This window comes from Equus asinus, chromosome 20 (genome assembly GCF_041296235.1).
Source record: "Equus asinus isolate D_3611 breed Donkey chromosome 20, EquAss-T2T_v2, whole genome shotgun sequence".
Taxonomy (NCBI): domain Eukaryota; kingdom Metazoa; phylum Chordata; class Mammalia; order Perissodactyla; family Equidae; genus Equus; species Equus asinus.
Window position 1 is genome coordinate 91819838 of NC_091809.1, and position 60948 is coordinate 91880785.

Below are 60948 nucleotides of genomic sequence, written 5' to 3' on the forward strand. Positions count from 1 at the left end.
TGCAGCAGATGTAAAAATGCCATAACGGTCTAATTTTTTAGTGACTACTGTATTCTTACCAATAATGCACCCAGGTCTGAGGTGCTGCTCTCACCTATTGCTGGAGATACCCAATTGTGAAACTGGCATCATCTCATGACAGTGTTCAATCCTGGTTTACTAATCTCTCCTAATCTCACCTCAGAAACAGAAACCAGCCCAGAACTGATCCCTGCATCCCCTAGCCCCTCCTCAGAATCCTTGGATAAGAATACAAAGCTTTCAGAAGGCATGTGCTTCTCTCCATGGTTGAGAGGCATGTGATGGTCCTTTGGAGAGCCCTCCCTCAATGCATTGAGCCAATAAACTTGATTTTGTTGGATTATATGCTTGTTTTTGTTGGCCTTTCACTGATAAGGCTTTAACATCATATTTTTATTTTTATATATTTATACTTAAATGGTGGAACAGAACTGAAAATTATTGAGATTTAGGGTATGAATATGATAGAGGGTTTCCTAACTAGACTGTGGATGAATGAAACTTATTGGAGTCAAGAAAGTAGAGGAAATTTGAGGTTAGTTTATCAGCTGAGATACTCAAGTGGTGAGAAGTTGAACTTGCTGATGACAAAGACAGAGATGGAGAAGAAAACTGTGATACAGGTGGTAAAGTTCTCAGGGAATGAGGAGAGGGAGGGAGATCAATGAGGCAGACAGGAGGTGCCATCGTTGGAATGTCATAAATCTCAAAGGAGGAAATGTTTGGGACTAAGGATGAAATAGAATAATTTTTAAAAGGTAATAGAACTCCTCTCAACTCGATGAATGTGACCTACCAGAGTCAACAAACTGAGGCAGTTGGCTCCATTTGTCACATGTTTGAGACACATCAATAACTTTAACTTTTCCACATAACTATATGTGATCTCATTTAAATCTTATGACCAGCATATGAGATAGGAATTATTAACCCCGTTTTACAGATCATGAAATTGAGTCTCAAGAAGTTAAACAATTTTCCATACACCTCAAGCTGAATCCAATTCTTTTGTTTACAAGGGCCACATCTGTTTTACAAATTATTTAAATAAAGCACCATTTCTTCCAAGCCTCCATGGATCGATAATTTTTAGAAAGATAATAAAACTAGGATTACCTAAAATATTAAACAAGAGAAACTAATATAGAAAAATACAAACTCGGGCTGGCCCCATGGCCGAGTGATTAAGTTTGCACGCTCTGCTTTGGCAGCCCAGGGTTTCACTGGTTTGGATCCCTGGCGCGGACATGGCATCGCTTATCAGGCCATGCTGAGGTGGCATCCCACATAGCACAACCAGAGGCACTCACGACTAGACTACACAACTATGTACTGGGGCTTTGGGGAGAAGAAGAAGAAGAAGAAGAAGAAGAAGAAGAAAAAGGGATTGGCAACAGATGTTAGCTCAGGTGCCAATCTTTAAAAAAAAATTAAAAAATATATATATATAAAATCACTTTTTTATTGTTAGATTCAATGAACTTAAATTGCTTTTTTCAAATTAGTTTGAAAGTGTGTAAATGGTTACTGTCAACTTCTATCCTTATTGCATCATGGACTGATAATTGTTTGCCAACTAGCACCAGTCCATGGACTACATTTTGAGTAACAGTGGACTGTGATTTGTTTCTGCTTACTTACATTACTCCATGGCTTTCTCCTCACTACCTGATGTCCTCAGTTGAAGGGTCTGTTTTGTCTACAGAGATGGAATTAGAGCCCTACTGACATTGATTTTGGTCCTCCTCTCCAGCCGACGTTCTATTCCCATAGATCTTTGTCCAAGTCTCTGGACAAAGCTTCCAACAGGATCCTTGGAAATATACCTCTACACCGTTTGTTAGCACATGAAGCTTCTCTTTATGCCTCCTTCCCTATCTTACCCCGTAGATGCAAAGTTAGTCATTCTTTCTCCTATTTCTGAAGCAGCTTCTACATGCTTTCACTGTACTACTGATGATACTGGGTGATAAATTCCATCTGGGTTGGAGTTTGTTCTGTTTAGTTTTGTGCTTTGGTGAGCATAGACTCAGTTTAGTTTGGTTGATGGGCTGAATAAATCAACAATTAAGTGAATGATGGATGTACTCTTAACTTCTTGGTGCTTATGAAGCGCTGGACACTCCCCCTTCCAAAAAGACTAATAATTCAATTTAATGTTGATGAAGAATTGAGCAGGATGTAAATTTACTGACATACATAATTCTGCAGATTTGGAACCTGCTTCTTCTTCTTCTTCTTTTTTTTGGGGGGGGGGAAGATTAGCACTGAGCTAACTACTGCCAATCCTCCTCTTTTTGCCGAGGAAGACTGGCCCTGAGCTAACATCCATGCCCATCTTCCTCTACTTTATATGTGGGATGCCTGCCACAGCATGGCTTGCCAAGTGGTGCCATGCCCACACCCGGGATCTGAACCGGTGAACCCTGGGCCGCCAAGAAGTGGAATGTGAGAACTTAACCACTGTGCCATTGGGTCAGCCCCTGGAACCTAGTTCTTATTCTGGTTTTCAATCTACTCTGCTTCTTGATAACAATTTAAGTACTTTTGAATAGGACTGATGAAGTGAGGAAGTTTATATATTGCAAAAAAAATTTTGATGGTTAGCCTGAAGGACATATTCCCGTGTAGGGCCAGATAATCCTAGAATGGGTATGGGACAAATGAATGGTGCAAGATGTAAAGGAATTCAGCCCTGAGCAGAACTTGAGAGTGGAAGACGACAGTTGGGAATAGGAAAATAAATCACTTTGAGATGCCTTTACTCACCAGAACTTGTTAAAAGAACTGTAGGAATTATGGATCCTAATGGTAACCTGCTGCCTCAATGGGATGTGGGTGCTTAGATGCCTCAGGAAAGACTCTTGAATTTTTCTGTTGAGAGGTGGGAAGAAAAGAATTTCAAGACACATAAACAGGGGAAAATCCTGTGTATACTGAATTCCAGGATTAATCATTTTAATATTTTTCTGCAGCTAACTAGTCCCTAAGTCAAAGTAATAATTTATTTCCTTACCATTCCCTTCTTCAACTCTAGTGCTTCTTTTCAATTTGACTCAAAGGTTATTTTAATCGACCCTGATATCATCATATTGACACCAATCAAGCAGATAGGCTAATTGTTCCAAAAGCTAGACATGCTTCTAGAAAATCAAGAACTCTCTCACTTTCATTAAACAAGGGAGAAGGAATGCCAAAGGACACCATAATATATAGATGTCCCTTTGGGAAGAGTAACCTGGCCTTAATGAATCACCTGGCTCCATAAGTCATTTCTGTACAAGAAACTAAGAACTTTTTTCTCAAAGGGGCAAGCAAAAACAGCCCTAGGGGGTTTGGCATGTTCTATTAGAGCCTTCCTTTGCCTCCCACCACACACACAAAGACACTCACCCTCATTCTCACAGCATATATGTAGCTACGTTCTTTGACCCAGGTTTCAATGGTTTACATTGTGGAGTATTCAGTCCACGACTACTTAATAAAACTCAGTGGAAAATATCTACTTTATAAAGTTCTCTTTGGAATTCAAAATCAATAAGTCTGATTCTGAAAGGTGAGTGCAATATTCATGGATTTTGTTCAAATAATTTAAAATTGTATTTGTTCAATAAGAAATTAAAAGTAAAGGAAACTCTCTCACCAACCTTAGCTCTTGACCCCTGTGGAAACTGTGGTCTCAGGGAGAGATGCAATGCAGAATGGTCATTATGGGCACCCAAACCAGGCTGCCCAGTAGCCCGCCGAGCAGTGTGGATGGTCTGCAGCAGCCAAAGCCACTGCTAAGTTTGTGTAACTGGAAGTCTGAAAAGGAAATCAGGAAGAAACCACCTGATATTCAGGTTGAATGAGGCTCATCTATGCTCCCTATTCATCATCAAAAGTGACCCATGCACTGAGGGAAAGAATAGGTGAGAATCAGAGTCCCTGACTCAGGTGGACAATCACGAATTGAATGTCAAAAGGAAGAGCTCTAGAGAGAACTCTAGGTGGCAGTGGAGAGGAAGAGGAGGGCGAAAATCAGCTGTCGTATTATGCATCTGAATGGCATGGTTCAGAGCTAAGAAAGTATCAGCTACTATACTTCCTGACTTTTTGAATTTGTGGTGAAAATCTCCTGACATGTGTTGAAAGAAAAATTATATTATACGTCTCATCAAAAATTAAATAATTGAAAATCTATCAACACTTCATTTTTACTTTATGAAAAATAGTTGCTTAGCACTTACATATGACCAAACACCTTTGAGTACTTTATAGATATAATTTCTTTTCATCTCACTACAAAGCTACACTGTAGGGACAATTATTCCCATTTTATGAATGAAAAAGCTGAGAGTCAGAGAGATAAGTGCATTGTGCAAGTTAAAACAGCTGTCTGGTGGTGGCCCAGGATCTGAGTTTTCTGTCCCCAGTCTCCATGACTCTGCTGTCAGCACAGATTGAAGTTCACACAACGTGCACAATGAAAACAGGGTTGACCCCACTGAACTCTGCTTGAGTAAGAAGGCAAACAGTACAAATGCTGCTCGGTGCCTGGCCCCATTCCTCAGACCAGAGTATGTTCAGAGGCTTTGAAGAAGAATTGTGAGGGATCCGAAAAGCATACCACAGGTGAAATGGCCAAAAGAACTATGGATACTTAATTTTAGAATAGGGAAGGCAGTGGAAACATGCTAGCTATATTCAAATATTTCAAAGTTTTTATATAGAAAGGAGATGCATTTGTACCATTATACTCATGGGGGATCAATTGATAAGATTAAAAACAGATTTTCAATGATAGAGCTAACACCAATAGCAGTAAGATGTCTGTCATTAGAGTACTTTAAGTGCACTCATGAAGATCAAAAAAGAGATAGATTACTTTCTTTAACGATCTGTATATTTTCAATTATTGCTTCATTATACTCACAATTCAGTCAAAGAACTAAGTCCCACCATTAGAAATATTAAATGCTTTCTTATTGTAAAGTGAGAAATTTTTAAATTTTCAAGAAATAAGACATTTTGAACACATTTGGTACTGATATTTATCATTTATGGTAAATGTTTAAAACCTTAAGACTGAAATAATAGTATCAGCATAAAATTGTCTTTCTATGAAAATTAAAATAAATAACACTGAGGAGAAAATTTCAGTGTCGTGTTAACATAATTCTTAAAAGCACAAATGTTGCAAGGAAGCATAGATAGGGAGATACGCTTAGAAAAGTAATCAGGGATAGATTAGGAAACCCTATGAATGCCATACTAAGAGTTCGATATACATTCCATCCAGCATTTCAGTTATGAGGATTACTCAGGAGATTGGGAAATAGTCTGCTGATGACATTAATTGAAATCAGAAATTACAAAATGATGTACAATATGATTACAAATATGTAAATACTACTTATGTATGCGCCCAAATTAAAAGAAATCAAAATAGATTGTGAAGCATTGTTAAAGTTAAAGATCTTTAGGTGAGTTTTTCCTTAGTTGTTAATTATATGTACAAAATTAAAAGAAAATGCATGCACAAAGGATTTGTAAATCTGTAGAACTTGCCTGTAGAGATTATTTAGTGGAAGTAAATGGAAAGAAAAGATGTGCATGACTGAAATTTTCAAATCACTAAAATAAATCCAAATTTAGGAACTTTTATGCTTTTTATACTTCTATTTTCTCATTCTGATAAACATAACTTTCTTTTTCTAGTTTTAACTGGATCTTTAGTAAGCCCTGAAATTTTTGCTTTGGACTGCGGTGATTTCTCTGGGTCCTCCCTTATTATTTATCATTAATTCCGCTTTTTCAGGACTCCCTCAAAACACAGGGACTTTGCCTTTGTCACAATACAATGGCAAAACGTGGAGCAGATACTACACGCTTAATGAAAATGCAGCCAAGACTCAACAAAACATTGACCATCAAGCACTTTGGTTTAGTATTTTCATCATTGCAAGTCATGGAGACACACTTTCCTTACAGCATAGGACATACTTCTTTTGAGTTATGCCTTAAGAAAAATACCTAGGAATGGGATTACTTCTTTAATCCTATTTTGTTATGTTGTCATCTTGACACTTTATCCTGATTTGTGGGATTACTAGTTCTGAGAGTAAAAAGTTGCGAACAGTTAAATGCACAAAATTCATGGATGATTATTTAATTAAGGTCTAGTTACTCAATGCATTATCAAGCAGATCTCAAAAATTATGTTTGTGAGAAATTACAATGTGACACAATTCTTATACTGAAAGATAAAGTAAAAATAGCAGTACTAAAAATTTATTGACAACAAAAAATTCCTGGAAAGAAATTACCTAATTTATAATAATTGACTTGTGTGATAGTAGTCAGATTTGAGTGGAATTTTCAAATTTTCAGGTTTTTCATCAACATGGTTATATAATTTTTATTTAGAAACAAAATAAGCTATTTCTTTGCTTATACTATTGCTACAGATTTCCTGTGCACTAATAGTATCTTCACTGTCTTTCTTCTGTTCAAGACTTGGTTTCTCTGGACAGGGAACTGAAATTATATCCACTTCTGGTTCCCTATAGCCTATTCAATAGAATAATCGTGCATTCATTCATTTAAAAAGTTTTTATTCAGCACATTTAATTCCCAAGCACTAGCTATTTGTGATACAAGGTTAAAACACACAGTTACTGAGGGGAATATGTAATTAATAATTGGGGACACTGAAATGTAAATAAGCAAACAACAACAAAAACCATAACCTAGAATATACAATGGCAATCTAGACATTTTCAAAGCATGATGTGAACAGAAAGGAAAATTTTCTTCTAATTCTTAGAAGTTAGAGTAGGCTTTGGAAAGAAATGAATCTTGGTGGATAAGTAGAAATCACTCAGGATAACGAGCAAAGAAGCAAATGTTAAAGAGAGCATAGCATCTTGAGGGACTCTAAGTGGTTCAGGAAGTTTGGATGAGTGCAAGAGTTGGATAGAAATATCCCGAGAGACAAGCTCAGAGATGTATGCAGGGTATCTATCAGGAAGTATGCACTGTGTTGTGCTAAAGAGGTTGGGTTTCATCTTGAAGGCTTGAGAATGCACTGAAAGACTTAAAAGAATCTCTTTGGCATCACCTACTTTTTACTTTGGCAAGAAATCACTTTGTCAGATATACTGCGAATAACAAGGGGATAAGAATGAATGCCGGAAGGTAACAGATAAATAAAGAGGAAAATGACCAGGGTCTTAACTAAAGTAAGGATGCTAGGAATGGAAGTGAGGAGATAAAGAAATAAAATTGGGAGCTAAATGTAGATAGAATGAATAGGATTTTATTAGATGTGGTACAATGAGAGGAAGAAGGCTAGGATGACTCCCATGTTTCAGACATGAGAGTTTGGGTGGCTGGTGCTGTCATTTCACAGCTGTAGAAGTCAGGAAGTGTGGTCCAAGAAAAGGATGAATTTAGTACAGAGGAAGCTTGGTTTGAGGTTTCTGTTGGAAATCCAACTGGAGACTTCCAATAGATAACTGAAACTATAGATCTGGACCTTTGGAGAGAGATCTGTCTAGAGGTCAAGGTTGGGGAGTTGTTTTGAAATGAATACTAGGTAAATAAAAGAATATAACTGAGATAGAGAGTGAGGTTGAATCATTCTCCTTTTGTGCAAGGAGGAAAGAGACCAAAAAAAATTTCTGTAGAGCACCATATTTACAGACTGGGCAGAGGAATGTATCACTGTGAATTAATGTGAGGAATAACCACAAAAAACTGGGAATGTGTGCAATAAAAGCACAAAACAAATGAATTTTCCCATTTTCCTCAACAGGAACAAATCACAAAGGAGATGTTTGGAAACCACACCAGCATGACAGAGTTCATCATTTTGGGGTTAACAAAGGACCCTATACTTTGTGTTATTTTCTTTGTGATGTTTCTAGGAATCTATGTTGTCACCTTAGTAGGCAATATAAGCATAATCTCTTTAATAAAAAGCTCTTCCCAGCTTCACACTCCCATGTACCTCTTCCTCAGCCATTTGGCTTTTGTGGACATCGGGTGTTCCACATCGGTCACACCTCTTATGCTTATAGAATTCCTTGGACATGAAATCACCATCCCTCTTGCTGGCTGTGAAGCTCAGCTCTGTTTTGTGGTCACATGTGGGACAGCCGAGTGCTTCCTGCTGGCTGCCATGGCCTATGATCGTTATGTGGCAATCTGCTCTCCCCTGCTCTACTCCACCTATATGTCGCCGAGAATCTGCATCCTCTTAGTGGGGGCTTCCTATCTAGGTGGGAGTGTGAATGGTTGGACATTTACTAGTTGTTTATTGAGTCTGTCTTTCTGTGAACAAAATCAAATAGATCACTTTTTCTGTGATTTCTCCCCTGTATTGAAACTTTCCTGCTCAGATATCTCCATTATTCAAATTATCCCTTCCGTTTCTTCTGGCTCCATCCTCGTGGTTACAGTGTTTGTCATAGGTCTCACTTACATCTTCATCCTCATCGCCATCCTGAAGATGCGCTCTGCTGAAGGACGACACAAGGCCTTCTCCACCTGCACATCCCACCTCACTGCAGTTACTCTCTATTATGGAACTCTAACCTTCATTTATGTCATGCCCAAGTCCAGCTACTCAACTGACCAGAACAAGGTGGTGTCTCTGTTCTACACAGTGGTGATCCCCATGTTGAACCCCCTCATCTACAGTCTGAGGAACAGAGACGTAAAGGAGGCTCTGAGAAAGGCAACTGTCAGAATATATTCTCAGGATCCGTTCTTAGCATTTCAGGTGACCTATAAAGGCTTTGTTTACCAATGTCACACTTAGGACCTATCAAGTGCTGCTGATTGTTTAAATTAATATCACATTTCTTTTAACTCTCACTTTTATACACTTGTAAACTAATTTGGAGTGACCTTGTAATCAGTAATAATGATAGTAATAATTATCACTATTTTAGATCACTGGTAGGTGCCAAGCACTTTTGAAAATTTAATTTATTGAACCAACAGTAATTTGCCTTTATGATGTGCCAAGACCTATTCTAAGTGTGTTACATGTATTAACTGGTTTATTCCTCACAAAAACCCTATGAGGTAATCCTGTTATTTATTTGTTACAAATAAATCATCTGGGGCACAGAGACATTAAGTAGATTCCTCAAAATCATGCAGCTAGAATGTTGTGCAGTCAGTGTTTGAATCCAGAAAGTCTGGGTCCAAAACCAGTACGCTTCTCCATTTAGTTATCACAGCAATTTCATGATGATATTTTAGTTTACCTCAATTTACAGATGAGAATACTAAGTCTTAGGGAGATCCAATAGTTTCCCCAGAGAGGTGTGTACTCAAGTCCTCTGATTCTAGAGGAAGTAAGTCTTCTGATTCCATGCACTTAATCTATAGAAGTAATAATGCAATTGGTCTCATGACTTTAGCACTGTTACTGTTCTAGAGGACTTGAGCACAGTAATCAAGCCTAAGCTACTACTGTGTATCATTCTTTTGAACAAACTCTACCCCAAAGAATGTCTACGTTGTGAAGACTCCAACAAAAGAATGATGATGGGAAAACTGCACTGATTCCTACCTTTTAGGAAATCAGGGCTGGGTACCACAATCACATAATTTGACTGGAAGTCTATCTGTAATTAAACACATGTTAACAACATGTTGTTAGCATGTTAAAAACAGTCCCATTTGACATAATGTAGTCTTCTTTATTTGTAGGAATTAAAAAGGGTATGTTGTAATTCTAAACATTGCAATTATTGTAACAGCAATCATAGTTCCAAAGTCTAGATATGTAAAGAAATTAGAACCCATAAAAAAAAACCTAGAAATGCTGTCACAGATTATACTAAATGTATTTAATGGGTAATGATCTTTCCTCACTTACATCATCACCATGAGACTGGAAACAGTGAGGAAAGATTTTTTGGAGTACAAGAACTCCTGACTCTCAGAAAATACTGAGACAACTGTTAAGAGCTTTGGAAAGCAAGACTTAGATCATAAAGTCAGCATAATGGGGTGAGACATGTGAGGATTAGTAGATATAAAAAAATAATCTAATGAAATGGAAAATGTTTATAATATAGTGGTAAGTAAAAATGTAGAGTATCTAAAATATTGCAAATTTTAAGTGGAAAATGCAAAGTCTAAAGAGATTAAAAGATAACATGGATAAATTAAAACACATGAATTGATTAAATAATGGGTAAAGGAAAACTGTTTCTCTACTTACAACACTTCTGACATTAAATGTGTGGTGATTTTCCCTCATACCAACCAATTGGAAAGCCAATATTTTCTAAATATCCAAACTTTGATTTCATGCCCTTCTTTTAATTGATTTGTGACACTAACCTGGAGGTAGAGTCAGACATCACAGGTTTAAGGACTCAGTCCCACAAGTCTTCTCTCACTTCAGACAACGATTACAAGTAGTGAGTCCCCAGGATACCCACATTCCTGTCTAACTTGGCCCGCAACACTCTCCCAGGTTTGGTAGTCTGCTGGAATCACTCACAAAAACTCATGGAAACATTTACTTACATTACCAGTTTATTATAAAAGATATAAAGAATACAAATAACTGGCCAGATGTAGAGATGCATAACAGGAGGTCTGGAAGGGTCCCCGGGACAGGGGCTTCTATCACCATAAAGTTGGAGTGCAGTACCCTCCTTGCATATGGATGTGTTCACCAACCTGGAGGCTCTCTATCCCATAGTGTCAGAATTTTATGGAGGCTACATGATTGATGTCAGCCCTAGTGGTGTAGTGGTTAAGATTTGGTACTCTCACCACAGCGGTGCAGGTTTGTTTCCTGTCAGGGAACCAACCACCTGTCTGCCCGTTGTCATACTGTTGCAGCTGTGTGTTGCTGAAAGTTAGGCCACCAATATTTCAAATACCAACAGGGTCACCCATAGTGGATAGCTCTCAGATTTAGACAGACTAGGAAGAAGGACCTAGCCACCCACATCCCTCAAAAAAATTGGTGATGAAACCCCTATGAATAGCAGTGAAGCATTGTCTATATAGCACTAGAGGGTGAGAGGATGCTGCAAAAACACCGGGCAGGGTTCTGCTCTGCTATAGACAGGGTTGCTAGGAGTGGGAATTGGCTCGAGGGCACTAACAACAACATGATTGATATTAACTCAAACTCCAGGCCCTCTCTCCTTCTTGTAGATTAGGAGGTGAGGTAGAAAATTCCAAGCTTCTAATCATGGATTCGTCTTTCCAATCACCAGCCCCCATCCTGAAGCCATCCAGGAACCCACCAAGAATCCCCTTCTTAGAACAAAAGACAGTCCTATCACCCAAGAAATTCCAAGGGATTTGGGAGCTCTGTGTCAGGAACCAGGGTCAAAGATGAAATATTAGAGCAAAAGATTCTCCTTGCACCCCTAACACTCAGAAAATTACAGGAGTTTTAGAAGCTTTGTGTCAGAAATTGGGGGCAGAGACCAGATATATATTTCTACTATGTCACAGTTTACCTCCTGATGTGTGGCTACAGACCCCTCATAGCAAAATGATTGTAAGAGTCTAAAGATACTGGCACATTACTAGAATCCCATTGAGTCATTAATGATTACTCAGCCTATCATCATATCATAGGAAAATGTCTCCCAGGGCGACATTATTTAGGTACGTAGGCTTCCATTTGCTCTTGTTAACTTTTAAAAACAGGAATGGTCTCAGTAATATATGCCTTAGCTCTTTCAGCCATCTGGTATAATTGAGCTAAGATAATATCATCTCTTGCTCTGAGCCTCTTTTGAGGCATTAATGTCATGTTGAATTTTTAATAAACAATACTTCCAATTGTTCTGTAACAATTTGAGGTGCACTCTGAGTCCCATGACATCTCAGACCTTCAGTTATATGAACTCTAAAGTCCTGAATGTAAAGACTTTCTTCCTTTGGACACTGTGGACCCATATCTCAGATGTCAGAGTGTTCATAGGTCTTCTGTTTTACCTCAGGTATCATTTGAGCTTTGCTAATTGGGAATTAATTTCAGTCAAGAGCCAGTGACAAACATTAATTTCCAGATCTATTCAGATTTATATATACTTTGCATGTTTTGAATAATTCAGGAAGAAGATGGAGAAGGAGGCCTCAAACATTGACAATTTCCTGACATTGTCATCTCAAAGTCTGAGGAATATTTGATCAGGGCTTTGAAGTCATTTTACAGGTAGATATGGAATTGTCATTCATCCATTCATTTCAAAAATATTTGTTGAGCTTTTATCATATTCTGGGAATTGAGTAAATGCTGAAGATATGTTGATGGATAGAACAGAGTTCCCATGCAGTTTGGATCTTGGTGGGGAGACACTCGTGAATAAACAAACATTACAAATACAGAATGTGACAAGTGGTGTGGAAGAGATAAGTAAATTAGGTTGATATGATGTATCATATCTATGTATCATATACATATCTGTATCATATCATGTATAATATCATAGCTATGGTGGTGTGGGTGGTGTTATCTAGAGAAAGTGACAAGGAAGGCCACTGGGGGAGGTGACAGGTGAGTGGAAAGTTGAGGAAGACCTATTGACATGGAGAGTGGGGGAAAGCTGCCTGACAGAAGACAAGAATTGCAAAGATCCTGATAATCTCAAGAAATAAAGAGGCCATAGTAAACCAGGGGGAGAGAGGTACTCAAAAAGGATAAGATTATGGGGAACTTCATAGGCCATGGAAAAGTGTTTGGATTTTACTCTAAAAGGAATGGGAAGTCATTAAATGACTTAAAAAAAATAGTTATAATCTAAGGTTTTGTATGTTTTTAAACATCGCTTTTTGTTGTATACAAAATTGACTATAAAAGGGAAAAGTGGGAGCAGAGGACCAGTGAGATTAATAGTCAAGATCTGAGATGATGATGCATTGGGCTAGGGTGACTGCAGTGTGGTTAGAGAGAAATCAACATATTCAAGATATAGCTTAATTAAAGAACCAGACAGGACTTGCTGATGGATTAGTGTGGGAGGTTAAAAATTAAGAAAATGAGTTGAGGGAACCTCAGAAATTTTTGGCTTAGATTACTCAGTAAATGTGAATGGAATGTCATTTATGGGTTGAGGAAAGATGATGTTCAGGTTATCTATTGCTCTGTAACAAATCACTCAAAACTTATTGGCTTAAAACAAAACCATTTTATTATATTACATTATTTTGTGAGTCAGGAATTCAGATAGGGTTTGCCTCACATGACATTGGTTCTTCTGCTCCACATGACATTAACATGAGTCACTTAGTGCTTTTCAGATGGCATCTGAAGAAAGTCCAAGGTGGCTCCACTTGGATACCAGCAGCTTTGCAGGGATGGCTTGAAGGCCGGTCCTTCTCCATGTAGTCTGTCTCTCCCTATGGTCTCACCAAAAGATCATTTGAATTTCTCACATGGTGGCTCAGGACTCCAACAGCAATAGTCGCAAGAAACTAAAAAGGAAGCTGCAGTGCTTCCTACAACCAGCCTCAAGAGACCCAGAACATAATTTCCACTGTCTCCTGTTGGTAAAACAAATCACTAAAGCCAGATGATATTCTAGGGGAGGGAAATTAGACTGCACCTTTCAAAGAGATGTAGAAAGACTTTGCAAGCATCTCCAGTCTACCACAATCCTTCTGACCACAATTATTTATATGTTTACCACATGTCAAAATACATTCATATCCTCTCACATTTCCCACAGATAACTCACTGTATTTTGATTAGCATTTCCCTAATAAGTAGTAATGTTGACATCTTTTCATATGCCTGTGGACCATCTGTATATCTACTTTGGGGAGATGTCTGTTCAGATAATTTGCCCATTTTTTTCAACTGATCAATTTTTTCAATTTTCAATTGAGTTGTTTGTTTTTGTTATTGAGATATATGATCAGTTCTTTATATATTTTCAATATTGACTGCTTATCAAATATATGGTTTGCAAATATCTTCTCTAAATTATTAGGCTGTCTTTTCACTTTGTTGATGGTTTTCTTTGCTGTGCAGAAGCTTTTAGTTTGACATAGTCCCATTTGTTTATTTTTTCTTTTGTATCCCTTTCCTGGTGAGAGGTGGTATTCAAAAATATGCTGCTAAGACTGATGTCAAAGAGCATATTGCCTATATTTTCTTCTAGCAGTTTTATGGTGTCAGGTCTTACATTCAAGCCTTTAATCCATTTTGAGTTAATTTTTGTGTATGGTGTAAGATAATGGTCTACATTCATTCTTTTACATGTGGGTGTCCAGTTTCCCCAACACTAATCATTGAAGAGACTCTCCTTTCTGCATTGTATGTTCTTGGCTTCCTTGTCGAAAATTAGCTGTCCATAGTTGAGTGGGTTTATTTCTGGACTCTCAATTCTGTTCCATTGATCTGTCTGTATGTTTTTGTGCCAGTATCATGCTGTTTTGGTTACTATAGCTTTGTAGTATATTTTGAAATACAGCTTTGTTCTTTTTCTCAGGATTCCTCTGGATATTTGGGGTCTTTTGTTGTTCCACATACATTTTAGGATTCTTTGTTCTGTTTCTGCGAAAAATGTCATTGGGACTTTGACGAGGATTGCATTGAATCTGTAGATTGCTTTAGGAAGCATGCACATTTTAAGTATTTTAAGTCTTCCAATCCAACAGCACAGAATATCTTTCCATTTCTTTATGTCTTCTTCAATTTCTCTCAACAGTGTTCTATAGTTTTCAGTATATAGGCTTTTCACCTCTTTGGTTAAGTTTATTCCTAGATATCTTATTCTTTTTGTTGCAATTGTAAATGGGATTGTATTCTTAATTTCTCTTTCTGCTATTTTGTTGTTAATGTATAGAAATGCAACTGATTTCCGTACATTGTTTTTGTATCCTGTAACATTACTGCATTCATTTATTATTTCTAAAAGTTTTTTTGGTGGATTCTTTAGGGTTTTTTGTATATAAAATCATGTCATCTGCAAATATTTACAGTTTCACTTCTTCCTTTCCAATTTGGATCTCTTCTATTTTTTTTTCTTGCCTGATTGCTCTGGGTAGGACTTCCAAGACTATGTTAAATAAAATGGTGAAAGTGGGCAGTCTTGCCTGTTTCCTGTTCTTAAAGGGATAGCTTTCAGTTTTTCACTGTTGAGTTTGATATTAGTGGTGGGTTCGCCGTATATGTAGACATGGCACCACTTGGCAAGCCATGCTGTGGTAGGCATCCCACATATAAAGTAGAGGAAGATGGGCACAGATGTTAGCTCAGGGCCAATCCTCCTCAGCAAAAACAAGAGGAGGATTGGCAGCAGATGTTAGCTCAGGGCTAATCTTCCCCCCCAAAAAAAACCCCAGAAACCTGAGAGTAATTTGTTTCCCCCCTCCACACACCTACATTGAATTACAAAGTTTTACACGTTACATTTCCAGTATTTGTCTCCTACCTCTCTTCATTTTTGTTGTCAGTATTCCTATTTTAAGCTATCATCTCATACATTTGTTTTACAATAGTACTCCCGTAATGGCATATTTTATGTGTTAATTTGGTTAGGGTATGGTGACCCATTGTTTGGCCAAACATCAGTCTAGATGCTGCTGTGAAGGCATTTGTTAGATGTGATTAACATTTAAATCAGTAGACTTTGAGTAAAGCTTATTACCCTCCATAATGTGTGTGACCCTTGTTCTGTCGGTTGAAAGCCTTAAGAGAAAAAACTGAGACCCTATAAAAAGAGAGATTCTGTCGACAGGCTTCCTTTGGATGTAATACTGTTAGATAAACTCTTGCTGGCATTTCCAGTCCCTTGGACAGCTCAGTGGATTTTTGAATTGAAAGCTCCCACAATTGTGTGAGCCAATTCATTAAAATCTCTCCCTCCCTCTCTCTCTCTCTCTCTCTCTCTCTCTCTCTATATATATATATATATATAAACCCTAACGATTTTCCTCCTTCCTCTCTTCCAATTCATTCTCCATACACCAAGCATTGCCATAAATATAAACAGATTACTTTCTTCTAATATGCCCCAAAGATCTTAGAATAAAGCCAACAATTCTTAACATGGCTTACAAAGCACTGAATATGATCCCTGTTTTATTTTTGTCTCTTATCACTTGTCTCGTGGTCCTCAAACACCCAATAACTGAGAATCAATCATTGATCTTCTTTTAAATCCTTAAACACGTCCATCTTCTTTGCCACCTCAGGACCCTCTCACATGCAGTACCTCTACCTGGATGTGTTTTTCCCCTCACCTGGGGAACTCCTTCTTATGCTATAGGTACCACCCTAAATGATGTTTCCCATCCTCTCAGAAGCCTTCTTGAAGCTCAAGACCAAATTAAGGACACTTGCTATCCTCCTGTAGAACACTGTGTATTTTCTTTGGAGAACTCACAGCACTTGTAGTTATGGAATCAGTGCTTGTTTTCTCCAAATGCTGGAAGTTTCTTATGCATAGCTACAATGTCTTTCCTCTTTCCTTATGCATCTAATTTCCACACAGTTCCTGGAACAAAGTAAGCTTAAATGATTATTTAAAATGAAGGAATGAAAAATTAATAAATGAATGGATGGCTGACTGAAGCTTTTTCTCTGGCACAATTCACTCACTGCGCTGTTTTTGAATCCGTTGAATGTCAGCTTGATTAAAGTGAATGTTTGTGTCAGATTCTGCTATAACTGTGACAGGCTTTACGTAAACCCTTGCTCACCACAATTACGCCACTTCGTTAACACTGTTTCACTCAGATTGTCAGCTAGAACCCCAGCTAGCTCAGTAAAGCTTTTGTAATCACCATTTTCTGGAGACCACATATCTCCCTTACACTTTTGTATGGTGAAGAGTTAGAAGATCCAGAAGTCCAATGTTAGTAATAGTAGTAGTAGCAGTAGTAAGAGCATTAGCAATAGGAGCTATAATACGAGATTGCTCATTACATTCCAGGAACTGTTACCAGTGATGTACAAGTATTGACCCAATAAATCCTCAGAATAACCCTAAAGTTTTTTTAAAACCCGTATTTTACAGAGGATGTAACTGAGGCACATACAGTTTAAGCAAAAGCTCAAATCACAAATATCCTCTTAATACTTTGACTTCTCTTAGGGAATATACTCTCTGTGGAGGGGTGCAGTGAGGGGCTCGTTGAGAATATGTCACCACTAGAGGACTTTCATTCGTCTCTGACACATCCCATTCTAGCCAATCCTTTCTGTTCAAAATAAATATGAAGATTTATACATCTGGATATGTCAGGCTAATTTGTATTAGACCAACTTTCTGATACAAGTAAATAAGAAGCTAGATAAATATCTTTAATTGTTTGAAGGCATAGACTTTTGCTTCCATTGAAGATGAAGTAGCTCTATTCCTCTAGGTCCTCCTTATTATCTCTAAAAACACTCTTAGATGTGACACAACAAACAGGCATAGGAAGACTCTAAAAGGAGGAAGAAGGCAGACTCCTGAGAATTCAGGACCTGAGGAACCACATAATGATGAGTCCCTGGGTTTTCCTATTGCTTCCATGTATCCTGGACAGGGTGTTGCAGAAGCCTCCAAACCAGAAGTGCCAAGAGGAACAGACAGAAAGAGCTCTAAGAAAAGCCTGTTCCTTCTAGCCAAAAAACTTGGAAAATAGTGGCTTTGACAGAACAGAAAACCTTTTGGCAACACCTGCCCTACTCCAGACAAACACCAATGGAAAAGTCATACCTTTCCCCCACCCCCAGGTTTCAGTGGGGCCAAGTAGGGAGCTGATCTTCACCCAACTCACCCTATGATTCTCTTGCCCAGGTAATTTCAGTGGGGTCCAGTGAGGAAATGATCCTCCATTGTCATTTGGAAGCAATGAGACTTAATGAGGGATTGTGAGGTGGGACTAGTGATACTCTGCTTCCATCGCCTCCAACCCTACTTGTGAGTGCACCAGTGGACAGCTGAGCATCTGTCTCCAGCCTGCAACAACAAAGCCGTGTGAACCAACTCCACACTTCCTCCTTCCCTAGTATCAGTGTAGCCAAAAAGGAGGTGAGCCCTCTTGGAGGCTAGGAGGCATGCAAGTTAGTATCACACTAACACTGGGAAGGAGACAACAGGGCAGAGGGGGGAATTGAGCTTCCATCTCACTCATCTGCAAGGAGGCTGTGTGAGTCACTACTCTGTTTTTGCCAGAGTTGTGTCAGTAGTGCCGAGCAGGAAGCTGAACAGCTACACTCACCTAGTAGCTACAGCAACACTCAACAGGGGGACTTCCTGCTAAAAAATGATTGAATATGATCCAGAGTCTCATAATATAACATCCTAAATGTCTATGATACAATCGAAAACCCTTTGCCATACCAAGAACCAGAAAAATCACAACTTGAATGAGAAAAGACAATATATGCTGATACCAAGATGAATGGGATGTTGAAATTATCTGACAAAGATTTTAAAGCAGCCATCAAACAAATGCATCAATAAGCTATCATTAATTCTTAACACAAATTAACAAGATAGAAAATTTCAGCAAAGAAGGAGAACTTATAAAAAATAAAAATAATTAAGTGAAAATGAAAGAACTTAAAAATATAATCCCAGAAGTCAAAAAATAAAACAACTTGCTGGATAGGCTCAGTAGTAGAGTGGAGATGATAGAGGATAGAATCCATGAACCTGAATAAAGATAAATAGAAATACTTGACCTAAACAAAAATAAAAAAGATTGGAAAAAGAAAAGGACAGCACTACATGGGTCTGTGGGGCAATAAAAAACATGCTAACATTCATAAATTGTGAGTCCCATAAAAAGAAGAGAATGAAAGGGGAACTGAGTAAGTATTTAAAGAAATGAAGGCTGAAAACTTCCCAAATTTGGTGAAAGATATAGATATAGATTTCTCATGAAACCATGAGGCAAGAAGGAAGTGGCACAATGTTTTTAGAGTAATAAAAGCAAAGAATTTTCAAACATAAATTCTGTCTGGCAAAAATAGCCCTCAAAAATGAGGGAGAAATGAAGTCATTTTCAATTAAGGATAGCTAGGAGAATTTGTTCCCAACAAATTTACCTTTAAGTAATGGCAAAAGGAAGTTCTCTAAACAGAAAGTAAATGATGAAAAGAATACTTGGAACTCCAGTATTTACAAAATACATAGAACAGAATGAAAAATTTAAAAGGCACATATGAAAACATGTGATATGCAGGTAAAGCAGTCCTGAAAGGAAAATTTACTGCACTAAAATCCTTACATTACTGAAGAGAAAAGGTCTTAGAATTATAAAATCATCTTGAAAGAGAAGAATCAATTGGAAGGAATCACTGTACCAGATGTTGTCTTACTATATAGCTAAGTCATCAAGACAGTGTGGTACGGGTGGAAGAACAAACACACAGATCAATAAAGATGACTGGAGAAAGACCCACACAAGTATACCCAACTGATTTTTTCAAAAGGTGTAAAAGGAATCTACTGAAAGAAAGAAGCCTTTTCGAAAACGGTGCTAGAGCAATTGGACATCCACAGAGGTTGGAAGCACCTCAACTGAAATTTCATATGTCATGCAACAATTAAGTCAAAATAGATGATAGGCTTAAATGTAAAATGTAGGGCTATCAACTCTAAGCCTTTAGAAAAAAATAGGAGAAAAGATTTAAAATACATGGCTAGTAAAAAAGTTCTTGGAATTGACACTAAAACTACAATCCATAAATAGAAAGATTCATTCAACTACTGTCATGAAAATGCTGTGTTCCAAAACAAATTTTGATTCATCTACTGCTTGTATATGTGTGTGTGTATATATATGTATATATATACACACACATATAAATGCATGCACACATGAATTTAAAAATATTTTTAAAATGTATCCTGTTTGTAGTAGAAAAATGACGATGCCAGCATCAACCTGGCAATAAAAACAATACTTTAGTTGCTTTGTACACAAAGTGACGATTTTTATTGGAGGTACTCTCCTTAATCCACTTTTATTTATCAGCAATCTGTAAATTTTTAAATGTTCAAGTTTCTTTTATTAACCGTCTGAGAGATAAACCTAATTGCATTGTCTACTACCTTCCTTAGGGCTACCTGAATATCTTTGTGTCTTAGACTGTATACTATGGGATGAAGCAGAGGTGTCAGCACTGTATATGCCACAGCCATCGGCATATCTTCAAGGAATGAGTCACTGTCCTTGGACCTCAAATAAACAAAGCAAGCAAATCCATAGTGGATGCACACTACAGTGAGGTGGGAGGAGCAAGTTGAGAAGGCCTTATACCTCCCCTTTGCAGAAGGCATCTTCAAAATTATGGACCCAATGAAGACATAAGAAATCATAATTAAAATAAAGCTTCCCACCAACACAAAGGCAGAGAGCACAAAAATAGCCATTTCATGATACAAAGTGTAATCACAAGCAAGGGAGACCACAGGGGAGATGTCACAGAAGAAGCGCTGGATGAGGTTGGAGTCATAGAAAGACAGGTTGAATACAGTGATGACAACGCACAGAGAAACCAGGAATCCAACCATCCAAGAGGCCATCATGAGCTGAAAGCAGACCTTTTGGGTCATCCGGACAGCATAATGCAGTGGGTTGTGAATGGCAGTGTAACGGTCATAGGACTTGACAACCATGGTGAAGCAGTTATTGTTTGAGAAGCCAAAGAAGAAAAACATCTGTGTGGCACACTCAGGAAGAGAAATAGTCTTGCTGTCTGACAGCAAGTCCACTAACATACGGGGGAGGATTACCATAGTGGTACAAGTTTCTGAAAAGGACAGACCACAGAGGAAAAAGTACATGGGGGTGTGAAGGTTGTGACTGAGCTTGACGGCCATCATTATAGATACATTTGCAGTTAGGATGGTCATGTGGGAGAATAAAATCACCACAAAGAGGAGACTCAGCAATTCTGGGAAACTGGAAAATCCCCACAGAAGGAATGTGCTCACTGTGGTACGATTGCCCATCCTCCTGGTGGGCACAGCAACTTTGCTCCAAAGGTGCAGAGGTTCTTCAGGTTGAGATTCTGGATGATCATATAAAGATCCTTATGAACTGATGTCACCTAGACTTTAATCAAGGGCACCTGGGCAAGTTTCAGGCAACTCTTCCTGAGAGAGACTGAGAAAGGGATGCTATATGCACCTGACTAAAGTCAATTTCAGGAGTCAGAGAGATAAGAATAATTCTAGTATGAGAATCTGTGTAAATGACATAGAATGAGCCCAAATATCTTCTTGGATTCTACACACAAAAGCACTCTTTATCTCTCTCTTCTCCAATCAGGATCTGCATGTAAGGGAGAAAATATGAATAAAATTGCTTTGTTCTGACCCACTGGATCTTGTGATGCATATTTTTCAAATGCCTTTTGTGATCTAACGGTACCCTGGCATTCATAAGAGCTTAATAAACTATTGATCGAATGAATACCATAATTCAATCATTTACGTCACTTAAAATGAATAAACATTTAAAACATTTAGGGGAATCAGTGAGATTTCCTAAGGGAACTTTGACTTTTCTTTCAATGCAATCCTCTTTTCATCAGTGCAGGAACATGAAGCATCTTCAAAGGTGATAATTATGACATTAACTAGACCACATAAATGAATTTAACACATTGTAACTTCTGCTGGGTTCCTATCCATGGTAATAATTGGAGCTTGAGATCCATAATATCACTAGTTCTTAATAGAGATCAATAATTTTTAAGTTCTTAAGAGCTTCTTATTGAAGCTTTGTTCCAGATACCTGGTATTATATAACGGACTAGTTTGGAGTCAAAATGAATTCAAAGGTATTGTCTCATTCTAGAATAGAATAATCTTTTCATTATGTCCCAAATTTTGACTTGTTAGCTAAACCTCCAGGACATTTTCTAGCAGATATACTTGTTATGTGGTTTGCTTTGAAGTGCAGAGTCAATTCACATTCCTCAGATCGATTTGGAAAATCTTTTTTCTATTAAGTTGTTCATTAAACATCCAGTCTTGTAGGTGAGGGCAGAAAAGTGATATGAAGACATTCCATAGAATTTTGATTTTAACTTCTGTTACTGTTAAAGGGAAGGAGAAAGAAAGATGGTAAGAAATCAGTGATGGAAAATATAGGAATGTATAAGAGAAAGAGAGAAACACTGGCTGGAAATTATTCTGTAGGATTCACAAAGATTAAAGACAAAAGAAGACAAAAAAACAAAATATTTTAAGAGTTGGTGTTGTCTATTTGCATTGTAGTTATGGGCAAAGAATACAAGAGGAGTCAGGCCAGGTAACCAGCACCTGCTTATACCTGTAATGTGCCAGATGATATGCTGAGGTTAGACAGAGATGTTTCGTGTAATCCTCACAAGTCTATGTGGTAGGAAGTCTCATTCTGTTTTTATAAAAGATAAAGTGTGGTACAGAGTGGTTAAGTGATTATAGAAGTCATGAATTTATTCACTACATATTGACTAAATGCATATGATGTGCCAGGCTTTTTCTACATGGGAAACACAACAAGGAACAAGACACAGGATCTCTGTGATGTGAGAGAATGGCCACTTTTGTTTGTGGAGTCAGGGAAGGCCTCTCAGAGGAGGTGACATACTTTAGTGGAGAATAGAATGGCAATGAGCAACCAGTAAATAGGTGAAGATCAGGGGAGAGAGTATTGTGGGTACAGTTCACAGCAAACAGAAGACCCTCAGGTAAGAAACTCCTCTACTCAAGAAATTCAACTAAGACCCATATGGCTTCTTTGAGACTCCTCCACACTCTTTCCTCTGAAGCTTTCCCAGACTGTTTGCCTCTGAAAGAAACATTTTTCCTCTCTTGTTGCTTCAGTTACTGCCTCCCTTATGTGACTCTCCAATTCCCATCTCTACCAGAAATGATTCTCAATTTCCTTTGGTATATCCTCAATGCTAGAATAACCTCTGATAATTGGATGTATGATTTTCAGACAGAACCAACCATATTTCCCCACATGTTGGAGTTTCTTCGTGTGCTTCCTATTTGAGTTAATTACAGACATCAGGGAGCCACAATCTGACTCCATTTTTTTTTGCTCCTCCCTGATCTTTTTATCCAATAAGTCACTTCAAAATTCCAGATGTCTGTTTGCAAGCATCCTTATCCTCTTTTATTTATTCCTTTTGCCATCATCCTGGGCCTATCCCACAGGGTGAACATAGTGCCTCCATGGTTGTCTATTAGTCACAAGTGTCCTGCAATTTTATTTTATTCACTACATTGTGACCAGGTGTTCAATTCCCAAACACAGGATATATTAAGTCACTGATAGCGTCAGAAATAGTGAATGGCTACACTGCTTATAGGAGAAAATCCAAATATCCCAGCACGATATTTTGTGTTCATACTGCTCCTGGCTCAGTCTCTACCACATCCCTCTACCTAACCTGCACTCAAACCAGTACCCTCTGTTTTCCAAAACATTGTGTTCTTCCATGCTGCTGTGCCTTTGTACACGGTGTTCCACCTGCCTCAGTTGTCCCTCCTCCATTTTTCTTAGATCAGACTTTTATTCATTTGTCATGCCCTTCCTTGGATTAATTTCACTACTCATCCTCTGCTGTTGTTCACATTTTCTAGATTCCAGGATCCTAACTGAAAAATGTGTCCTTCATTCTACTCTACTGCTCATCTGGATATTGCAACAATCTTGTCTTTCCCTCTCCCTGTCCTGTCCTTCCCCTACTACCAGCTTTTCTGTGTTAACTCTACAATCATGCTGCATCTCTTCATTTTAGTCTTCTTTTAGATACCTTTTGCTTACACAGTAGATAATTCTAAAACTTCTAATCTTTATTGCATGTTTCAGCTATATGATCTCACATATCCTCATAGCTATCCTGAGAGATAAGTGCTATTATTTTGACCATGTTTGTAGTGAGGAAACTATGACTTAAGGAGTTACTTAATTTGCTAAAGGCGATACAGTTCATAAGTGTACATGCACAGTATATTTACAGCAAACAGTGAGAGTCTGGAGATCCACTTGCTTGGCTGGTTGATTATAAGGCCTCCCTCAGAGCAAGGGTCCTAGCATGGCATTCTAGGTCTTAGCTGTCCAGCCTCATCTCCTGCTGTCATCCTCTCCTATATGGGGAACATCCTACCGTTTCCCAAACATCCTACGCCCTTCATGGCTCTTCTACTTTTCAGACTCATTTTCTTTAATTTACAATGTCTTTCCTGCCCTCCTCTGCCTGCTAAAAGCCTAGCATTCCTGAAAAGACCATTCAAATGTCACCTCCCCTCAGAAGTCTACCTAAACCTCCCTGGCTGTATTAGTAATTTCTTCTAGAATCACATCCCATTTTATCAAGATGAAGTTTTCTTCTTTTTTTAAAAAAACTTTTTAAATAACTTGACTCCCATACTAGACAGGGCAGAGACCATCTTTATAATTTTGTACGCCCCATCTTGTAGCCTAAGTCTAGTGAATGTAGATTTTTGAGTAAGATTCTTTCAATGATGCTAGGAAAAATAGAATTCCTTCTTTTCCAGAAAGCTGCTCGTAATTATTATTTTGGTGCATTTACTAATTCCTCCACAATCCTTTTTTTATCTCTATTTAGCATTTATTTTATTTTGACATGTACTAAAGATAGTTGGGGCTCTCTAAAGAGGTTTTATGGATCTTGTCACCCAGCAGTGTGAATGCCTGTACAGAAGCTTTCTACATGCCCACTAATTGAATTTGTGAATGGTGAACAAACAAACTTCTGAAAATACCAGCAGTGGTTGCTTAGAGTCTAAGAGAAAGAGACTATCATTTTCTCATTTTAGCTATTGCCCTTATTCACTGTAGAATCAAATCACACTTGACCTACACAAGTGGTCATCTACTACATGGCATATCGGCAACTCCATGGGAGCTTTACCAAAACAGTACAACTCCACCCATATTTACCACAAATTCTTGGCAAGCCTCTCCAAGGGGAAATCTCCAGGAAATCAGAACATACGTAATTTGTAAAATTTTTCTCCTTAATTCTGGCTGAGAATTTTTGAATTTTATGATACTTTTCTTTTCATATATGTTGATGTTAAACTCTTTTCTTTCATATTTTTACAATGCAGCTGTGATAGAAGATTGTCAGTAGGACATTGTTTCCATTCTTCCCAACATTTCAGGCAGGCACTGGAGAACAAGATGCCTATAACAGTTTTTCAGCCCTCTGTTTGCTTTTCCCAGGCCTTTTCCTCTTTATTCACCTGGCTTTTGCCTTGAGTTTGCCATCCTATTCTCTGTTTGCAGTTCTGCAAAGCTTCCCCCATGTAGTTTTCTGGATTCCATCTCTACCAGGAGTAGGGAATTGACAACATTCTTAATTTCCAGCTTATCTGTGCTCATAGTTTCTTTAATATTTTCCAGCACACTATTAATACCTACAAGTACTTGACTATTAGAAGATATAAAATATTCATCATTTAAAGAGAAAAAAACCTAAAATTACCACCTCGTACAGAAGGAACATCACTTTCAAGTCTCTTAAAATAACGTGATTAAGTGGAGGAAGAACTTACAATCTCACAATTCAGCTATGACTTTTTGCAGTTCTTCCTGTGATTTCACATATCTCGTAATTCACAAATAAGTTTTAAGGCAGTTTTTCCCTTTTGACGCCTGTGATGAGTCCCCTCTGACATTAGAATCTCCTATAACATAAAAGGTTGTGTCTTCTCCATTCTTTAAGGATGGAGCTCAGTACTATGAAGATTTTAATGAGTCCTTGGGCCACTGGGGACCGTTATCTTGAGACTACTGCTTTAGAAACCAGGCGCTTTGTGCTCTGTGGATCTATTACCCAATGTGATATCCACAAAAAAGTTTTAAACTCCTGATATACCACAGAGACTTTTTAGTGATGTTTGCACTTATTCTCTGAATAACAACTGAAATAATGTAAATTCAACTTGTTAAAAATATATCTTGGGATATAGGTATATTGTTAGGGATATTTTACTTCCTGAAAAATATCATTTATTTCATGATTTTGAAAATTGGCCAAATCTGAAGTACTCCTCTGCCCTATACACAGGAGAAGGGAATAGTGTGCCATGAGAAGCTATTGCCTGGGGAAACATTCATAAGAAGGTGAGTAGCAAGAAGATTAACACACAGTATGAGCACAGTGATTGATTTCTGAGGCAACTCTGCTTTAGAAGACCTTACTGCAGAGGAAAATCCCCTTTCATCCAAATCCCAGTTACTGCGCTGCCATACATGATATCCACAAATGACTCCTAATTGCCTGTTTCATCAGCTTGGCCTTCAAAACCTTCCACCCTCTGTTCTACCAAGTCCCATCTCCAATATCTGCTCTCCTAACCTCAACTCTTGAGGCACACCTGTCAACACACTACCTCCTGATTAAATTCTGTAATTTCCTCTTTCTGTACTCTATTCTCTCTGTCTGAAAATCCCTTCTCCTAACTTCATGCACATAAACTCTTATCCATTCTTTAAGGTTCAGCACAAATGCTACCTCATCCAAGAAGCCCCTTGCTTGAATAATGTATTAAAACCAAGAGAGAAATTATAATCATTAAGAATGAATTCTATAAGGTGAGGCACTTACTCTGGAGGGCCTGCTCTGGACACCAGAACTCAATGTTAACAGATGTGGTGTAGCAGTCTAGATAGTCATAGATAACAATTAATTGGGATTTTTGGAAGCTAGGTAGACACGTTTATGCCTTTCCCAGTTGCATCTTATTAGTCCATTGAACACTTCACTAAACTTCTTTGAGAGCCAGCTGCTAATGTCTTTTATTAAGAATTGCTCTTGGCTGAAAGGAATGTAGTTGACTGGAACTATCTAGGAGTACATGCCCTCACTCCCAGGGTGGCCCATGGCCAACAACTGAATGAAACAATGATTTAGAAACAGCAATGAAAACGCCCTGTTGCTGCAAGTTAGGACAACTCTGAGGTGCCAATCATGCTCCAGTGCTCCCTGTGAGATCAGACTAAAGGTACATTTCAGCAGAGCCCGCATCTTTTTCTGGCTTCACCTCATGCTTTGTCCTGCTTCTCTCTCATCCTTACAGTTTTCACTGAGATCATTCCTCACTAAACTGCTTGCATAAGAATTGCTGTCTAAGTCTCTGCTTTTCGAGAACTTGTGATAAGATTGAGTTTCAATGTATACACAAGAATGAGAGCTGTATGTACTTTATTACACACACTCAAAATTCAAAAAAATAAGATAGTGACAGCAGGTTCTGATTAATGACCCAGATTCCTTCTCTCTGATGGGCTAGTTATAACCTGTAACAATCATTGTCTGTCATATGCTCATATAGACTGAATTTCTCTCTGTGGGTCTTATTGCACTTGCTCCTTGCAGTGTTAGGATTTTTGCTTCCTGCTAAGTGGCCCTGATTGCTAGAGATTGGTATTTTTTTCTTATGCATCTATTCAGAATACAGTTAGTGAATTCTGAAGTCACATCATTGATATTCTATGCATGCATGTGCTATGATCTGCAAAGACAATTGAGGAGCATAATGCTGCTGATCTGTCTCTCTACACTAAACCACCAGTCTATCTTTGCTATTATCTTCATCCACTCCTCTTCCAAATGCAATGTTAAGTGAGTTACAAGGAGAGTAATGAAAATAACAGTGTCATTTCTTGCTATAAAATGGAGCTACAGACACCACCACTCCTCACTTCAATTTTGAAGAAGTATGTGGATGTTACAATTTCTTCATTACACTCTTAACGATCTTCCTGGAAACATTAACACAGGTCATTAGTCATTCATTTATCCTTTCATTAAAAAAATTATATAGTGTGCTCTTATACTGTAGGCACTGTCCTAGGCTATGAGAAATATAAGTAAGAAACAGCCAAAGGTCTACCTGCATGGAATTTAACATTTAGTATCTCTGAGGCAGAAAGAAAAGAAATTGTGGTATAGCATTAACTAAATATGCCAAAAAATTAAAGTAGTAAAGAATAATTTGATAGCCCTGTCAAGCAAAGTAATCACCAATTAAATTCAAATCATTTAAACTTTCTCTACCAGCTTCTGGCAAGGAACAGAGAGAGGAATATCATCAGTTGAGACACAGTAAAGGGAAAATAGACAAAAGTATCAGTAAATAAGGTGGAAGTAGTAATTACTTGTTTGAATTTAAAGCCCATTTTCTTGAATACGAAAATAATACTATATGAATGATGAAGGTGTTCTGGAAGAGAAAAATTATCTTTTCAGATAGTAATCGCCCTTGTTATTCATTTCAATAACAATAAAAAAACCAAGAAAACATTTCCATCACCTTCTAAAGATTCCTCACATCTATTTGCAGTCCATGCTTCCCTCTGCTCCTGGTCCCAAGTAAGTGTTGATCTACTTTTTGACAATATAGATTAATTTGCTTTTTCTTGAGCCTTTTAAATTAGAGTAACATAGCATGTGCTCCATTATATCTGACATCTTTCTATCAAGATAATTATTTTGAGATTCATTCATGTTTTTTGTATCAGTAATTTGCTTCTTCTTATTGCAGAGTAGCATTCTATTATATGGATACACCACTTTTTTATCCATTCACTTCTTACCGGGCTTTGAGGTTTTTTCTACTTTGGGGGTTTTTTGAGTAAAGGTGCTATCTGTGAACATTCAAGTAATCTGGGCATGAATATTTGTTTTCACTTGTCTTAGTTCAATACAAAGTGGGCATGTTAGGTCACAGGTATGTGTACAAATATTTACATGATTAAGAAACTACAGTTTCTACAGTGGTTATATGGTTTTATATTTCCACGTGTGATGTGGAGAATTCCAATTGCTCCAAAAATTAACATTTGATATTGGTCTTCAATTTTAGCCATTCTAATAATTGCACCTCTTTTTCATTGTAATTTGTATTTCTCTGATGACTCATGGTGCTATGCATCTTCTCATGTGCTTACTGTCTATCTGTATATCTCCTTTTTGAAGGACCTGTTCAAAGCTTTTCCCTATTTTAAAAGTTAGGCTCTTGGTCTTATTTTTCAGTTCTAAAAGTTCTATACATCCTATATAAGAGACCTTTTACATGCATATGTATTGCAGACATTTTCTCTCTTTCAGAGTTCTGGATTTTTCTGTTTGAAAATTAAACATTTAAAATTTTTGTGAATTCCAATATGTCACTTCTATTTCTTTTATGGTTTGTGCGTCTGTGTCCTACCTAAAAAATCTTTGCCTAGTCTAAATCTACAGAGATCTTTTTTGTATATTTAGCTCTAGGAATACTATAGCTTTGTCTTTCATATTTATGCCTATGATGATTTTGAGTTAATTTTTGATACGAGGTAAAGCTTGTTGGTCACTTTTTCCATATAAATATGAAGTTGCTCCAGTAACATATGCTGAAAATTCTTTCCCCATAGAATTGACCTTAACATTAGTCCAAAATCAATTGGTCAGTATATTATTAATAAATCGCATACATACATGGATCTATTGATGGACATTTTGTTTCTTTGATCTGTGTGTCTATTATTTCCCTACACTGTACTGTCTTGATTATTTTAGCTTTATGGTAAGTCTTGAAGTCATGTAGTGTAAATCCTCCAACTTTATTCTTCATTTTTAAAAGTTACTTTAAGTTTTCTGGTTAGTTTGCACATCGACATGGAATCAGCTTGTCTATTTATACAAAAGGTCCTTCTAGAATTTTGATCTGTATTACATTGAAACAATAGATCAACTTTTGGAGAAATAGTACCTTAATAATAATGAATCTTCTAATCCATGGACATGGTATATTATTATCCATTTATTTATGTCTTCTTTAATTTCTCTTGTTTCTATATTTCTTTTGAAGAAGTATTGTTTAGCTTTTCATAAATTTATTCCTAAATATTTATGGATTTTAGCACATTATAAATATATTTTTTCTGTTTTAATCGCTGCATTGTTTGCTGCTGGCAAAGGAAAATAAAATGGCTTTGGTATATTATGCTTTGTATACTGTGATCTTACTAAATGAGTTATAGTACATGGTTATAGATTTCTTAAAATTTTCTGCACATTCACAAACAGCCACAAGGAGGAGGAGTCCCACATTCCAAAGCCTGAAACAAATGGCTGCTCCCATGCCTATGGCTAGCCCCACTCAGCTGCAATCCTAAGAGAGCTGACAACAGCCTTGAAGGCTTGAGAACTACAGGCTAGCAACCTGAGGCTAGCAACCCACTACACTGAGTACCTACACAATTATCAGGAAAATTGCAACAGGAGTGTCCTATTAGACTTTGTAGCCAATGGCATTGGAGCTCCCCAGCCCAATGTACAAACAGCCTGCCAGGGAGGGAAAGACTAGACTCCTGGATACCAGCAGTAAGAGCAACCCTACTGCAGCAGGAGGACACGAGTAGCCCACACAGGGGTCACTAGTGGATCACTTGGACTAATGACAAGAGGGAAGCACACTACTGGGTCTCAAAAGGCATCTCTTACATAAGGTCACTTATCCAAAATCAGGAGACACAGCTGACTCACCTAATACCTAGATATAAGCACAGAAAAAAAAGCATAATGAGGAGACAAAGGAATACATTCCAAGCAAGGGAACAGGACAAAATCCCAGAAAAAGAACTAAATGAAACAGAAATAACCAATTTATGTGACAAAGAGTTCAAACAAAAACTCATAAGGATGCTCACTGATATTGGGAAAAGACTGGATATACGCAGTGAGAAGATCAACAAAGAATTGGAAAATATGAAATAGAACCAATTAGAGATGAAGAGTACATTACTGGAAATGAAAAATTCACTAGAGGGACTCAGCAGAGTAGATGATATAGAAGAACAGGTCAGTGAGCTGAAAGAAAGATTAGAGGAAATCACCCAAGCTGAACAGATAAAAGAAGAAAGAATTAGACAGAATGAAAACAGTCTAAGGGAACTCCTGGACAATATCAAGCACACTAACATTCATATTATAGGTGTCCCAGAAGGAGAAGAGAGAGTCAAAGGGGCAGAGAATTTATTTGAAGAAATAATAGATGAACACTTTCTTAACCTAAGGAAGGAAACAGACATCCAAGTACAGGAAGCACAGAGAGCACCAAACAAGATGAACACCAACAGGCCCACACTGAGACACATTATAAATTAAAATGTCAAAAATTAAAGATAAAGAGAAAATTCTAAAAACTGCAAGAGAAGGGCAACAAGTGACACACAAAGGAAAGCCCATAAGGCTATCGGCAGACTTCTCAGCTGAGACCCTACAGGTTAGAAGAGACTGTCATGACATGTGCTGAAAGGAAAAAACCTACAGCCAAGAATACTATAAACAGCAAAGTTATCATTCAAAATGGAAGGAGAGATAAAGAGCTTCCCAGAGAAGCAAAAATTAAAGGAGTTTATCACCAAGAAACCAGTTTTACAAGAAATGATGAAGGGACTTATTTAGGTGGCAAAGAGAAGACCACAAATAACGATAAGAAAATTATCAAAAAAAAAAAACCCAAAACAGGCAATAAAATTACTAGTAAAGACAAAAATACAGTAAAGGTAGCAGATTAACCACCTATGAAGATAATATGTAGGTTAAAAGACAAAGTACTAAAATTACGTATTTCAATGATAACAGGGTAATAGATAGACACACATAAAACAAGAGATTAGATAGGATTTCAAAAACTTAAAATGTGGGAGAAGGGGAGTAAAAGAGTAGAGATTTTAGAAAGAGGTCAAGCTAAAGAGATTATCAACTCAATATAGATTGCTATATAAGTAGAATATTATATAGAAACCTCATGGTAATCACAAACGAGAAACCTATAATAAGTGAACAAATAAGTGAGAGGAAAGAAATCAAACATATTACTAAAGAAAGCCATGAAACCACAAAGGAAGAAAGCCAGAGAAGGATAAAGGTACAGAGAACTACTAAAACACCCAGAAAAAAAAGTAACAAAATGGCAATAAATACATTTTTATCTATAGCTACTTCAAATGTCAATGGACTAAATGCTCCAATCAAAAGGCATAGGGTGGCCAATTGGATTAAAAAAGCAAGACGCGTATATATGCTGCATACAAGAGACACACTTCAGACCTAAAGACACTCACAAACTGAAAGTGAAAGATGGAAAAAGATACTCCACGCAAATGGCAATGAAAAGAAAGCTGGAGTCGCAATACTTATATAAGACAAAATAGACTTTAAAACAAAAATTGTAACAAGAGATAAAGAAGGACATTACATAATGATAAAGGGAAAAATCCAACAAGAGGTTATAACACTTGTAAATATCTATGCACCCAACATAGGAACACCTAAATATATCAAGCAATTATTAACAGACGTAAAATGAGAAATAGACAGTAACGTAATAATATTAGGGGACTGTAACACTCTGCTTACACCAATGGACAGATCATCAAAACAGAAAATCAATAAGGAAACACTGGCCTTAAATGACACATTAGACTGGATGGACTTAGTAGACATATATAGAACATTCCATCCAAAAATCACAGAACACATTCTTTTCAAATGCACATGGAACATTCTACAAGATTAATCACATATTAGGCCACAAAACCAGTCTCAATAAATGTAAGAAGATCGAAATAATACCAAGCACCATTTCTGACCAAAAATGTATGAAACTAGAAATTAACTACAGGAAGAAAACCGGAGAAGCCACAAAAATGTGGAGATTAAACAAAATGCTACTGAACAATGGATCAATGAAGAAATCAAAGGAGAAATAAAAAAATTCCCGGGGACAAATGAAAATGAAAACATGACATGCCAAAATCTATTGGATACAGTGAAAGTGGTTCTAAGAAGGAAGTTTATAGCAATTCAGGCCTACCTAACAAACAAGAAAAATCCCAAATAAACAATCTGACAGTGCACCTAAAGGAACTGTAAAAAGAAGAACAAACAAAGCCCCAAAACAGCAGAAGGAAGGAAATAATAAAAATCAGAGCAGAAAAAAATGAAATAGAGACTAAAAAAACAAGAGAAAAAAATCAATGAAACCAAGAGCTGGTCAATTGAAAAGACAAACAAAATTGACAAACCCTTAGCTAGACTCACCAAGAAAAGTGAATAAGTAAAATCAGAAATGAAAGAGGAGAAATTAAAACGGACACCTCAGAAATACAGAAGATTATAAGAGAATACTATGAAAAGCTATACACCAACAAATTGGACAATCTAGAAGAAATGGACAAATTCTTAGAATCATACAAACTTCAAAAACTGGATCAAGAAGAAATACAGAATTTGAATAGACACATCACCAGTAAGGAGATTGAAACTGTAATTTAAAACCTCCCCAAAAATAAAAGTCCAGGACCAGATGGCTTCTCTGGTGAATTCTACAAAACATTCAAAGAAGATTTAATAGCTATCATTCTCAAACTATTCCAAAAAATTGAGGAGGGGGGAGGCTTTCTCACGCATTCTATGAAGCCAATATTATCCTGATACAAAAACCAGACAAGGACAACACAAAAAAAGAAAACTACAGGACAATATCACTGATTAACAGCGATGCAAAAATCCTCAACAAAACACTAGTAAATCAAATAGAACAATACGTTAAAAAGATGACACATTATGATCAAGTGGGTTTTATTTCAGTGATGAAAGGATGGTTCAACATCTGCAAATCAATCAATGTGATACACCACATTAACAAAATGAAGAATAAAAATCACTTGATCATCTCAATAGATGTTGACAAAGCATTTGACAAGAAACACCACCCATTTATGGTAAAAACTCTAAATAAAACAGATATAGAAAGAAGATACCTCAACATAATAAAGGCCATATATGACAAACCCACAGCTAATATCATTCTCAATGGAGAAAAACTGAAAGCTATCCCTCTAAGACCAGGAAGCAGACAAGCATGCCCACTTTCACCTCTCTTATTTAACATAGTATTGGAAGTCTTAGAGCAATCAGGCAAGAAAAAGAAATAAAGGCATAATGATTGGACATAAAGAAATAGAGTGTCATATGAGATGATTGTTTATGCAGAAAATAAGAAAGTGCAGATAAATGATCAGAAAAAATAATAAGCTCTAAGAAATAATTCCAGGCTATAATGTGGCTTTATATGAAGGGATGAAGTAAACTAGAAATGAAAATATGTGTGTACTAAGTATATGTGTATGCATGTGTATGTGTATGCTTTAAGCTGCTAACTGGTAATTTTTTAAAAGTGACTAGAATAATTTAGTTTAACAAAGTCACAGCATACAAGGTCAATATACAGAAATAAAAAATCAAGTGTATAGTAGCAACGAACAGTTGAAAGTGAAAAACAAATTAAATTTTTTAAAGTCAGTACCATTTACAACAGCACCAATGTTACCATGTTAGCTGTCCCCTAAAGTGATCTATAGATTCAATGCAATAGCAATGAAAGTTTTGGTAATTTTTTGTAGAAATTGACAAACATTCCAAAATTATATGGAAAAGAAATGGACCTAGAGTAGTCAAAACAATTTTGCAAAGCAAAAACAAATTTGAAAGACTCCTATTATCTGATTTCAAGGCTTACCATAAAGTTGTAGTAATCAAGAGACTGCAGTATTGTCGTAAGGATAAACATATAGATCAACGGAACAGAATAGAGAGTCCTCAAAATAGATCTATACATATTTTGTCCATTGACTTTTTTAAAGAGAAGACAATGAAATTTAATGGAGAAAAGATTTTCAATGAAGTGTGCTGGAAGAACTCAACAACCATTAAAAAATATCCCATCCCAATACCTACTTCACACATAAAGCAAAAATTAAGGCAAAATGTATCTTAGAATGAAATGTAAACCATCGTTATAATATTTCAAGAAAAAGAAAGCATAGGTAAATTTTATTGACCTGGGCTGAGGAAAAATTTTCTTAAATATGACACCAAACACATGAACCACAAAAATAATAGATAAATTGGACTTGAGAAAAATTAAGGCTTTCATAACTTCAAAAGCCATTGTTAGAAAATAAAATGAGAAGACACAAATTGAAATAAAATATTTACAAAACACGTATTTATTAAATGATTTGGACCCAGAATATATAAAGAACTCTCATAACTCAATGATATGAGAACAAGAAACTCACTTTTTAAAAATAGGTAAAAGATTTGAACAGACACTTCACCAAAGAAGACCTAACAGATGGCAAATAAGCACTTGAAATGATGTTGAACACAATTGGTCACTAGGGAAATGCAAATTAAAATACATGAGTTAATGCTACAAACGTATTAGGATGGCCTTTCTTTTCTTTTCTTTTTGATTGACAATACCAAGTGCTGGAAAGGACACAGAGCAAACAGAACTTAAATACAGTGCTTTTGGGAATGCAAAATGGTACAGCCATTTTGAGAATGGTACAGCCATCTTGAGAAAAAGTTTGTAGTTTCCTATAAAGTTAAACATACACTAACCATAACACTTAACAATTCCAATCCTAGGTTTTTATCCAAGATAAATGAAAACACATATCCACACAAAGACCTGTATGGAGATATTTATAGAAGCTTTATTCATAATTGCCAAAAACTACAAAATCCTCAAATGTCCATCATTGACTGAACAGGTAAAGAAATTGTGGTACATTCACACAATAACTATGTTTGAGAGAAATATAACACAATCCAGACTCTCCATAACCTATCCTTCACAATATCCATGGCATCATTCAAAATTACTAGCATATGGGGAAAAAAAGGGAAAATATGCCCCATACTCAGGATAAAGTGTTGGCAACCAACCTCAAGAAAAGACTGAAAGCAAAAGTATAAGCTTCCATCTCAAGAAGCATGAAAAAGAAAAAAATAAATTAAAAAAAGTATAAAACATGAAAGAACATAGATCAAAGAAATAGAAATTATGTCCCATAGAGAAAATAAACAAGTCTGTAATTTCATTGTTTGAAAAGATTAATAAAATTGAACAGTCAATAGGAATATTAATCAAGAAGAAAGTAAAAATATTAATAATCTAAATAAGACATGAAAGGGAGCATAACTACACATTCTGTAGCTATTAAGATGGTTACAAATGGATATTATGAACAATTTTATTTCAATAAATTTAGTAAATAAAAGGAAATAAATATTTGCAGAAAAACATAACTTGCTAGGGATGAAAAACGAAAGCATCCTTGTCATTCATGAGGCTGCTTGGACAGACACCAAGCAGTCTAGCTATGAAGTTAAGACAAAACATCGTTTCTTCCAAGTTTATGCAGCAGCTGTAAAAACACTAAAATGATCTAATTTTTCAGTGACTACTGTTTTCTTACCAATAACGCACCCAGGTCTGATGTGCTATTCTCACCTAATGCTGGAGACATCCAATTGCTGAATTGCCATCATCTCATGACAGTGTCCAATCCTAGATTAGTCCCTTCTCCTAATCTCACCTCAGAAACAACAACCAGTCAAGAACTGATCCCCAAATCCCCTAGCCCCTTCCTCACAATCCTTTAATAAGAATCCAAACTTTTCAGAAGGCATGTGCCTTCTCGCCATTGTTGAAAAACATGAAGGTGCTTTGAAGAGCCCTCTCGCTCTGCGTTGAGCCAATAAACTTGATTTTGTTGGACTACATGTTTGTTTCTGTTGGCCTTTGTCTAATAAGGACTTAAAGTCATATTTTTAATTTTATGTATTTCTATTTAAGTGGTGGAATAGAACTGATAATTATTGAGATTTAGGGTATAAATATGATAGAATTTTCATAAGTAGAGTGTGGATGAATGAAAGTTATTGGAGTCAAGAAAGTAGAAGAAGTTTGAGGTCAGGTTATCGGTTAAGACATTCAAGTGGTTAGAAGTTGCCCTTGCTGATGACAAAGACAGAGATGGAGAGGAAAATTGTGATGCAGGTGCTAAAGTCCTCAGGGAATGAGGAGAAGCAGGGAGATCAATGGGGCAGACAGGAGGTGCCACAGTTGGAATACCATAAATCTCAAAGGAGGAAAAGTTTGGGACTGAGGAGGAAGTAGAATAATCTGCAAAAGGTAATAATCTCTCAACTTGATGAATGTGATTTATCAGAGTCAACAAACTGAGTCACTTTGTTCTATTTGTCACATGTTTGAGACACATAAATAACTTCAATTAACTTTTATATGTAATTATATGCTATCTCACTTAAAATTATAACCAGCATATGAGATAGGAATTATTAAATCCATTTTATAGATATTGAAATCGAGTCTCTAAGAGGTTAAACAGTTTTCCTGAGTTCATACACCTTAAACTGGACCCAGGTCTTCTGGTTATAAAGGCCACATTTGTTTTTTAAACTATTCAATTAGAGCATCATTTTTTTTCCAAGTCTCCACGCATTGATAATTTTTAGAAAGATAAAAAGCCAGAATTTCTAAAAATATTAAATAAGAAAAACTAAAATAGAAAATTATAAACTCAATTTTGTGTGTGTGTGTGTGTGTGTGTGAGGAAGATTGGCTCTGAGCTAACGTCTGTGCCAACCTTCCTCTACTTTATGTGGCATCCCTCCACAGCATGGCTCGACAAGCAGTACTAGGTCCATGCCTGGGACCCAAGCCCGGGAACCTTGTCCACCATATTGGAGCATGCAAACTTTACCACTACACCAGCTTGCTGGTCCTGAACCCAAGTTTTAACTGTTACATTCAACAAACTTAAATTACTCTCTCAAATTGCTATAAAAAGTGCATAAATGGGCCAGCCCTTGTGGCCTAGTGGTTAAGTTTGGTACCCTCTGCTTCAGCAGCCCAGGTTCAGTTCCCAGACATGAACCCACACTCCTCGTCTGTCAGTAAGCATAAATGGTTGATATCGAACCTGAAGTGAGTTTCCTCACCCATTGCACAGCAAGCCAATCTCTGACATCGGGTGTAGTGGAAGAAAGTAGGAATTTTATTATTGCACAGCACTGAGCAAGGAGAGAGGGCAGCAAATGCTGAAATCCAAAACTCCCTGAAAAGCTAAAAGGAAGGGTTTTTATTTGGGGTTTTAGGTAAGGGAGGTCGGAGCATATGGCCTTGCTAGTTGGAGCTTTCCCACCAGCCTGTCTTTGGCCTTGAGACTACTTGCAGAGAGGAGGGAGCCCATGACCTTGCTGGTCAGCAGCTTTCCCATCAGCCTGTATCTCTTTGTGGGGCGGAGATAATGAATCCAGATGCTTGTCCTTGGTGGTGTATGTCTCCATAGAGGATAGTGGATTCTGGATCCAGGAAGCCAGGGAGCAAGCAGGGAATGAGTGTTTTGGTTTTAACCCCATATATGCTGGGTTTAATGTAGGGAAACTGATATCAGTGTTGGTATCATGGTTACCCTCAAATTCTGTCCTTATTGCATCATGGACTGATAATAAACTGCCAACTGGCACCAGTCCATGGACTACATTTTGAGTAACAGTGGACTGCGATTTGTTTCTGCTTACTTACTCATAGAACTCCATGGCTTTCTCCCCATTATCTAATGCCTTCAGTTAAGGGGACTGTTTTATCTACAGAAATGGAATTAGAGCCCTGCTGGCACTGACTTTTGTCTCCATGTCCAGTCAAATTTCTAGTGCAATAATTCTTTGTCCAAGTCTCTGGACAAAGCTTCCACCAGGATACTTGGAAATACATCTTTTGTTAATACCTGGACCTTCTATTTATGCCAACTTCCTTGACCAGGGAAGAGGCAAAGTTAGTCATTCTTTCTCCTACATTTCTGAAACAGCTTCTAGATGTCTTCATTGGACTACTGCTTACATTATGTGACAAATTCCATATGGGTTGGAGTTTTTTGTTTTGTTTTGTTTTGTGCTTTGGTGAGTGGGGACCCAATTTAGTTGGTTGACAGGCTGTATAAACCAATGATTAAAAGAATGATGGATGTACAAATTCTCAGAGCTTATAGAGTACTGGTCACAGCCACTGACCAAAAAGACCAATAAATCAATTTCATGTTGAAGAAGAACTGAACAGGATGCAGATCTTCTGACAACCATAGTTCTGGAGATTTGGCACCTGCTTCTTATTATTCTGATGTTGGAATCCACTCTATTAAAAATTTTAAGTACTTTTGAATAGGACTGATGAAGTGAGGCAGCTTATGTACTGCAGAAAATATTTTGATGGTTTTAGGCTGAAGGACAAATTCCCACATGGGATCAGACAATCCTAGAAGGGCCTGGGACAAAGGAATGGTGCAAGAAGTAATTGAGTTCAACTCTGAATGGAACTTGAGGGTGAAAAATGGTGGCTGCATAAGCAAAATAAATCACTTTGAGATGCCTCTACTCACCAGAACTTGTCAAAAGAGCCACAGGAATCATGGATCCAAAGGTATCCCTTAGAGACATGTAAAGAAAGGTGAGATACCTAATGTACTTGGCTATTTCCTGCTGCTTCAAGGGAATATGGGTGCTTTGATGTGTAAGAAGAACTTCTTGCATTGTTCTATTGATGAGTGGGAAGAAATGAGTTCCAGGGCACTTAAATAGGAGACAACCCTGTGTATACTGAATTCCAGAAAACATCGTCTTAATTTTTTTCTACAGCTAAATAGTCACTAAGTCAAAGTAATAATTTTTTTCCTCACTGTTCCCTCCTTCAACTCTAATGCTCCGTTTCAATTCAAATCAAATTTTATTTTAATTAGAAAGTACCTGGGCATCATCCTACTGACACCAATCAAGCAGACAGGATAATTGTCCTGAATGTTGGGCATGCTTCGGGAAAAACCAAGAACTTTCCCCTTCATTTTCATTAAACAAGGAAGAAGGAATTTCAAATAACATCATGGCGTATAGGTGCCCCTTTGTGGAGGGTAGTCTGGCCTTAATGAGTCACTCGGCTCCACAAGTCATTTCTCCACAACAAATTCAAGGACCGTTTTCTCAAAGGGGCTAGGAATAACAGCCTTAGGGGATTTGTCATGTTCCGTTAAAGCCTTCCTTTCCTTCTCATCACACACACAAAGACACCCACCCTCATCCTCACACCATGTACGTAACTATGTTCCTTGACCCATCAGAGTATTCAGTGGTTTACATTGTCGAGTATTCAGCCCACTATACTTATAAAACTCAGTGGAAAACATCTGCTTTATAAAGTTCTCTTTGGAATTCAGCATCAACAATTCTGGTTCTGAAAGGTGAGTGTAACGTTCATGGATTTTCTTTAAATTTTTACTTGCTCAGGGAGAAATTAGAAATAAAAGAAACTCACCAACTTTAGCTCTTGACCCTGTGGAAACTGTAGCCTCAGCAAGAGATGCACGGCAGAATGGACATTCTGGGCACCCAAACCAAACTGCCCAGCAGTCCTCAGAGCAGTGCAAATGGTCTGCGGCAGCCAAAGCCACTGCTAAGCTTGTGTAACTGAAACTCTGAAAAGGAAATCAGGAAGAAACCACCTAATATTCAGGTTGGGTGAGGCTTGCCTATGCCCTCTTTTCATCATCAAAAGTGACCCATGCACTGAATGAAAGGATAGCTGAGAGTCAGAGATCCTGACCCAGGTGGACAAGCATTAATGGGATGCCAAAAGAAAGAGCTCTAAAAAGAACTCTAGGTGACCAGTGGAGAGGAAACAAGAATCAGCTGTCGTATTATGCATCTGGATGGCATAGTTCAGAGCTAAGAAGGCATCAGCTACTGTACTTCCTGACTTTTTTCTGGATTTGTGGTAAAATTCTCCTGACAAGTGTTGGAAAAAAATTATATTATGCTTCTCATTGAAAATTAAATAATCGAAAATCTACCAACACTTCATTTTTACTTAATGAAAAATAGTTTTTTACCTACCACGTATGACCAAACACCTTTGAGTACTTTACAGATTTCATTTCTTTTCATCTCACAACAAAGCTGCACTATAGGGCCAATTATTCCCATTTATGAATGGAAAAACCGAGTCAGAGAAATTAAGTGTCAGGTACAAGTTAAAACAGCTGTCCCAAGGTGGCCCAGGATCTGAGTTTTCTGGCTCCAGTCTCCATGACTCTGCTGTCAGCACAGATTGAGGCTCACACAGCTTCAGTCAGAAGGCAAACAGTACTAATGCTGCTTAGTGCTTGGCCCCATTCCTCAGACCAGAGTATGTTCAGAGGCTTTCAAGGAAAATTGGGAGTGATCTGAAAAGTTGGCCACAGGTACAGTGGCCAAAGGAATTACAGATGCTTAATTTTAGAAGAAGGAAGGCAGCATAGGCACACTAGCTGTATTCAAATACTTTGAAGTTTTCTTAATAGAAAGGAGATGGTTTGTACCATTAAACTCATAAGGGATCAGTTGATAAAGATTAAAAACAGACTTTTAATGATAGAAGTAACACCAATGGCAGTAAGCTGCCTGTTATTACAGTAATCTAAGTGCACTTAATGAAGATCAGTCAGAGAAGAGATAGAACACACTCTTTAATGAGCTGCAGGTTCTCACCTATTCAGTTCATTATACCTCACAATTCATTCAGCCAAAGAACTAAGTCCCACCATTGGACATACTAAATGATTTATTATTCTAAAGTAAAAAAAATTAAATTTTTAAGAAATTAAGACACTTTGAAGATAATTGGTACTATTTATCATTTATGATAAATGTTAAAAATCTTAAGAACTGACATAATGTTGTTAGCAGTCTTTCTATGAAAATTAGAACCAATAACACTGAGCAGAAAATTCCAGTGTCATGTTAACGTGACTCTTAAAAGCACAAAAGTTTCAAGGAAGCATATCTGGGGAGATAAGCTTAGAAAAGTAATCAGGGATACATTATGAAACTCTGTGAATACCATACTAGGAGTTTGATATATATATTCCATCTAGTATTTTGGTTATGAAGATTACTCAGGAATTTTGGATTATTTTACTGACAATATTAAGGAAAAATGTAAGTCACAAAATGTAATATATACTATGATTACAAATATGTAAATACTACTTACAAATGCCCCCAAATTAAAATAAATCCAAATAGATTGTGAAGGATTGTTAAAGATTTGTTGGTGAGTTTTTCTTTAGTTGTTAATTACATGTAAAAAAATTAAAAGAAAATGCATGCACAAAGTATTTGTAAATCTGTAAATCTTACCTGTAGGAATTGCTATTCAGCTGAAATTAATGGAAAGAAAATATGGGCAAGAGAGAAATTTTCAGATCACTAAAATAAATTGCAATTTAAAACTTTTTATTTTATAATATTTGAAAGAAATATTTTAAAAAATTTATACTTTTAATAAATATAACTTTCTTTTCTAATTTTCACTGAATCTTTAGTATGCCCTGGAATTTTTGGATTAGACTGTAGTAATTTCTCTGGGTCTTCCCTTATTATTTATCATTAATTTTACTGTCTCAGGACTGCTTCAAAACACAGGAACTTTGCCTTTGTCACAACACAAGGGCAATACATGAAGGTAATAAGCTTTTTAATGAAAATGCAGCCAAGACTCAACAAAACATTGACCATTGAGCACCTTGGTTTAGGATTTTCATGATTGCAAATCACGGAGATACACTTACCTTAGAGCATAGAATTTACTTCTTTTGAGTTATGCCTTAAGAAAAATACCTAGGAATGGAATTAATTTAAAAATGTATTACATTTTATTTTATCCTCCTGACGCTTCATCCAATTTGTGGGATTAGTAGTTCTGATAGTAAAAAGTTGTGAACATTTAAATGTGCAAAATTAATGGATGATTAAATTAAGATCTAGTCACTCAATGCATTATCATGCAGATCTCAAAAATTATGTTTGTGAAGAAATATAATGTTATAAAATTCTTCTTCTGAAACGTAAAGTAAAAATACCAGTATGAAAAATTTATCTACAATGTTATAAAAAGCTATCTTAAAATATATCCAAAGCGAAAAATTCCTGGAAAAAATTACCAAATGTATAATACTTGACCTGTGTGATAGTAGCCAGATTTGAGAGTAATGTTTCTTTTGAATTTTAAAGTGTTTTTCACCAACATGGTTGTACAATTTTTATTTAGAATCAAAATAAGCTATTACTTTGCTTATACTATTATTACTATCTTCAGTGTCTTTCTTCTCTACAAGGCCTGTTTCCTCTGGACAGGGAACCCAGTTATATTCTCTGTGGTACCCCACAGCATATTCATTACAACAATCATGCATTCACTCTTAACAAATTTTTCTTCAGCGCATTTTATTCCCATGCACTAGTTATGTGATACAGGGATAAAATACACAGTTATTGACAAGAATATGTAACTAATGATTGGGAAGAGTGAAGCGCAAGTAAGCAAACAACAACAAAAACCATAACCTAGTATAAATAATGGCAATCTAGACATCTTCAAAACTGATGTCAACACAAATAAAAGTTATCTGATTAATGCTTAAAAGTCAGAGAAGGCTTTGGAGAGAAACGAATCTTGAAGAATGAGTACAAATAACCCAGAGTAATCATGGTGGGAGGTTGGGAGCTATCCAAACAGGAGAAAAAGGAACAAAGGCAAAAGAGACTGGACTGCCTTGTGGGGACTCTAAATGGTTCAGGAAGGTTGGATGAGTGCATGTTGGATGGAAATAACCTGAGAGACCAGCAATCTCTCTGGTATGTATGTAGCACTTTCTGATACATACAGCAGAAACATACACACAGTTTTGAAGATGTCTAGATTGCCGTTATTTATACTAGGTTATGGTTTTTGTTGTTGTTTGCTTATTTACACTTCACACTTCCCAATCATTAATTACAGCAGGGCATGTATCAGAAAGTGTGCACTGTGCTGTGCTAAAAAGGTTAGGTTTCATCTTGAAGGCTTGAGAAAGCACTGAAAGACTTAAAAGAATCCCTTTGGCATCATCTATTTTTTTCACTTTGGCAAGAGATCACTGTGGCAGATGTACTGTGAATTTTAAGGGGATAAGAATGAACACAGAAGGTAAACAGATAAATACAATAAAGAGGAGAATGACCAGGGCCTTGACTAAAGTAGGGACGCTACGAATGGAAGTGAGGAGATGAAGAAATAAAATTGGGAGCTAAAATGTAGGTAGAATCAGTAGGATTTTTATTAGATGTGGGACAATGAGAAGAAGAAGGCTGGGATGATTCTCACATTTCAGACGTGAGAGATTGGGTGGACAGTCTTGTCATTCCACAGATATAGAATATAGGAAAACTGGTCCAAGAAAAGGATGAGTTTAGTATGGAGGAAGCTGAGTTTGGAGTATCTGTTGGATTTCCAATTGGAGACTTCCAATACATAATTGAAACTGTAGTTCTGGACCTTGGGAGAGAGATCTGTTTAGGAGACAAGGTTAGAGATGTGTTTTAAAATAAGTATTAGATAAAGAAAAGAATATAACTGAGATCCCAGAAAGTGAGATCATATCTTTTTCCTTTTATGCAAAGAAAAAAGGTCCTGTGAGCACCATATTTACAGGCTGGGCAGAGGACGAAATCACTGTAAATGAGTCTGAGGCATAATCAAAGAACACCAGGAATGCGTTGAAAGAAAGCACAAAACTAATGAACATTCCCATTTTCCTCAACAGGAAAAATTCACAAAAGAGATGGTGAGAAACCGCACCAGTGTGACAGAGTTCATCATTTTGGGGCTAACAAAGGACCCCACACTCTGTGTCATATTCTTTGTGATATTTCTAGGAATCTATGCTGCCATCTTAGTAGGCAATATAAGCATAATCACTCTAATAAGAAGCTGTTCCCAGCTTCACTCTCCCATGTACCTCTTCCTCAGCCATTTGGCTTTTGTGGACATCGGCTATTCCACATCAGTCACACCTCTAATGCTTGTAGGATTCCTTGGACATGAAATGGCCCTCCCAGTCACTATCTGTGAAGCTCAGCTCTATTCTGTGGTCACATTTGGGACAGCTGAGTGCTTCCTGCTGGCTGCCATGGCCTATGACCGCTATGTGGCCATCTGCTCTCCCCTGTTCTACTCCACCCACATGTCTCCGAGAATCTGCATTCTCTTTGTGGGGACTTCCTATCTGGGTGGGTGTGTGAATGCTTGGACATTTACTAGCTGTCTATTGCGTCTGTCTTTCTGTGGACCAAATCAAATAGATCATTTTTTCTGTGATTTCTCCCCTTTGTTGAAACTTGCCTGCTCGGATATCTCCATTATTCAAATTATCCCTTCTATTTCTTCTGGCTCCATCATCGTGGTTACTGTGTTTGTCATAGCTCTCACTTACGTCTGCATCCTCATCACCATCCTGAAGATGCGTTCCACTGAAGGACGACACAAGGCCTTCTCCACCTGCACGTCCCACCTCTCTGCAGTTGCTCTCTACTATGGAACTATTACCTTCATTTATGTCATGCCCAAGTCCAGCTACTCAATTGACCAGAACAAGGTGGTGTCTCTGTTCTACACAGTGGTGATCCCCATGTTGAACCCCCTCATCTACAGTCTGAGGAACAGAGATGTAAAGGAGGCTCTGAGAAAGACAATTGTCAGAATATATTCTTAGGATCCATTCTTAGCATTTCAGGTGACGTGTAAAATTTTTGCTTACCAGCATCACACTTAGGACCTACAAAATGCTAACTGCTTAAAGTGAAACCACACGTTTTTTAACTCTCACTTATATATACTTGTAAACTACTTGAGGGAGACCTTGAAATCAGTATAATGATAGGAGTAATTATCATTATTATTGAACACCTTTAGGTGCCAAGTACTTTTTAAAATTTAATTTATTTAGCAAACAATAATTTGAACTAACTATGTGCCAGGCCTTGTTCTAAGGCCATTGCATATATTAACTGGTTTATCCCTCATGAAAACCCTGTGAAATAGCACTATTATTTCTTTTTACAAACAAATAATCTGAGGTACAGAGACGTTAAGAACATTGCCCCAAATCATGCAGCTAGAAAGTTGTGGGACCACATACCTCCTAAAGCAATCTATAGATTCAACACAATCCCTATCCAAGTTCCAACAACATTTTTCACAGAAATAGAGCAAAGAACCCTAAAATTTATATGGAACAACAAAAGACCCCCAATAGCCAAAGGATTCCTGAGAAAAAGAACAAAGCTGGAGGTATCACACTCCCTGATTTCAAAATATACTACAAAGCCATAGTAACCAAAACAGCATGGTACTGGCACAAAAACAGACACACAGATCAATGGAACAGAATCGAGAGCCCAGAAATAAACCCACACATTTATGGACAGCTAATATTCGACAAGGGAACCAAGAGCATACGATGGAGAAAGGTGAGTCTCTTCAATAAATGGTGTTGGGAAAACTGGACAGCCACATGCAAAAGAATGAAAGTAGACCATTCCCTTACACCTTGCACAAATATCAACTCAAAATGGATTAAAGACTTGGATGTAAGACCCAAAATCATGAAACTTCTAGAGTACGGTCTTTGACATCAGTCTTAGCAGCATATTTTCAAGTCCCATGTCTGACCAGGCAAGGGAAACAAAAGAAAAAATGAACAAATGGGACTACATCAAACTAAAAAGCTTCTGCACAGCAAAGGAAACCATCAACAAAACAAAAGGACAAGCTAATAATTGGGAGAAGATATTTACAAACCATATATCAGATAAGGGGTTAATATCCAAATTATACAAAGAACTCATACAACTCAACAACAATAAAACCAACAATCCAATTAAAAAATGGGCAAAAGATCTGAACAGAGATTTCTCCAAAGAAGATATACGGATGGTCAACAGGCATATGAAAAGATGCTCAACATCATTAGCTATCAGGGAAATGCAAATCAAAACTACAATAGGTATCACCTCGCTCTGGTCAGAATGGCTATAATTAACAAGACAGGAAACAACCAATGTTGGAGAGGATATGGAAAGATGGGAACACTTGTACAGTGCTGGTGGGAGTGCAAACTGGTGCAGCCACTATGGAAAGCAGTATGAAGTATCCTCAGAAAATTAAGAACACATCTACCATATGATCCAGCTATCCCACTGCTGGGTATTTATCCAAAGAACTTGAAAACACAAAGGCATAAAGATACCTGCACCCCTATGTTCATTGCAGCATTATACACAATAGCCAAGACTTGGAAGCACCCTAGGTGCCCATCAAAGGACAAATGGATAAAGAACATGTGGTATTTATACACAATGGAATACTACTCAGCCATAAGAAATGATGAAATTTGGCCATTTCTGACAACATGGATGGACGTTGAAGGTACTATGCTGAGTGAAATAAGCCAGAGGGAGAAAGTCAAATACTGTATGATTTCTCTCATAAGTAGAACATAAAAACAATGACAAACAAACACATAGCAACAGAGAATGGATTGGTGGTTACCATGGGGGAAGAGGGGAGGGCAAAATGGGTGATTAGGCTCACATGTGAGGGGATGGACCATAATTAGTTTTGGGGTGGTGAACATGATGTAATTTACACAGAATTTGAAATATATTATGATGTACATCCAAAAGCTATATAATGTAATAACCCAATGTTACTGCAACTAAAAATAAATAAATAAAATGCGGGAAAAAAAAGTTGTGGGACCAGTGTTTGAATGCGAAAGTCTGGGTCCAAAATTGCTATGTTTCTCCATATAATTTTCACAGCAATCCCATGATGTTGCTATTGTAATTTACCTCAATTTACAAATTAGACTACTAAATATTAGAGAGATCAAATAATTTGGAGAAACGTGTAAGCAAATCCTCTGGTTCTATGCACTTTATACTATAACATCACAGGTGGTCTAATGACTTTAGCACTATTACTGATCTAGAGGCTTTGAGCAGGGTAATCAAGACTAAGCTGTTACTGTGTATCATTCTTTTGAACAAACTCCACCTCTAAGAATGTCCAGGTTGTGAAGACTCCAAAAAAATATGAGGTTGGGAAAACTGGACTGATTCCCATCTCTTAGGAAATCATGTCTGGACACCACAATTATATGATTTGACTAGAGGTCTATCCATAATTAAACACATGTGAAAAACAAATAGTCCCATTTGGCATAAGGTAGTCTCCTTTATTTGTAGGAATTGAAAATGGTACTTTAAATCTAAGCATTACAATTAATATGTTAACAAAAATCATAGTTCTATAGTGTGGATTTATAAAGAAATTAGAACACATGAAAAAGATAGAAATGTTGTCAAAGATTGCACTAAATGTTTTTCTTGAGTAATGGTCTGCCCTCATTTACATCATCACTATGAGACAGGAAAGAGTGAGGAGAGATTTTTCTGGAATACAGGAACTCCCTACTCAAAGCATATACTGGGACAACTGTTTAGAGCTTTGGAAAGCAAGATTTAGACCATAAAAGTCTTTGTCTCATGGTAAAGGAGTGAGAGAAGTGAAGATTGGAAGATATAAGAATAAAATCTAACAAAATGGAAAATATTTATAATATACTGCTAAGTAAAAATGTAGAGTATCTACAATATTTTTGCAAATTTTAAGTGGAAAATACCTAACAAAGACTAAAAGATCGAATGGATAAATTAAAATGTGAAATGATTAAATAATGGGTGAAGGAAAACTATTTCTCTACTCACAACACTTTTAACAGCAAATATGTGGTGTTTTTTCCATTCTACCAACCAAGTGGAAAACCAATATTTTCTAAGTATCCTAACATTAATCTGATGCCCTAGTCTTTAATTCAATTGGATGTAACTACCAGGAGGTAGTGTCAGACTTCACAGGTTTAAGGACTCAGTCCCACAAGCCTGCCCTTACTTCAGACACCAATAGCAAGCAATGGGTCCCCAGGGTATCCACACTTCTGTCCAACTTGGCTACAAAGTGAAGGGTTCCCACAATCCTCTTACAGGTTTGATAATTTGCTGAGATGGCTCACAAAACTCATGGGAACATTTACTTACATTTACCAGTTTATTATAAAAGATATTATACAGGATACAAATTAGCAGCCAGATGTAGAAATACATCGCAGGAGTTCTGGAAGTGTCCCCAGGGCAGGAGCTTCTATCACCATAAGTTGAAGTGTACCACCCTCTTGGCACGTGGGTGTATTTAACAACTCAGAAACTCTCCACTTTGTGATTTAGGATTTTTATGGAGGCTCTATGACAAATATTAACTCAATCTTCAGCCCTTGTCCTACCCCCCCCCCCCCCCCGCCCGCCCTCAGAATATGGTGTGGGCAAATAATTTCAAGCTTCTAATCATAGTTTGGTCTTTCTGGTGACCAGCCTCCATCCTGAGGCTATCCCAGAGACCACCAAGAGTCATCTCATTAGAACGAAAGATGCTCCTATCACCCAGAATATTGCAGAGGATTTAGGAGCTTTGTGTCCGGTACTGGGGTCAAAGACCAAATATTAGAACAATTGATACTCCTAGCACCCCTATCACTCAAGAAATTACAAGGATTTTAGGAGCTCTGTCTCCAGAACCAGGGGCAGAAACCAAAGATATATTTCTATTACGTCACACTCTACCTCCTGGTGATCATAAAAGTCTAAAGATACTGATATATTACTAGAATCCCATTGAGTCATTAATGATTATTTGCTCCATTATCATATCATAGGAAAATGTTTACCAGGGCAAGGCTATTCAGATTTACAGACTTCCACTTGATATTGTTGAATTCTAAAAGCAGGAATGGTTTCAGCAATATATGGCCTTCACCCTTTCAGGCATCTGGTACCATTGAGCTAAGAGACAATATCATCTCTTGCTCTGAGCCTCTTTTGAGGTGTTAATGTAATATTGATTTTTTACAAACAGCAGTTGAAATTATCCTGTAAAAATTCCAGGCATATGTTGACTCCCATGACATCTCAGAGCTTCAATTATGTGAATCCTAAAGTCCTGAATATAAAGATTAACTTTCCTCTGGACACTTTGGATCCATATCTCAGAGATCAGAGTGTTCATAGGTGTTCTGTGTTTTACCTCAGGTATCATTTGGGTTTTGCTAACTGGTAATTGATTTGAGTCAAAGACCAGTGACAAACTGTAATTTCCAGATCTGTTAAGATTTACGTGTACTTATTGGCATGTTTATGAATAATTCAGGGAGAAGGTAGGGGTAGGGACCTTAAACATTGATAATTTCCTGACATTGTGATCTCAAAGTCTCTGAGAAATATTTGATCAAGACCTTGAAGTCATTTTACAGGTAGATATGTAATAGTCATTTATCCATTCATTTCAAAAATACTTATTGAGCTTTTATTATATTCTGGGAACTCAGCAAACACTAAAGATATGTTGATGAATAGAACAGAGTTCTCATGCAGTTTAGATTTTAGTAGGAGAGAGACTAAGGAATAAATAAACACTATAAATACAGAACATGATAAGTGGTATGAAAGAGACAAGTCGATTGGGTTGATATGATGCATAAAGGGTAACTATGGAGGTGTGGGTAGCGTTACCTTAGAGAAAGTGACAAGGAAGGCCACTTGGAGGAGAGTATAGATGAGTGGAAAGTTGAAAAATGAGAAAGACCTATTGAGATGGAGAGTGGGGGAAAGCTGCCAGACAGAAAATGATAAGTGCAAAGATCCTAATCATTTCAAGAAATAAAGGGGCCATGGTAAACCAGGAGGAGAGAGGTACTTGAAAAGGGTTAGATTATGGGGAGCTTCATAGACCGTGGAAAAGCATTTGGATTTTATTCTAAAAGGAATGAGAAGCCATTGAGTGGTTTTAAAAAAGTAGGTCTAATCGAATGTGACTGTTTTTAAAGATCACTCTGGTTGTTGTATGAAAAATTGATTATAGCAGGGAAGAGTGGGAGCTGGGGACCAATGAGTTAATTGTCAAGAATTGAGATGATGGTGCATTGGGCTAGGGTACAGCTGTGTGATTAGAGAGAAATCAGTCTATTCAAGAAATGGTTTAATTAAAGAACCAGAAAGGGCTAGCTGATGGATTAGTGCTGGAGGTTAAATATTTAAAAAAGGAGTTGAGGAAACCTCAGAAAATTTTGGCTTAGATTAACCAGTGAATGTGAATGGGATGTCATTTATTAGCTGAGAAAAATGATGTTCACGTTGTCAATTACTACATAACAAATCACTCAAAACTAAGTGACTTAAAACAAAACCAATTTATTATATTACATTATTTTGTGAATCAGGAATTAAGTTTGGGTTTGACTCAGCATTTCTTCTCCTCCAAATGGCATTAACAGGAATCAGTTATATTCAGATGGTATCTGGCATGTCTAGAGAGTCCAAGACGATTTCCCTTGTATGTCTGGCACCTTGGCAAGGATTACTTGAAAGCCTGTCCTTCTCCATGCAGTCTTAGAGTGTCTCTATATGGTCTTACCAGCAGAGTAGTTGAATTTCTCACATGGTGGCTTAGGACTCCAATAGCAGCTGTCCCCAGAGACTAAAAAGGAAGCTTCAGTGTTTCCTATGACCTAGCCTCAGGAGACCCAGTACATCATTTGCAGTGTCTCCAATTGGTACAACAAATCACTAACGTCAGACCATATCCTAGAGGAGGGAAATTAGATCTCACCTTTCAATGAGAGAAGTAGAAAGACTTTGCAACCATCTCCAATCTATCACAGTCCTTCTGAGCACAATAATTTGCATACTTACCACATGCCAAAATACATTCATATCCTCTCACGTTCCCCCCCAAATATCATACCATTAAAGAATCAGTATTGAGTCCATCATCATGAGATATAAACCAGGTTCTGGCATGGGTGAGATTCTTTGGCTACTCCTCTTCAAATACAGTCCCTTTTGTTTTGAAGACCTGGAAACTAAAGGCCTAGCATTCTTGAAAAGACCATTCAAATGTCACTTCCCCTCAAAAGTCTACCCAAACTTCCCTGCCTATGTTAGTCATTTCTTCTAGATTCACATCCTATTTTATTGAAATAAGGTTTTCTTTTTCTTTCCTTTTTTCCTTTTTTTAAAGCTTGACTCCTATTGTAGATAAGCAGTGAGTAGTTTTAAAATTTTGTATCCCCTGTCTTGTTCATAAGTCTAGTGAATGTAGGTTTTTAAATAAGATTCTTTCAATGACCATAGAAAAAAATGGAATTCCATCTTCTCCAGAAATCCATTCATAATAATTATTGTGGTTCGTTTACTAATTCCTCCATAATCCTTTACCTTTGCTCTATTTACCATTTATTTTACTTGGACACGTACTAAAGATAGCTGGCTGCTCTCTAAAGAAGTTTTAAGAATCTTGTCATGCAGCAGTGTAAATGCTTGTATAGAAGCTTTCTACATGCTCACTAGTTGAATTTGTGAATGGTGAACAAAGAAACCTCTGAAAATGCCAGTAGTAGTTGTTTACAGTATAAGAGAAACAGATTATAATTTTTCATTTTAACTACTCCCCTAATTTACTGTACTATTAAATCACATTTGACTTATACAAGTGATTAGGTACTAAGGGGCATATCAGAATGCCCAGGAGATTCCATCCATATTTACTGCAAGTTCCTGGCAAGACTCTGCAAGGAGAAATCTCCAGGATATTAGAATATATGTAATTTTCACCATATTTCTCATTAATTTTGGTCAAGAACTTTTTAATTTTGTGATCTTTTTCATTTCATACGTTTGACTTTAAGACTCTGTTTTTTTTTCATATTCTAATAGTGGCGTAGTGATAGAAGATTATGTTAGCATGGCATTCTTTCCATTCTTCTCAGTGACCTTGTCAGGCACTGGAGAACAAGAGGGCTATAACATTTTTTTCAGCCCTGTTTGTTTTTCCCAGGCCATCCCCTCTTTACTCACCTGGATTTTGCCTTGAGTTTGCCATCCTATTCTCTATTTGCAGTTCTTCAAAATTTCGCCCATGCAGTTTTCTGGATTCCATCTCCACCAGAAGCAGGGAATTGACAACACTCTTAATTTCCAACTTATCTTTCCAATAGTTTCCTTAATATTTACCAAAAGACTATTAGCATCTACAGGTACTAGATTATTAGAAAATGTAGAATAATATTCACTGTAAAGAGAAAAAAATCTAATTCCCACCTTGTACAGAAGGAAAATCACCTACCAATCTATTAAACTCATGAGGTATTAAGCTGGAAGAAGAATTTACGGTCTCACAACTCAGGTATGGCTTTCTGCAATTCTTCCTTTGATTTCATTATCTCATAATTCACAGATAAGTTTTAAGGAAGTTTTTCCCTTTTGATGCCTGTGATGAGTCCCCTCTGACATTAGAGTTTCCCACAACATAAAAGGTTGTGTCTTCTGCATTCCTTAAGGATGGAGTTCAATATGATGAAGGTTTTAATGAGAGTCCTTAGGCGACTGGAGACTACTATCTTGAGACTGCTGCTTTAGAAACCAGCACTTTTATGCTCTGTGGATTTATTATCCAATGTGATGTCTTCAAAAATGTTTTAAAATCCTGATATACCACAGAGACTTTTTAGTGATATTTGCACTTATTCTCTGAATAAAAACTGAAATAATGGAACTTTAACTTGTTAAAAATCTTTTTGGGGATGTAGGTCTATTCTCAGGGATATTTTACTTCCTGCACAATATCATTTATTTTATAATTCTGAAAATTTGCCAAATCCCTCATGAATCCTCTTCCCTATACACAAGACAAGGGAATGGCATGTCATGAGGAGCCATTGCCTGGGAAACATTCAGAAGAAGATGAGTAGGAAGAAGATCAACACACAGTATAAGCACTGTGACTTCTTTCTCAGAGGCAACTCTGCTGTAGAAGAGTTTGTTGCAGAGGAAAATCCCCTTTCATCCAAATCCCCGATTCTGCACTGCCATACGTGATATCCACACATGGCTCCTAATTGCCACTCTCATCAGCTTGGCCTTCAAAGTCTTCCACCATCTTCCACCTAATGTGCTACCAAGGCTTATCTCCAGTGTCTGTTCTCCTAACCTCGATACTTGAGGCAAAGCAGTTAACACACTACCTCCTGATTAAATTGTGCACGTTCCTTATTCTGTATGCTGCTCTGCCTGAAAATCTCTTCTCCTAACTTCACTCACTCAAACTCTCACCCATTCTTTAAGGCTTAGCACAAATGTTACCTCATCCAAGAAGCTTGAATCTTGAATAATGTATAAAAAACAAGAAAGAAATTACAATCATTAAGAATGAATTTTGCAAGGAGAGACACATACTTTGAACGGTCTACACTGGATACCAGAACTCAATGCTAACCAGTGTGGTGTAGCAATCTAGGTAGCTGTAGATAATAATAAATTGGGACTGTTTAAATTATATAGATAGCTTTTTGCCTTTCCTTGATCTCCCTTAAAAGTTCAGTGAAGATTTCACTAAACTTTGAAAGCCAACTGCTAATGTATTCTTTCAAGAACTACTCTTGGCTGAAAGGAAAGTAATTGATTGAAAATATCTGGGAATGCATGTCATCACTCCCGGGGGGGGGGGGGGCTATGGCCAACAATTGAATTAAACAGTGATTTAGAAACAACAACCACAAAAAAATTCTATTGTTACAAGGTAGGACAACTCTGATCCTTGTGGGATCAGACTAAAGGTATACTTCAGCAAAGCCCACATCTTTGGCTTCTCCTCATGCCTCATCTTGCTTCTCTATCACCCTTAAAGTTTTCCCTGAGATCATTTCTCACTAAATCATATGCATAAGAATTACTTTCTGAGGTTTGGAGAACTTAAGTTTCAATGCATGCACAGGAATGAAGACTGTATATACTCTTTCATGCACAGTCAAAATTTAAAAAAAAAATAAAGTATAAACATCAGATTCTGGTTACAGGCTTAGATTACTTCTTCCAGAGGGACTACTTATAACCCTTAACCATCATTGCCAGTCATATGCTCATACAGACTGAATTTCTGTGGGCCTTATTGCACTTGCTCCTCCTGGTGCTCAGATTTCTGTTTCGTAATAAATGGTCTTGATTACTAGAAATTGGTATTTTTTCTTATGCATCTATTCAGAAGACAGTTAGCGAATTCTGAGTTCATATCATTGATTTGCTATGGATGCCTGTGATATGACCTGAAAAGACAGAGGGGGCACATGCTGCTGCTGCTCTGTGTCACTCTCCCCTAAATCGCCAGTCTATATTTGCTATTATCCTCATCCACTGCTCTTCCAAATGCAATGAAAGTCAGTTACAGGAGAGTAATGTAAATAACAGTGTCATTTCATTCTAGAAAATGGAGCTACAGACAGCAGAAACCCTCCCCTCAATTTTGAAGATATGTGCATGCTACATTTTCTTCATAACACTATTAACCATCTTTCTGGAAATATTCACATAGAACATTAGTAATTTCATTCATTCTTTCATTCAAAAAATTATGTTGTGTGCTCTTATATTACAGGAAGCAATAAGTTTTGGAGAGGGAACCCTCAGACACTGCTTGTAGGAGTGAAAACTGGGACAGCCACTATGGAAAACAGTATGGAGATTCCACAGAAAATCAAGAATAGATCTACCATATGATCCAGCTATTCCACTGTTGGGTGTTTATCCAAAGATCTTAAAAACACAAGTGCAAAAAGATACATGCACCGCTATGTTCATTGCAGCATTATTCACAATAGCCAAGACTTGGAAGCAACCTAGGTACCCATCAAGGGAGGAATGGGTAAAGAAGATCTTGTATATATACTCAATGGAATACTACTCAGTCATAAGAAATGATGATATACAGCCGTGACAACATGGATGGACTTTGAGAGTATTATGATAAGTAAAGTAAGTCAGAAGGAGAAAGTCAAATACCATATGATCTCACTCATATGTAGAAGATAAACACAACAACAAGTAAACACATGGCAACAGAGATTGGATTGGTGGTTTCCAGAGGGGAAGGTGGGAGGGGGGAGGGTAAAAGAAGTATTTAGGCACATGTATGTGGTGGCTTATAATTAGTCTGTGCTGGTGAACATGATGTAATCCACACAGCATTTGAAATATATTATGATGTACACCTGAAATTTATATAATGTTATAAACTAATGTTACCACAATAAAAAAGTAATATTATAAATAAAAAAGGAAGCTTCTGACAAATAAAATAAAATAACAGTATCTTCATAGAAGATGACATTAAAAAGCTGAATCAGTGCTGACTTTTATTCTGATTAGGTTGGAAGAAAGTTAAATGTACTTTTCCAAAGACTTGATAAATATGTACCATTTCTCCACATTTGGACAATGACTCATGAGCAGTGATTAAATGTAGCTACCAGAACAACCCTCCAGTTCAGTCTAGTGGGAAAGGATGATTGCTAACACAGACCAAGCTGTCCCCAGGGTGCCTCTTGGGAGGTAGATTGATTTACAGTGTCTACTGTTCAAAGTTTTGGTAAGGGGAAGGGACAAGAGAGTCAGGAAAGTGGTTTAAAATCAAGAAGCAGCATCAAATTCCTGTAGGTCTTGTTGCTATTTCAAAGAAATTAGAATTCAAAGTCCACTACATCTCCCTGCAAGAGTGGTAGTTTGCCATACTTGGAAATGGGGTTCCAGGGATAGAAATCAACTGTTTCTTTCCGTCTATAGAAGTGGAACAACACAAACATGGTGAATTTATCACAAAATGCTGGGCCACAAACATCTCCCACAGAAGTTTTCCTCCAGGACTGAGAGGGCCACAGGAAATAATGGGGAAAATGTTACATTGTCATATTCTCCATTACTAGTTCCCCTGAGTATTATAAGGAAAGTAGGATTTATCATCAATACAAATGGAAAAGGAATAACAATCATACTGAGAGTTTCCAAATCTAGATGTACCAGTTTCTCCTGAAGTTTTTGGTTTTTCCTATTGGAAAAGCTGGGCAGAAAACGGAGTGGGTGGGAGTGAGAATGTATAACTTTCTTTTCTTCTCAACTCCTCAATCCCACGTCCTTATCTCCTTGCTGTCTTCCTTTCCTTCCCTGACAACTGTGCCCGAAACTGAACCCCACATTGGATGGAAAGTTCTTGTGTTACATGCTGCCATCTGAGACATAGAGTGGATATTTTAAGAACTGATAGAGATAGAGACGTGACTGGGTAAAATATTCTAAGTCACTTGAGTTAATTTCTGTCAAGGCTGTGCTGCAAAGCAATGCTTTCCATAAGTATATCATTCAGAAACTATCCTGGAAGTTTTCCTGACAGCTCAAGACTTAATCAGGACATCAAGACAAAAATATGCCATTCTGGAATGGAGGAATCTCTCCATAACAATTTTGCCTCCAAGATACACCTGGAAAGGAGACTCTCAATGAATATCTCAAGCCTTAATTTACTGTCAAGTATAGGATAACTGTACAAATTTCAACTCTATAAATTTATTTATCATGTCTACTCATTGACATGGTAGCCTGGCAGCTGCTGAGACCTGGGGAAGACATCTGAAGATACAATTACTTGCAAAGAAGTTTTAAAAGCCGTTCAGAAATTGTTCTTTTCCAAAATTTGAAAAAAAGGAATCGATGTTATTGTCAACGTTTTGATTCCTCCCATGTACCAGACTATGATTACATAACAAGTAAACATTTTACAGATGGTGTTTCTTATATTCCTGTAGGTTAGAACATAAGCAATTTCCTCATATTTCCCTCTTTTATGAAGATCCTGACTATCAATTAGAGAATGGATGCCAAATGAGAAGTCTTCATAAAGATATGTTGGCTTAATCTATGGAATTTATACAGATTCTCCTACTAGAATCTTTCTCCTCATCACTCTGAGCCCTAACCTTCGATTTAAAGGAATTAGCTCCCTTTTCTCAGGCTCTCTCCTTAAGAGTTGTCTTACACTTGTCCAGGTGCCCTTGGTTCAAGTCCAGAAGGACATTTTTACAATAATTTCAAAGTTTTGACCTCAAGAACATCAGAACTTTTGGGGCAAAGATACCAAGGCCAACTGGAGGATGGACAATCATTCCACAGTGAGCACATTCCTTCCCAGACTTGCAGAGTCTCCTCTTTGTGGTGATTTTATTCTCCTGTTTGAACATCCTGGCTGTAAATGTGCCCATAATGGTGACCATCAAGCTCAATCACAACCTTCACACCCACATGGATTTTTTCCTCTTTGGCCTGTACTTTTCAGAAAACTGTATCACTATGGTGATCCTCCCCCACATGTTAGTGGACTTGCTGTCAGACAGCAAGACCATTTCTCTTCCTCAGTGAGCTACATGGATGATTTTCTTCTTTGGCTTGCCAGGCAACAACTGCTTCATCATAGCTGCCATATCCTATGACCAATACACTGCTATTCACAACTCACTGCACTACCCCATCTTGATAACCTGAAAGATCTTCTTTCAGCTCATGATGGCCTCTTGTGTCTTTGAGATTTTAACGTCTCTGGGGATTGTCCTCATAGTATTCAACTTGTCTTTTTGTGACTGCAATAGCATCCAGCACTTTTTTTTGTGACATTGCACCTGTGATCTCCCTTGCCTGTGATTATATCTCTTGTCAGAAAATGGTTCTTTGCATTCACTGACTTTGTGTTGGTGGGCAGGTTTATTTTAATTATGATTTCTTATGTCTTCGTTGTGTTCATAGTTATGAAGAAGCCTTCTGAAAAGAGGATGTATAAGGCCTTTTCCACTTCCTTTTTCCACCTCACTGTGGTGTCCATATACTATGGATTTGCTGGCTTTGTCTATTTGAGGCCAAGGACATTGACTCATTCCATGAAGACATGCTGATGACTGTGATGTATACAGTGCTGACACCACTGCTTAGCCCCATTGTTTACAGTATAAGAAACAAAGAAATACAGATAGCCATAAGAAAGCACTAGACAGCGTCATTAGTGTCATTTTCCTGAGATGGCAAATAAAAGAGCCCAGAACATTTAAAAAGTACAGAACATTGGTAAATAGAAGTGGAAAAAGTAGAGTCCTTCTGATAGAAATCATTTTGTGTACAAAGTAATTAAAGTGTGTTCTAATTGCCTGATATACCCTACTCTCACTCTGTCCTACTAGAAAGTCCAGATGTAGTGTTAATATTTTTTAAAATGTATGACACATATATGTGTACATATACATATATAGAAGATACATGAATAAACACATGGACACATTTGTGTAGTAAACATTTCAAAAGATGTTTTGGAAGTCTATATTTTTATTACCTTGGTTGACTTTGGGAAGAAAAATTATTCTAAAATGAAAAAAGAAAGAAAGGGAGAGAAGTGGGGGAGAGTAGAGAGAAAGATCACTAATTTACTTCATATAAAAAGAGGAGAATACACAAATTTAGAGTTGAATTAAGGGAATGACCATAGTACAGAGAAATTTTGAAGAATTTTACAAACATACTTTTTTCAACTCTATTCACACAAATATGGAAATTAGATTGGCATGGATGAATTTCCGGAAAAATTATCTTATTAAAGTGACCTAGAAAATAAAAGTTTTAAAAAATTGAGATATAATTTATATACATTTTGTAAATTTAAGGTGTACAATGTGTTGATTTGATACATTTATATATTGCAATATGATTACCACTGTAGCATTAGCTAATACCTTTTTCACACATATAATTATCATTTCTTTTTTGTTGTGTCTAGTCTCTTAGCAACTTTGAAGTTTAAAATACAGTATTCTTAACTATAATCACTATTCTGTGCATTAACTCTCCAGAATTTATTTATCTACTAGTTGCAGCTGTGTACCCTTAAACAACATCACCCCAATTCCCCCAACCCCAGCCCCTGAAAACCAGCACTCTAGTCTCTGTTTCTATGAGTTCGGCATTTTTAGATTTCACATATAAGTGAGATCATATATTATTTGTCTCTCTCTGTCTGACACAGCACTTAGCATAATCCCCTCAAAGTCCATCCATGTTGTTACAAATGGCAGGATTTCCTTCTTACTCATGGCTGAATCATGTTCCATTGCGTATGTATATACCACATTTTCTTTATCCATTAATCTGTTGACAGACACTCAGGTGGTTTTCTTGTCTTGGCTATTGTGAATAATACTACAATAAGCATGGGAGTGCAGATATCTTTTTAATATCCTGTTTTCATTCCCTTTGGATATATGCCCAGGAGTGGATTGCTGTATTATATGGTAGTTCTATTTTTTTTTTGGAGGAATTGCTATACTGTTTTTCATGGTGGCTGAGCCATTTGCATTTCCAAATTTGGTTCCCTTTTCCCTGTATCCTCACCAATACTTGTTATGTCTTGTCTTCTTGATGATAGCCGGTCTAACAGGTGTGAGGTGATATCTCATTGTGGTTTTGATTTGCATTTCCCTGATAATTAGTGATGTTGAGCACCTTTTCGTGTACCTGTTGGCCATTTGTATGTCTTCTTTGGGAAAATGTCTATTCAGATCCTCTTCCCATTTTTTAATTGGATTGTTTGTTTTCTTGCTGTTAAGTTGTATGATTTCTTTATATATTTTAGATGTTAATTCCTTATCAGATATATGATTTGCAAATATTTTCTCTCATTTGCTAGCTTGCCTCTTCATTTTGTTTATTGTTCCTTTTGCTGTGCAGAAGCTTTTTAGTTTATGTAGTCCCACTTGTTTATTTTTGCTTTTGCTGCTTGTGTTTTGGTGTCATATCCAAAAAAGTCATTGCCAAGACCAGTGTCAAGTAATTTCTTCCCTTTGATTTCTTCTAGGGGTTTTACTGTATCAGGTCATATGCTTAAGTCTTCAATCCATTTCAAATTAACTTTTGTGAGTGGTGTAAGATAGGGTTCTAATTTCATTTTTCTTCACGTGGTTATCCAGTTTTCCCAGCACCACTTGTTGCAGACACTGTTTTTTCCCCTATTGAGTGTTCTTGGCTCCGTTGTCTAACATTAGCTGACTGTATATGTTAGGGGTTATTTCTGGTCTGTTCATTCTTTCCCATGTCAAAATCTTGAAATAATATAGAAAAGTCTAAGAACTATTCTTCTCCTTCCACATAAACTATACGGCTAGATGTTTTCATAATTAACTTCTTCAAGCCCTCAAAAAACAAATAATTCAAATGCTGTTCTATTGAGT

The 60948-nt window shown here is 37.1% G+C and overlaps 3 protein-coding genes and 1 pseudogene across 3 annotated transcripts; 3 read left to right on the top strand and 1 right to left on the bottom strand.

Annotated features, from left to right (window-relative positions):
* The first annotated feature begins 7858 nt into the window (after positions 1-7858).
* On the top strand, positions 7859-8827 carry LOC106843916 (olfactory receptor 5P1-like). The gene has a single exon (XM_014861173.3). It carries the CDS (start codon positions 7859-7861, stop codon positions 8825-8827), a length of 969 nt encoding a protein of 322 aa, XP_014716659.3.
* Positions 8828-19994: 11167 nt separating this feature from the next.
* LOC106843917 (olfactory receptor 10Z1-like) lies at positions 19995-20828 on the bottom strand. Its single transcript, XM_014861175.3, has one exon. It carries the CDS (start codon positions 20826-20828, stop codon positions 19995-19997), a length of 834 nt encoding a protein of 277 aa, XP_014716661.3.
* A 17390-nt stretch (positions 20829-38218) lies between these two features.
* On the top strand, positions 38219-45465 carry LOC106843919 (olfactory receptor 5P1). Its single transcript, XM_014861176.3, has 2 exons — positions 38219-38229; positions 44550-45465. Exon 2 carries the CDS (start codon positions 44707-44709, stop codon positions 45463-45465), a length of 759 nt encoding a protein of 252 aa, XP_014716662.3. The 5' UTR covers positions 38219-38229; positions 44550-44706.
* Positions 45466-57837: 12372 nt separating this feature from the next.
* LOC106843920 (olfactory receptor 10T2-like) lies at positions 57838-58724 on the top strand (annotated as a pseudogene).
* The last annotated feature ends 2224 nt before the right edge of the window (positions 58725-60948 follow it).

Bases quoted from the DNA above. Each gene is read 5' to 3' on its own strand.
- LOC106843919 (XM_014861176.3), top strand. From the start codon at position 44,707: ATGTACCTCTTCCTCAGCCATTTGGCTTTTGTGGACATCGGCTATTCC.
- LOC106843917 (XM_014861175.3), bottom strand. From the start codon at position 20,828: ATGGCCGTCAAGCTCAGTCACAACCTTCACACCCCCATGTACTTTTTC.
- LOC106843916 (XM_014861173.3), top strand. From the start codon at position 7,859: ATGACAGAGTTCATCATTTTGGGGTTAACAAAGGACCCTATACTTTGT.